The sequence below is a fragment of the Haemaphysalis longicornis genome, unplaced genomic scaffold (assembly GCF_048455015.1).
Source record: "Haemaphysalis longicornis isolate Haplotype H1 unplaced genomic scaffold, Haemaphysalis longicornis Haplotype H1 scaffold_9, whole genome shotgun sequence".
In the NCBI taxonomy this organism is placed as follows: domain Eukaryota; kingdom Metazoa; phylum Arthropoda; class Arachnida; order Ixodida; family Ixodidae; genus Haemaphysalis; species Haemaphysalis longicornis.
In genome coordinates this window covers 24,042,825-24,104,214 of record NW_027526460.1, presented here as the reverse complement: position 1 = coordinate 24,104,214, position 61,390 = coordinate 24,042,825, and the positions used below count along the sequence as shown (strand labels likewise).

The following is a 61,390-nucleotide window of genomic DNA, read 5'->3' as shown; positions in this document are numbered from 1 at the left end:
TATTTTTTTTTTTTTGCTAACGCCACAGGACCTGTCTTAAGCTTAAACAGCTTCGTTGTTAAAAGAAAGCCACAAAAACAATGCAGAAATGGAAGGCGTACCTGCTACAATGAGCAAAGCAGGCAGTGCTGCTCCGTGCTGCGATGGCTAGAGCTTTCGCAGTGCTTCCAGGCGCGAAATAGAGGGAAAGCATTTATCAGAAGCTTTGCAGAGTTCTTTTAACTGTACAATCCACTGCAAAATGTTTTCCATGGGAGGTCAATGATTACAACATTAACTAAAGCGATATAAAAGGCTTGCAGGGACACTTCAGGCTGCTTGTGTGTGAATGTGAAAGAATTACTCTTAGTGGCCGCAAGTTTCTTTTTATTAATTCAGTTTAGGTAATTTATATAATTCAATTTAATTTTATTCTTCGCTCACAAACCCGCAGTTTCATAAACAAAAAAATTGACTTACGATTACAATACTCTCTAATGTGAAAGTTGAGCGAAGCACGAACTGCAGTCTACGCCGTATAGTTGCTTCGTCTCGGGAAGTGATCGCATCATCACCGAACGCACCGACGGCTCGCGCTATACTCTGGCGTTATTTCGTAGTGCGGTACCGCCGGGGAGCACGTCTCGTGCGACTTCGGCATACAGCTCTCCCCCTCATACTTTTGCCATACTTTCATCCCCCACTTGCCTGTTTGCTTTATTTCAGTGTCCTCTTGGTTCTCCTGGTGACACGCAAAACGAGAGCAGCGATTGCTTAAGAGCTGCGCTCTAAAACTACAACTCTACGGAACCGCCGTGGTACTGCCTTGTATGCCACTCCCCTCACCGACCACCTCGTCTTCAAATAATGCATCCTCGCCAGTCTTCTTGTAGGCGGGCGTGGCCAGTGGGCAGCGCCCCAGTGCCGCTGACGCCACCTCCGCCTCCACCCTTGTGGTCATAGAGTTTCATATATGCATGAAACTCTATGCTTGTGGCATCCTTGCTTGAAGCTTCTAGCAATGGGCACCTTCCCTGCACGCTGCCCATTGCCCCCCCGTCCGTCCACTAAACAAGCGACCGTCTGTCTACCATCGTTTTTTTTTTTTTGGAACCATCGAGTGTCGCTGTGGTGTGGCATTGCGTACCACGCCCCATGTGCCTGGAGACGGGCCATCCCTCGTCTACAGTCTTGGAGGCTAGCTCAAGCCTCCAAGTATTCTCACCAGAATCTTCTGGCTGGCAGAAAAGCAGGCACACAGGTAGTTTGCTGGAAAGCAGCACCCTCTTGGCAGGGCAGGCAACTTCTCTGGGTAGCAGAAGCGTGCCTGACCGCTATCGTATTTGTACCATCAAATGCCCACACAAGCATGCGCGTACACACGTATTTTCGCACAATGAGGCTAAAAATTTCGCATTGAAAAAAAGTTGGTTGATCTTCTATGCTTTTCATGCATCTATAGTTTCCGCTGACCAAGTAACGGAAGCGCTTTGGAACATTGTCCGGCCTAAACTCCCAACCAGGATAAGATCCATTCCAACGCAAGGACAAGTGGTCAATTTGGGTGACATGCAGCCTCCGGAGCCCCATCGGCAAGTTCTGAAGTTAGGCCCAGAGTTCACCCTTGAGCACCGTTTGACAAAAGTGGAAAAGGTTGGCTTGTCCCGTGCATCACTCGGCATGTTCCGGAGGGTGACAACCAGCGCTCCAACGGGGAGTGCATGGATGCCGTATTGTGGTCTACAGCTATGTCTACAAAAGATTAAACTGGAACGGCATGGTGGATTACCTGGTGAAAAATTACCTGAAATGGCTTTCGTCGGATAAAGAGAAACAATGCGTTGTTTTACCGGAAGGTATGTTGTATGTTCTGTGAGCAGGCTTTAAGAGCAGTGCATAAGAATTTGAAAGTAACAACAGCGCTTGTTTGTGCCCTCCCCTTTCGTGTCTTCGCCCAGTTATTGTGCTGTTAGCCATCAGGGAACAATATCAACTAGCCCAGCATACAACACTCCTGCTGTTGATGATGACCCTGAAGGCCTTCACAAGGGGACAGGGATACATTCGAATCAACAACATATTGAAAACTTTACACAATATTAAACACCTGGTACATGGGAACCATGATGAATAAGCCATGATATGTTGCCTCAGAATATACGTTCAAACTTAGATTACTCTAAATGCAAAAGAAAATTGGGAGAAATGGGCAGCATCTAACAAACTGATGGTATATACGACAACTTTACATAGAATCCAGGGTACTGATAAGAAGAAAACCTGATGGGTCGTGCAACTACAGACTATGCATAATATATAGTGGTGGAGTCTGGTGAGTGGTAAAAATATATTCAGATGCAAGGTACAGCACCGTAATCAAAAACTAGAAATTTCAGTTTTGAAGCCCTGAAACTGGTTTGGAACGGTTCCTTTGATTCATACCAGTTTGGGTTCAGTTCCAAAATGGCGGAACAAACACGGGTTCGGTTCGGTTCCAGGCAAAACTTCGGGTTCGGTTCCGCTTTTGGTTCGACACCCTGCTTGCACTGTTCTAAGAGTGTTGCAGGGTCCCTTTAAAGGTCCCAGGTGGTCAAAATTATTCTGGAGCCCTCCACAATGGCACGCCGTATTGCCTGTGCAGCGCTCGCGCGTTAAACATCCTAATCAATCAATCAATTCAAAGGACAGGGTAGTGGCACAAAAAAAGTGAGGCTATCTGCGCTCAAGCTAAAACAGAAAAAGGTGGGCTGCCGACGGTGCTATGAAGGCCTCCAATTTCCACAAAGGTATTAATTACTGTTCCCAGTGGCCCTCCCACAAGACACCGGACCAAGTGCACAGGTGAACACACAAGATGATTGACTGAACTTATGGTGCAAACTTGAGTGGACATGAGCTAGTACACGTAAGTGTTTACATCATATAATGACCACGATCATACAAAGAATTACATTTTGAAACTCAAAGATAAATTTTAATCACAAATCAAATGTGAAAACTGAAGCGGGGACACTGTGTCCAAATTTGTCACTACAATGTGACCCAAGAGGTTTCTAGCTAGCTCAAGTTTTAGCAAAGCATACCAAAACTGTGGAAACACTAATCTTCATAGCTATTACTAGTAACCTTTTCTGGTCAAATGTTTCACCGCTGGAAAACTTTCACAAGCCCCTCTCTCAACACTCGTATACAGGCGCCACAAGTTACCTTCCTACGGGTGTTTCAACACTTTTTCAAATGGCATGCTAGTACTATCTCAAATTTTATTTTCACATTAGCATATTTGTTTTAGCATTGATATCGGTGACAGCATTTACTTGGTTTTTACTTTTTTAATGAGAACTAGCTTTCCTCCTGGCCAAATTGGCCTTTTTTGCATGGACCGGTGGCACCCCATGATAGTGTAGAATAAAAACACATTATGCACAAGCTCAAACGTAAAACATTGCATATAATGTCACTCATACGCCACTTGTCACTTTTCTAGTTACAATCATGTTGTTAACTAGCATTTATTTTAATTTACAAATGGAAGCAAGTTGCATGCAGTTCTTTATCAAGGCTGCCAGTATTCATCTTGGTGGCTGAGCAACCTGTATAAGGTGGAGCTCAAAAACATGTTCATAAACTGTTCAGAACTTTACAAGGAAAGCTCCACCTCAGCAACGTGTTTTCGGCAATATTGTTTCACATAAAACACAGAATAGGCACTACATAGACTTCAGCTGTAATTCGTTTTAAGAAGTACTGGGCTAGACTATTCAGAGGTTTTTGCAGTTTCAGTGTGTCCATCCCTATTTAACTCAACTGCATCGAAACAAGTAGGTTTAAGATCTAGGATCCAGGTCACTAAAAAGGCATTTCAAAAGCTTGGTGGCCTATACAAATGATCAGACAAGTACAATGCACAACACAAAACACAAATTGTGAGAAAACCTTGAAGTAATCAAGAGGGAAAACACGGAGTCAGAAATCCCAGTGCAAGCTTAGTGGTGGTTTCTTGGTGTGTGAACTCTGTGTGAACTTCTTGAACTCAAGCAATGTGAAATGCTATTAAAATGCACTGAACAAAGCAAAAAAAAGGATAGAGGTGACCCACAGGAGCACAGCTACAATTAAACCTCGTTATAATGTGACGACTGGCTATAACGAAATAACGGCTACGAGAAAATTGTAATTCTAATTTAAAGCCCCAATAAAAACCAATGTATTTAAAACCTCATTTTAACGAGGTAAAATTTGCCAGTTGTGGGACATAATGAACAAATTTTGTTAAAAAATAAAATTTTGAGACAATATCACGGCAGTGCGCAATGCGGATTTGAGACGGTGTGCAAGCCGACAACTGTATTTTTAGCACTTAGAATCTCCCGCCACGCACCCTGCTGCAACGCATGTTGCGCCATGCACAAGCTGCACCCGCAAACCCATTGTTACCTTCCTTTCGCTGCGCACGGCTTGCAGCCAATGCTTGCGGCACGCACGCCCATGGTGCGCTCACCTGCAACTCTTGTCACTCGCCGACACGCTTCAGCCTTATCTTTTATCGTGCTGCACGTGATTCAAGCAGCATGAGTGCGCCAGGCGGGAAGCGAAAGACATTACACATGAAGGCGGCAATGATAAAATCCACCACATCGGGCACAAAGCTGAGTGAGCCATCGTTCGCATCAGAAAGATGCATCAGCAGCGTCCAATTACGAACTTCTTTGCAGCTAAGCCTGTTTAACATGCGAGTCGCGTATCTTGAACTGCAATAAAGTAAACGTGTCAGTGTTCCTTTCTATCTCCGGAATGCGGTTACTTTGTTGTGTACCGCCATGCGGTGTGATGCAATTTCACCCGCTATTTGTTTTGGGCAAGTACAGTGTCCAATATTTGCATAAATGCCCGCTACGGCTATAACGAGAAAATCGTGGCGCCTCTTCAATTCCATTATAATGAGGTTTAACTCTATAACAGAGCAAAATTATATGTAAACATAGAGCCAGTTCTTGTACTGAGACTAGGTTCGTATGCCGTGAAGTACTCAGTACCCCTTGCCCCAAAGGCACCAACGATGTTCCGGAGTGAGATGTAAAGGGGAACAGCCATACATGCTTCAAGACAAAGAAGTAAACCCAGGCGAGGCTCTTAGCAGGGTCCTATAAGCCAGCCTCACATCTATCGATGGGATGAAGTCGGTTTATTTTTGTGGCCGCCTGTCACATTATGCCGAATAAATACGCGCTGTGGAACAGCAACGAGGAAAATGGGTGCAGGCGCTCAGGGGCCGCTGTCGTTCATTCGATACACCTGCTTCCGCGCTTGCCGGCCGTCCACGGTGAAGGCCAGTTCCACGTCCAACATGCTGCACCACAAACAATGACAGCAATTGTCAGCACTGCAGCCTGGCTCAGATAAAAACAATGTGGCGAGTTCAACTGCAAGCTATAGCAACACTACCCCCGAGAAGTGCAGTGAAACCCTCTTGATACGTTCCCAGTTACTGTGTTTTCGCATGAAACCTTGGTCATACCTTAACTTCTATTGAACAACACGTTGCCTAGGGCTATGTTTTTAATCGGCATTTCCCTGAAAACGTCATCAGTACTTGCAGTCTTGAGCAATTAAATGACCATTCCAATGTGCTCACAAAGGAATACTTAACGAACCCTTAACGCTCTCTGATGAAGGTGCACTTGGCTCTCTGTGTAAAGTGCTCTCAAAGAACGGTTCGTAACCAACACAGCCAGAAAAATAGGTGCAGTATTTCTTGGCTGATCCCCTGCGCTTCTGCTACGATGTGTAGATAGTCATAGTCTTTACAGCGTTTTTACATTTTGCTTTGCAATAGCTCATTCAGTTCTGTTAAATAGACTGCCATCTGAAATAAACAGTTACAACAACCCAACACCAGTATAAGAAAGAGCAAGTATTTTAATGCACATGTGAGCAAATATTTTAATTGTGGACATGTTGTTTGCAAAGTGCAGTACGCCTACCACTCGAGTAGATGAGGCAATTAGAAGAAGCGCTAATGGGTGTGCACACCCAACAAATTTAGATGTACTACACAAACTCGTTACAGGGTGCAACGAGTGCGAGGTTCACGCTTGCCCAGGTTAATTCACCTGCCCACTTACCGATGGTGGTCGGCACTCGGGTTGATGGTGACCGTGCCCCGGATCTCGGAGTCCTGCTTCACATCCACAGGGTTTATGTAGAGGACAGTCTGCTGCCAGTGGGTCTCCCTGGGTGAAAGTGTTCCGCCACAAAGTGAGCTTTCACAACGAGCACATGAGACTTAGTAGGACAGCGCAGTCACAAGCAAAATAACTCAGTCATGTCGTTTAGCACTTCAACCCCCATCTCAAGGAGAAAAAAAAAGAAAGAAGAAAAGAACTCATGCCACTGTCCATGCAATGAAGGAAGCTTCAACCCTTCTGCTACTGCAGAAATGCACTGTTTTTCAGAGATCTAAGAAAAGAGCCGTTTTTTGAGAAGCACACAAAAATGTGGATGTTTGAATCCCCTCCAACATTTTTAGGAATTCGCCAAATAATTTTTTCTTGCACAGCATTAAAAAATTTCACAGGTAGTTATATCTTGAAAACAGATGATAATAAGAGAAATACAAAATATATATCTTGTAGGCAACATTTTAATATAATTCATAAATAATATATGATCTGCATAGAAGGTTTTCCGGAACCACCGACACAAAAAAATGTAACAGTTACTATGCCAGTGATGAATAATGAAAGAGTTTTGTGATTTCAGGTGATGGATTTCTGGTACACACCTTTTTTTTTTTTTGGCATTCAGGCATAGTGTCTACAAGAATGGTGTGTCACATGGTGTGCCACCCATTTTACAGATCCTGTCACTCTATTATTACATTCTTGGCTGTTGAAGCTGGGTTTGTTGCCGCAAGGTCCTACTTAATGTGATGCGAAGACGGCCACAATGGCTCAGCGACTTACGAGTCATACGGTGATGTGGACAGAATGACGTCCCGAGGAAATTCCACCGAGAACCAGATGACGAAGGCGTGAACTCGGCCATGGCCATAGCAGCAGCACATGAAGTTCTCCTGGAAGCAAGGGGAGACAAAACAGTCAGTCTGCTGAGAAATCTGCCTCCAACAGTGCCCTCATAGTGGTGGCAGACACAGCCCCTTGCGTTAATGTAACCAGCTCAACAAAACCTTTCCATGCATGTGCTGTGTCTGGCTGATTGTACAGCAACAAACTAGCTTTAGGCACAAGACTTTTTCAAACTGTGACCCACTGCCGTCTTGAGTTTTCCGTGCACACCGAACCACATGGCTCCCTACCAGGGTCCCTGGTCACAAAGAGCAACTCGAAGCAATTTCTTTTCACACTTTCAGGGTCACGGACGTACATATACGTCCTCTGCAAACACCTTCAAAATGGTCAATGGTGTATATGTACGTCATTACTTGTATGTTTAAAAAGCGTGCCTCTTTCGCCAACTTCTCTTGTTGGCATGTAATGCCACACTGCGGAAATACAGTCTACGCTCGTTACAGTGGATCTGGCAACAACGGACTTCCGGTTACAACAGAACATTTCTGTTGGTTTGTCTGGTCCCCATGAATTTTAAATGGAGTCCGCTCCGCTCACAATTGACCAGGCTAGAGCAGACTATCGGCTACAACAGACTAAATTTTAGGCGAAAATTGTTTCGACTGAAAGTTTATAGTGGACTTCCCCAATGCCGGCACCTAATGTGCTTTTTCTTTGTTTATTTTTGCAAGAAAACTGTTATGTCTGGCAACATTGCTGGCAGCCGGGTCATTGGCGCAGCCAAGCCAGTGCCAGTGGCTTTTTTTTTTTTGTGCGACTAGCGGCATGAGCGGCAGGGTAGCTGATTTCAATGTCGGATAAATTAAGGGTAATTAACACTGTTGAACATGGGGAAAAACAGGCCAACACCGCCAGAAGTACAGGCCTGTATAAGCAGACAGTCCGCTCTACCGTCAAGAACAAGGCCGCTGCCGATAAACGTGACTCGGTGAGATTGAAAACAGGGCTATCGAATACTCGAAGTGGTGCACTCGGAGGGGAGCCTGCCCTCGTCAGTTTTTTTATGTAATAAAAAACCCGGGTTCAGTGAAGTTCGGCTTTTATTATTCCCACGCATGCATCGTTCCCATTCCGTTCGGTGAAAAAGGTAAGAAATGCCTCAAGTAGGGGGGTTGTTCCCCATCCATTGTGTGCAATCTGCCGGTAACCGTGCACAGTCCAACTGGTCTAACTTTCGATTTTACAGCTGACCGTCACCAGATTATTTCATTAGACCTGTTTCAATGACCAGACTAAAATCACTAAAAATGTGGAAGCTGCCTTGAGGGAATGTCAGGCAGCAACCCAATTTGTTTGACGAACGGTTTCGGGAAAACCTGCCTCGTCATGAGGGGATTTAAAAGAGCCTAGCTAATGTCGATGGCCACGACTGATGTTTTATAGCTGGTTAATAATTGCGCCTAGTTATACTCTTGCTTTATTTGCTCAGATTATCATGCGTCTTTACACTCTTGACCGCATGCGCTAGGCCTTCTCCAAGTGCTGGGCTAAGCTTTGGAAACGGTGTTGATGTGATTCTTTGCCCTCGCGCGAACACTGTGCAGAGGTGTGGCAGGTGTTTAGAAAGACCAAATAGTATGTACTATGTATAAGCAATGTCGATCAAAGTACCCACTTTAAGGCTCATACCCCCGCCCCCTTGTCGGATACTGTATACTTCGGCTACAGCGGACGTTTTTTTCCGGATTCAGAGGGTCCGTTGTAATGGGCGTAGACTGTACATCAAATTATTTTCTTGCGCCAATGGCTCTTATTTTTTTTTTTTATGATTTACTTCAGCGGCACACCGGCTATCACTTGCACATCCGGTAACGAGGGGACGGGCTGGGTATCGCCCCCAGGCACCTCTCGCTTCTTGCGCCTGCCACCATCCTGCCACACACCAAGGGCGCCTGCAAAACTGATAAGGCTCTTTTCTCCTTTTTTTTGTATTTTATAGGAGCGGTGCGCTGTCTATCACTCGCGCATCCAGTCGCACACGCGCGCAGCGGCTGGTTTTGGTATCGTCCTCCGGGCGCTTCCCGCTTTTTGCACCAGTGAAACTGATGTCTATCTGATTTCGATGCATCGATGCACAATGCATCATTTTGTAAAGGTAGTATAAGGTTTTTCTTTTCTTTTTTTACACTACACCACTAACGCTTGCGGATCATGGCTGGTTTCAGTTTCGTCCTCCAGCCACTTTCCGCTTCTTGTGTCCACAAAATTGATGCGCTTCTTCCGCTCCTCCCCTTTCATATGCCCGAGACACTTTCGTAGAGTTTTTCTTCTGTTACTCACGAATAAACCCCATGTATGTAACAACATAAACGATTTGTTTTTGTCACTTTATGGTCACCCTAAAAAAATTATGATAATTTTTTCTCGAAATAGATTCACCCGAAGAACTCAAATCAGCAATAACAAAAATCGAGCCTCGGGGGTTGCATTTGGCGAAAAAATTCGACCCTCAAAGGGTTAATATAGTATTTGGGACGTCCTTGAATGAAAAACGCCAACAGTTGTGAAGTAAAATTGTATTAATGCTGCTACAAACCCCGGAAGCCCAGAAAGCCTCGCGGGAAAGTGCAATGCATGCGTGCCATATCTTCCTTTCCAAAAACCCCAGCAATGAGAGCACACTTTTCACCTACTACTCAGTTTAGAAGTGGCACTACCAGTTGCTGCTTTGCCATTAACCCTTTCAGTGTCGGGTGTTTCTGGCCATGATGCACCCCCAGTGATGGCTTGTTTTCCGGAATATCAGGGAAGCAGCGCAGCGATTTATTTGACTATGATAGCGTCAAGAACGTAACGCGTCAAAAGGAGTGTGGATGGGTGAGAACTGCCCGTCTTCCAGATATTTTTAGCTTGCCGTGCAGGGAAACGATCGTTTCCGTTCGCAGTCGAAGGCCCCACGCGGTCAGCCATCCGAAAGTAACCGCGCACATGGAAGGAGCTTTTTCAGCAGCCCGCACAATGCACAGAAATGACGCGTTGCGAAGTCATGATGGCAGATGGATATAAAAAGGGGATACAACATTGATACAACAACCTCGTTTGCCACTGACAGCGACAAGTGAGGGCGCGGTGAGAGAGCAAAAGCCGCAATTGAGTATTGTTTCGGTCCATTGGAAAGGCAACGGCACACTTGGAAAACCTGGCACTCCGTAGCAGACGCAGGAGCAGAATAATAATAATAATAAAAAAACGTAGAAACTCGTTGCGGATGGCACAACCACCCTTGCACCCGTAATCACACACGTGCCACGTGGACAGTCATCCCGACAGAGTACAGCACGTGCAGCCACCAAGCCCCCCAGCAACGAAGGGTGGGCGCGGTGCTCCATACTTTTCAACATACCTGGGAGAAAGCTAGCAAGTGAAAATATGAGCAAATAGAAAGATTCAACAGATTCGACAATTTTTGAATGCACAATAGGGAACATACTGGTAACGTCAGTGACACTGTGGAGAGGAAATGCGAAAACGTACTGGTATGTCCGACAGCGAAACGGTTAAAGGACTTTCACCAGTCGCTGCCACAGAACCTACCAGTAACAAGAAAAGTTTGATCAGCACACTCATTACCCCAAGCCATGCCGAAGGAGGTGGAGTGGGTGGGGGGGCAGTCCGCTTTCCAGAGGGCATCATATCGGAAAGGGAACTGGGGTCCCCGCAGCAGAGGTAGTTTTCCCCGCAAAGGTCTACCTTTTCCCTGCGTTCACTTGTACAGCAGAAGCAAACGTTCCTCACCTGAATGCAGCGCAGGTCCTCAGACTTGACAGTGTAGAGGTCCAGCTCCAAGAAACAGGTACCCCTTGAGATCACATTCTCCGCGTCCACCGTCTTCACGGTTATGTGCTCTGCAAGTGAAGGCAACCTTCGGCAGGGTGCACGAGGAAGGCGAGAAGAAGGGAGGCGGCAGAATGCTTACTGTACATCTCGGCCTTCGCAAACTCCGTCACACAAGACATGTCCACATGGAAGTTCTCCTTCACCATTCTCCAAAAATCAATCCTGAAGGGGGGAGAGGGGGGGGGGGGGAAGCAAGGGAGGCCACAGTAAGCACACTCAGCAGCAGCAACAGCAAGCCGAGTTGCTGTGGTGTCGGATTTCAGCTGCCCGAACAACTCAACTACGCACATTCCTTGGTTATAACCGATTGAGGGCCACCCACAGCGTCAAGTCTCCCGATCTGTGTCGAGAGGTTGCCCTGCATGCTGTTGCGGCCGCAGAAACCATGTGACACAATCACTCATATATATTTCCCAATTTTCTTAATAAACATCAGTTACGAGCTCATTCCCTGTACTGTGCGTCTGTCTTCTTGTTCCAAATCTAGTAAGGCACTGTTTCAACACGATAAATACAAATCAACCCGCCCAACTAACCATCGTTGCTTCGTTCCAGATCACCAACCCAAACTCGAGACTCTTCACCTTTCCCCTTGCAATATACGGTGTTATACTCAGGTACAACAGGAATGGCAATGGAAGTTGCCGTTGTGTCTCATTACCGCAGCCGGATGTTACTCCGCGCGGCGCAAGTAGCGCGTTACTAAAAATACTTTGAACATCGCACAAGCCGTTTTTATGATTGCACGGACTCATACCGGTGTCACACGGCAAAACTAATGCCATTCAAAGTGAATGACATTAGCAGTAAAAGACGTTTGGTTTGGTCGTGCGGGTCTACACGGCAAAATAAATGTCATTTGATAGTGATAGCGGTGACAATTAGCAAGCTTACAAAGCCACAAAATTATATTTCGAGTGCATCTACGAATGTTTTCATACAAAATATTTCTTTTTAAACATAAGAAAGGATTATTTTTTAAAAGAAAAATAAGAAAATTATCAGCCAACCCATTGCACCAGCCAACCCATTGCTGTCAAGAACAGTACTCTCCTCGAGAAACTTTTGCCTGAATTGCTCAACATGCAGTCTTGAGATCCTCGCAGCAATAGGAGACGACAGCAGCGCAGTAAAGATCACTTGCCTTTCAAAGCCTTCGTCAGGATCAGTCAGGGGGGCAATGAACATTCGAGCTTTTTCAGGAAGCAGGACACCGCCCTGCATCAGAAGAATTTCACCCCAACAGGTGACAACTTGATGATGACGATTAGTGGCTCTCCCTTTGAATTGGGACGCCAGTTGTCAGCCACCGACTTGCCTGTTTTATTCCACTTACTTGTCCCACTTCTAGCTAACCTAATAGATTTGTCCCCCAAGCTCCCTCCACCCCTGTTTTAAACTCCCATAGCTCCCTCCATCCTTTTCCTTGCCCCCGCTGTCCTAAATTCTCATCTGTATGATTACTCCCCGTGCGTACCCATCGCTTCCCTGCTTTTTCTCCACCACCTATCCAGCCGCCTCTTCGTCACTTCTATGGCGCTGAAGTTGAGACTCCTCGTCCCCCCAAATCCCAAAGCCTCTGCCATAATCGTTTCCCCCACACCCCGTGGCGGCCGTATCGTATCTCTGTGCAATCTATGGCAATATGTTCTACGGTTTCCCGATCCTTGCTGCAGCATACACAAGTTTCGTCCTGTTGCCTGTAGTTAGCCGTGTATTCTCATGTTCTCAGACACCCCGCCCATGCTTCAAAGAGCAATGCACTGCCTCTTGTATGGCCATAGAAACCTTCCTTTTTGATTTCTAGTCTCCAGGGTTTTTTTCGCTTCCATTCTCTGTGCCCACTCCGTCGTCTCTGCTGCCTTGACTTGCTTTTTAACTGTCGTGTATGCCCCACTTTCCTCTACCAACTGTACGTAGCGCTTGGTCAGCTGTCTGGTCCTCCGTCTCACTCATCTTACCCAGGGAGAGCCTATATACTGTATGGAGCCTTATTAATTCTTGGCTAATCTTGCACATGGGAATGGGCTGTTAGCTGGTGCAGAGCAGGTCTATTTTTTCGCACCTGCTGACCAAAATTTGTTCTCACACCAAACGGTCTGCTAACTCTGTCTACCAACCGTACGGCCTGAGCCAATCCCTTGGCCAGTTTATTGCATGGATATGTGTCATAACCAAGCATAAACCTAAAGGCATATTTTTTTTCTTTTTGTCGCACATCAGAAACACCTCTAGGTTTATATAGCAACAGCCACCATTTTTACTGTTTCTGCTTCAGGATCAAGCAAATTATGCAAAACATCATCAATGAATATACTTCCTCTTGGACGTCATAATCATGAAGTTCTTGTGTAAAACACCGAAATTTCATTCTTATCAGCAAAAAAGTTACGGCTATTATTGCTTCAGAAAGCAACATGCTTCCGTGCCAATTTCCAAGGGCCGGCAATGGTGTCTTATTTCTTAAATTTCTACGAAATGCAGCTATGGAAGCATTCACACACAAAAAGTCATTGGGCAAGAAGTCACCCAATCTTTCTCTAATGACGCACGAATGTATGACCACCACTTCTCTTTGAGCAGTGAAAGCATATAGGTGGGCGACTAGGCTGACACTACTGCCAATGGGAATTGATGAATAGGCCACGAGTGTCTGATAGCTGCTGCCACCTTCACTGATCAATCCCCCACAGTGGGTAACTTAGAAGTGTAAGGTTGGTAGTACGTTGATGTCACAGCCAGATGAAAATGAAATCGGTTGCAAGCTTCTAATGGCACCTGTCGTTGACCCTGGTTTTTCCCCTTGAGTGGGTCTAAGTTGATGCAGTGAGGGATCCAGAAGTGGCACACATTACCCCGCAATCAGATCAGCCACAGTGCGCATAAACTGGTTGTAAAGTGTAATTTGGGCAAGTAGGAGGTAAAACATCACCAGCCAGGAACCATGACGTCGTCAGAAGCTGCATGATTTTCAAACAAAATGTGTGCCCTGTCATGCTAATGCACTCTGCCCTTTCCATCCAGTTGTTTAAAGTGAGACCACAGTATGCATGCGACAGAGCTCAATTACAGCCACAATAGCTTCAAGATTTGCAGGACCACCATGGAACATTAGTGAATTTTCGGAGATGGTAGGAAGGGTGATGCAGGTTATTCATGGACTGCGATTGGACAGCCACAGCAGTTGCAAGTATGAGACACAAACGCTAACCGTGCAACTTGCCAGTCCTTTGAAGTTTTTGTTTTTTCTATTATGGCCACACGGAACGATGTGCAAGATGACTGTGCAGGAATGGAGGGATTCACGAGCAAGTTTTTTTTGCGTTCAAAACTTCTTTACTTCATTGTTTTCTCTCATTTGCAAAGCTTCTCCCTTTTTCATATTTTTTGGGTTGCCGCAGATCCTGTTCATTTATTTTTAATTAGAATGCCTGGATAGCTTGCTGGTGCAGGCTTTTGCCAAACTTTCATTTCCGTTTCTTAATTGATTCTTGGATTATCATAAAACAGGAAAGCAGGAACGCTTGCCACTGCCTGGTAAAACAACTCTCCACTTGTGAAGAGAGTTTAAACAATGAGGGTGATAAATATTCTTCTAACTACCAAAGAGTTGCTGAAGAGCAAATCAGGGGTCACTTTTTTGACACATGTGCCCTCCGAGGAGTATCAGCACTCCATAATAAACTCCAATCAAAGCTTTTATCACGCAGCTACAAGACAGCCATGACCACAACGTCGCTGAAGGCCACCACTTCAAGATAAGCCACTTCAGTTTGTCATACTCTGGGGACTCAGTGTGAATTTGCGATGGTCTGTCACAGTTTTGGGTCTATTGTAACATATGTATCATCCTGTTGTAGGAATCTCATTTGTCCCGTGATGCCACTTTCCAGTTTTCGTCCTGTCAGTTCCTCAGTGGTTCAGCCCTAACCAGTGCCACCGCAGACAGATTGGGCAGTGCCAAAGGCATCCCAGGGGTAAAAACACACACCTTGTTGAGCCACTTGTCCCTCGCAAATATGACTGACTGCAGCATGGACTCGTAGAGGAGCATGTAACCCTGCAAGAGAACACTGGCTGCTCAGGCAACTCGGCAGCTAACAGTGGGTGAACCACAGCACAGCAGGCACGAAACGATTAAGAATCATGGAAAGTGCCCAAATACTCTGGCTGCAAGCTTGTAATAAGTAAAAAATTGAAACATGAAATCAGCTCATGCATGACTGTCTCAAAATGAGCGTTCCCATCAATGAGCTCCTATGCTCATTAGCACAAGAAGTCCAGAGCATTAGTGCATGCATTACCCCGCCTTGAGACGGCCTTGTGCGGGAGAGGCCACCAGACTATTTTGTACAGAGGAGTCTCACCGAACAAGGCCTCAGAAGATTGGTAAAACACGTTCAGCGATCTGAGCACCTTATGCTCAGGGGTCCTACTCACAACCAAGCAAATAAAGAGAACTTGATCCCTTGAGCAGCAAGAGAACCCTTGGCCAGCCGAAAAAAAAGAAAAAAAAGAAAACCATTGGAAGTCCAATTGGAAGTGCAGTGTTCAAAATTATTTTGGACGGAAACAATTGGACTTCCAACGGTCTTTCACAGCTGGGTGGGCATGCATGCAGTGTTGATGTTGGGTCTAATTACCATCCACTCACTGACGATGACGTCCACTTTTTCTGGCAATGTTGCATCCTAAAGAAAACATGAAGAATCAAAGGCAGGTGAGTTAATTACAGCTCAGGTAAAAAATTTGGCACAGCCCACACAAAGCCGCGAACACGATCGACTAGCTCATACCTCCATTTTGCTCTGAATAACGACCACCTGGTCATTCACTTTGTTAGTCGACACAACCTTGCTCGCCACCTCGGCTACATCGCTCGCCTCCACGGCATAAACTGAAATCGAAGGGGGCGCCGTTATGAACGCACCGACATGGCGCAGGCTTTTATTAGGGAGAAAAGAAATAACACTTACCTTTTCTGGCACCCGCCTGGGCGCAAAACATGCTTAGAATGCCTGCAATAACACGTAGACACAATGAGGAGAAGAACGTGCCGACAGCAGACTAGCTTGTTTTCATTACCAGTGCCAGCTCCAAGGTCCAGGACGGACTTTTGATAGATGCTATTGTAGTTGTTCAGTATCGCTTTCCTGTAGGTAAAGGTCCTCGCAAAATCGCCGATCATTTCTCTGTGAATGTCTAGTCCCGCGTAGCACCTTGAGTGAGAAAAGCAAAACAAAGTTACACAAAAGCCCGCGCGGCATCGCACTTGGCAACTCACTTGAAATACTCATTGTCATGCTTCGTCCGCAGCTTGAGGGACTCTTCGCTGAAAATTACGATCAAGAAACACGTCAAAGCCAATAACTACCCAACGGAGCCGCGTCATCTGGATTCAATAGAGAGCACCTTTTATCTTCAGAGTCGACGCGCTTTCGCTTCAGGTCTGGCTGGGAAGGCAGCTGCGCCGGCGACGGAGTTATGCTGACTGCATCCATCTTCTTCGAGGGACCTTCGAATGACACCCGCGATCGAAACGCCGAGATTAGTTAGCTTACGTCAGAGACAGGTCACTGCATGATTAGGGATTTACAATTAAACGCGATCACAGGCGCAAACGTCGTACAGCTTCTTGCGGAGGAGATCGGCCACGCGATGAATGATCACAACAATCACATCGCGCAGTTGTCGAAGCTTGGCTGATAAACAATGCGTGGACCTCACCTGCAGAAAAATATAAAAGTGTAATAAAAATTAACGTAATAATAATTTTAGAAAATAACAATAGCCCCTCACAAATCTTTTTATTCTTGGCTGTAGTGGCTAGGCATGGCTATTTTCGACTTTTCGTGGACGCCGCCATTTTTCCAAAAGCGTGTTGTCTGCGTCGTCTGCGTCGGCACGTCGTTGCGCTGCGTCTTGTCAACACGAATCAAACGTCAACACCTGGAACGTATTATTTCGTAAGAGTGAAGTAAACGGCAAAAGCTAGAACGTCGTAACAGATACTGCTTGTGCAACGCTTCGTGATCATGGTAAGCGATGATCCCCCTTCCCCCAACTGACAGAAATGCCTTCATGTTACTAATACTTGCTTTTCGTCTTTCTAATGTCGTTATAGGCCAGAAACGCGGAAAAAGCGATGTAAGTACTATCCCATCCACTGCGCTTGCCTGGATTTGACGGCGTTTTCTTTTATTCAAGGACTACGCTGGCTCGGTGGAGGGCCGCGCAGTTAGCTGAGCAAGGCAAAGGAGTGCAGGAGCGGAGACCATTCCTTGCCTCCAACTGCCACAACCTCAGGAAATGTGAGAAGTGGAGGATGCAGGTGATCCGTGAGATCGCGAAGAAGGTTGCCCAGATACAGAATGGCAAGTTTGTTGGAAACGTCCAGTGCATCAAACCGTTTCCTTGTTAAAACATCGGGCTGGCGTCTAGTAAGCATCGCCAGATCTGCCGTCATCTCGGCAACGTAGTGGTACTTTCGCTTAGTGGTACTCCCGCTGAGATCAGCCTGTCTTGATTCTTATCCAACCGGCCAAAGCGCTACCGCTCACTGAATAGCTTTGAGTTATTAACTGTTGTAATAATTACGTATGATCGGACATAACTGTAGCGATGGCGACGTGTGGGTGAAGTCCCAGCCTAAGCAAGGAATACGTCTGGACAGAACGCCAACCGAAGTAAGAAGAAATCGTAATTAATAATTAACTCTTGCCGTAAGCAGTAGCGGTGTAGCCGGTTGGGTTAGAATCAACATGGTCTGCTCCCACCGTGAGTCGTAAAATGGGCCTTACACTGAGTTGCCGGGAAAAGGGTGGTTAGGCGACATGTACTAGATCCCTGCTGAACATCACTATACATTGCTTTCACTGTGCCTCAGTCGGGCCCCGTAGGTGGCAGCTGGTTCCAAGATGCCGCCAGTCGAGCCTTCTCACCCTCCGCATGCCATGATGCAGCTCCAACTGATAGCCGCTGTGTGATGTCTTCATTAGCTCCCACACGTGGGAAAAAGGGCCAAACAGCAGATGACAGGTCTCAACATCCGGTCCCTAAACTTGGGTGCAGGCACGTGATTGGAAAGCAGGTGTAAATCTAGTGATGCCTGCTTTCTTCGAGTGCAGTGCAGGAATAAGTTATGCGATGAAGGGATAACCACATGCACCGATGGCAACCGACACGAAAGACGTGACCTAATGGTTACAGGAAGCAGGTAGTGTAAGCAACAGTGACGAGCGGAAAATTTTTTACGCAGGCTGCCAGGCGCAGCGACGGCTGTTGCCAGAAGCAGCCCACAAGCGAGCAACAGTGACGAGCGATAACAACGGAGGGCATTGGTGGCAGTGTATTAATTTTTTTCGCTCATCACTGTCGCACACACTATCTGTTTGCTGTACCCATTGAGTTATGTTTTTTGCGCCACTTGTCTCTGTCGTTGCATGTGGTTACCCCTTTATGCTAGGCAGTAATAAGGGACAAATTGCTGTCCGTGCTGAGTTACAGACATGGAGTGCTAGGACCTAGTGCCCTAGGCATGTTTTCTGCAAGGGCCCTTCGGGGCAGCACGTAAATTGGAATGTTTAAAGAATGGGGGCGGGCAAGGCCATTAAATTAGTTGCCTGTGAATGGTGCGTGAAGCGCAGTAGTAGAAGGCCATCTCTGCACCCCTAAAACTGAATGCAGTAACATGCACGTCATCAGCCTTTCACACAACAGCATTGCTGGAAATGACTTTTTTATTGTGCTGCCCCAGCAAAGTGAAGTAGTGTGGTGCTGAGTGCTCTTTACACGATTTTTTGTTCTGGAAGGTTATGAACTGTGAGATGCTCAAATTCCGAAAGCAACATTGAGTCGCTGAAAAGGCCCCATAGGCTTTTAACAAGACACAGCTAGTGACAGTGCTTGAAGGATCTCAGGGATATGATCCTGAGAGTCACTAAATAGCCTTATTTTGTGACTCTAGCAATTGTAAGTGGGGGAGGGCTGCATACTGATCCTTTTGCAGTCTGCTGGGAGTCTCGTCATGTTGACTGAGTTGTTCGGCCCTCGCTGCCTGACACCCTCCCTTACATTGGCTAAAAATGCCCAACTTGTATTGTGGAACGTTACATGGGCTTGGCTCATGGTAAAAATTCATCCACATGTTTGTATGTACGGCACGAATCATCGTCATGACATGCTTCTCAGAGAACTATTCAGGGATCCTTCGCAACCCTTCCTGCTATTCTCACTGCCCAGATGGAAGCAAAAACGCCCATGTGTTGACATTTTAACGCACGTTGAAAATTTCAGGGGTCAAAATTAACCGGGAGCCCTCCACTGTGGCGTGCCTTATAGTCCAGGTGTAGCTTAATTTGAAAAAATTCTCACGGTTTGTTGATATGAGCATTCGCAACGATGGTGGCATCCTGCTAGTTGGGAGGGGTATGATGACAGGAGCGTGAGCCCACTCCTGGGGAGATATGGTGCAAGTGTGTGGAAGGGAAGCCACTGATTTCTCTCCTCGCACTGGGAGCAGGTTAAGGAGGCATGTGAGCGCTTAATGACTCCCCCTTTCAATTCTCCCTTCCAGCTGGCCTGGGAGAGTTCCGTATCAGAGATCTCAACGACGAGATCAACAAGCTGCTTCGAGAAAAGGGGCACTGGGAGGACCGAATCAAAGAACTCGGAGGCCCAGACTATGGGGTGAGTAAAGCACGTGGTGCCCCATCTTTTGCATTACCGCAGGTTTTTTCCTTGTCTCTTTCCTTTTAACGCTTGAGCCCGGTGGCTTGTGAACTATCCTATTCCCTTCCTTGTAATTCTGCTTATGTGTGCCTACAACCCATGCATTAACCCTTTAAGGGTTTTTGCCATATATGTACGGCAGCGGTTTTCCGTCCTGCAAGGTCTTTGCCGTACAGATACGGTTTCGACCCTCCGTTTGAAATTTCACGCCATAATGACGATGCATGCTCACTGGGAGGTGCTGGTACCTCCTAGGACTTACAAAAAGTGTTGGAAATCTGATTGCGCTACCTTCTTGCGGAGATAAACAGAACCCTCTAGCTTCAGCACGTCACGAGGTCTGTGTCAGCGCCCTTTTGAGGTTTCAGTTTCGCCATGTGATCGCAACGGAGGCGCACAATGGTTTCAGTTTCGCTGCGTGATTGCAACGGTGGCGCACGAAACAATTTTTATCTTTACCATCACTGCCTTACAGGGGCGGTGGAAGTTGATTTCCATCTGTACTGGTGGTGCTCTTCATTTGCTTATTACCGACGCCCACGAGGTATTCTCGCTCGCCCAACTTTACATATTTTTTACATTCAAAATCTGCAATAAAGTAATTTGACCATCTGGGAAAGGTTTTTTTTTTTTTTTTTTTAATATTCTACCATCAAAGGGTTACAGTATTTCTTTACTTTCTTTCTTTCAGTCCTTGCTAAGCTTTTCTTATTATTTCCCGCCGCTTTTTTTATCTAAAGTACTGTTCACATTTGTTGCCCCAGTCGGATGTTGTTAAAGTGAGCAACATGACAATCAAAGAGGGGAAAAAAAGTGTGGCTGTTAGCCCCAATTTGTTGGTAATTTTTAGGATGAAGTATTATGAAGATGGGGATGCTCCTTCAAGACTGGGAAATGGAGGTGCCCTTGTCATTGAATGAGGCTATACCTTGCACTGGGCAGCGTTGCATAAACCAAGAGATTTTTATAAATGCTTAGGTGAACTGTCAAGTAATGTCATTTCAAGATGCAGATTTGAGCTCATCTTACGTGTGGGGGGCATGCATGTGGTGCCAGGCAGAGTCCCAAAAAGGGTTGAACAGCAACGCAAAACAGGTGCCTTTTTTTCTCTCAACTGTAAATTTCTCTTGTTCACTGTCATCACCCAGCCTCTCCTACCGGTGGCACTTGATAGTGGACAAAACATGCATCAGATTGCACACAGTCCTTCTATAGCTGAATTCATTGTGTGGTGAGTCTTCCTTTTTTAGGCTCGAGGTGTCTAAATACCATGCTACACGGGCGTTTCGAAGGCCTTCGAGTCGAATGTCATTTGACTCAAATGACACCTTTGAGCTGCGACGCGACGTTTTTCAAAGGCATTTGGTTAAAATGGCATTTGAGTCAGAGGAGCACAACAACTGACCTTTGGGAGACTCAGAGGCCTTTGAAACACGACCGGTCGTACCCTCGGGCTCAGTTTCTGCAAGCTGTAATAACAAAAACAATTATTTATGAGTAAAACTTCGTGTTTGAAGTGCAAGATCTTGATAATTTTTCACTTGTTCACTTGTTTTCGTTCTCTGTCACTCGCTCTATGATTACGAGCTAACTTGGTACTCTCAACACCGGCGGTGCGAAAAAAGACAAAAAGAAACTGGCTGCCTTGTGCATGTTTTGTGCACGCTTGTAGATGGTTATCAATTTGATCTCTAATAATTGCTTTTTTGCGCATTTTAACTCTAAAATTAAATTTTTGCCAAGAACGAAACACGGCAGCAGTGGCGACACCAAATCATGGCGGGCGAGCGCAGAAACTTTCAACTACCTTTGAGAATGGTCATGTAGATCGGCGGAACTCCTTCCAGTTTGAATGACATTTGAAATTTCGAAGGTCATTTGATTGAAATGTCTTTCCAAACGCTCGTGTAGCACAGGTATAACCCGCGTCACTTGCACTCTAGCTCCATGCGTTTTCCCGCACTTTGTGCAACCCAACCGATGGTCGCCTGAATGTGTGTCCGCTTGGTGCTGAGTACCATTCGCTTCTGTGCCCATTGCAGAAGGTCGGTCCGAAAATGCTCGACCAGGAAGGCAGGGAGGTGCCCGGGAATCGAGGCTACAAGTGAGTGCTTGGACCTTGTGTTGATCCCTGCTCTTCTCCACCAATCGCTGTACCAAGTTTCCAGCAGTTTCAGCTGCAGGGACTGCATTCGCATTTTGTTGTGCAGACTATGCCCTGGCAGATTGCTTGGAAACCCTGATGAAGGGAGCTTGTGGCATAATGGAAGCCAAGCCTGTTAGGGTAGGAGTTGTGTATAAAATGTAGCACCAAAGCCACAAGAGGTGTGCATTACTGGCTGTACCTGATATTGTGTTTTTAGTGGAGGCGACAGTGTAAAGTTTCTTTGCCCTGGCATATATGCAGGGGGTGTTTTGGTTCACTAACCCTAATCTGGTTTTTATTTCGATGGTTTATCCGCCTCATGGCCAGAAATTGAGGGCACGGAAGGTAACGTTCCACTGTTTGCTACAGCGTGTGCCAGGTTGCAATATTGGGCACAGCTATCTAAGTGCTCACGCTGCATTGTTAAGCTCTTTAGACTGCCAGGCATGCTGTCATAGTGTGGTCACACAGTGGTTGGTTAGTCCAGGGCCCTCGACTGCAGCCCCTCTTGGGCTGAAAATTTAATCGCACTGCTGCTGATCAATGCACTGTATGACGTCAGCCCGACTTTCATGGAAGCTGCGTCAAGCGCAGTCAATTTAAGCGGAGGCCCCCCTGAGAACACATAGTTCTGAAATATTTGTCAACACCGGGGTAATTTTTTAACGGCGGAGTTGTTTAGGCCAAGCTTTATCCGTCCGTCCACTGGAAAACCTCAAAGCCTCAAGAAAAAAATCGGTTATGGGTGTCCTGGGAATCGAACCGAGGACCTTTACACCATGAAACTGGCAACCTGACCGTTGGGCCACACCAAAGGTCGAGGGGTATGGGGTTAGCAGCAGCGGGGAATAATAACACGGGCAACCAATTGGAAAGAAAAAAAAAACGCGTCCCATGGTCAGAATCGAACCTGTGCTCCTTGCGTTATGAAACTGGCGTCTATCTAATTGAACTATCATTGCGTTCCGGGCGCACAGCATTTCCTTTGGGTTCCTAGCGCGGGCATTGGCTTTGGAGTTGGCCACAGGCTCTGGTGCGGGCTAACGCCGTCCACTTTGAAAGAGACGTGAAAGTCTGCGGTCGAAATGATCCAGGTTTGCCAGTCATGGAGAACTTTCAGCGGCAAGTTCGGAAATCTATGTGAGGTGCAACAGCCGGGTCTCCTACGAAGGGAGAGGCGCTGCCAGCTCTGCTGTTTCTCCATTCTCGCACCACTAGCGCAAGCTGCGCCAATTTTTTACCACTCAAACTTAGCTCCTTTATTTTTTATTTGTTTGGCCATTTAATACGTTTGCCTGCAAGTGACAAGCGCATGAGCATTTAAAGTGACTTTAGAGTAGGTTGTAAACATTGTCGAATTGCCTGACCAGATTAAATTCAAGAATCTAGAAGCCTGTGTGCAGCACTGACACCCAATGCTTGCTGCAACATTGAGTTCACCGCTCTAATGGATGTTGTTGTTTCTCCGTGGCGATGCAGGTACTTTGGGGCAGCAAAGGACCTCCCGGGCGTGCGTGAGCTATTTGAGCAAGAGCGTAAGTCAACACTGCTGTGAAACTCGTTCAACGACCATCACTCTTTGTTGTCCCTGCTGTTGTGAAAATAGCCGAGATGGTGCCACATCGTACCTGAGCAGCCATTCAGTCATGGAGTTGGAACCCCAAATGGTGGTTATGACTCTTCAGTAGCCTGCCCCAAAAGCTACCGCTTCCTTCTCATTGCAGTTTCTGGCACCTGTGTTGCTTTACCAATTTATGTTCCTATGTATGCACTCACAGCTTCTCTCTCTTGGACTTTCTGGGCCACATTCCCCAACTCGTGTTCACAGTTCTAGAAAGAGAGGGAAAGAAGGAAGTAATGTGCATGCCAGTAGGATCTTGCAAATAACTAGCAGAAAAGGGGATTGGGAAGCTGCCAAATTAGTAGCTGGCAAGAGTTGCCTTATTCCAGTGTGGAAAACAACTGCTTTTTGTGTGCGCGTGTTCTTTTTTTTTTTTTTTTTCTTGTTCTGTTTCGGGTTAGATGCTTGAGCAATGTTTGAAAAGTGCGAGCCAAAGTGTGGTGTGCTCCAGTTTGTAGGCTGTGCACGTGTGCATCTGCAGTCGGTGTATACATGGCGGCACATAAGCTTGTTGAGCAACAAAACCCCATGCAAGCCTGCTTCCTACGAATGCAGTGTGGCACCAAATGTAGCTGCGAATCAGTCGCAAGAAAGGTCTAGCAAGTAAACTGGTAATGTTTGTGCATCGCAAGCATGCATTTCCCATTGAACAAAATTTCAACATGGTTTAGCGACAGTAAGATCTGGAATAGCAAAATTTTTTAAGCTCTAAAAGAATGTCAGAATTTAGAATGCAGTTGCATGTTTCGCAGAAATCAAGAAAAAATAAAATCTCTCTAGCACTTAGTTTTAATTCTTGTGACGAAACATACACTTCTATTTAGCCTTGCCCCCTGCAACTCTCCCTGTTTTACCTTGTGTGACATGTTAGTTATTCATGGCAATTATCCACTCCTGCCATCAGAGATGAGGAGCCCCCTCAACATTGGTTCGAGTAAGCTCTCTTCTCATAGCACGCCTGTCGAGATTTCAGGGCACGTTAAAGGTTCTTAGGTGATCAAAATTTATCCCGAGCCCTCCGCTATGGCACAGCTCATACCTTTTGTGTAGCTTCGGCATATTAAACCCCCAAATTAGAAAAATCTCTCACGCAGCGCCTCCACCTCCGCGGCGGACTCGAGCGGAGATCATGCGAGACATCGACGCCGACTACTACGGCTACCGGGACGATGACGATGGGGTGCTCATGCCACTCGAGCAGGAGCAGGAGAAGGCAGCCATCGCCAAGGCAGTCCGGCAGTGGAAGGCAAACAAGAAGGGCTCCCAAGGAGACGAGGAGAACATCTACGCCGTGCACGAGGTATTTTGCACAGTTCGGTGCAGCCCAATCCTTAGGTCACAGTTCCCGAGGCACTTGCGTAAACTAGTGCAATGTGCGTTGGCTGCACAACTGCTGATACCCTTCACTTATTTTCACTCCACCTTTTTTTTTTTGAGGGGACAGTAAGGTGTAAAAAACAAAAACAAGCAGGCAGGTTGCATTGCAGTGCTGTGAATAGTGGTATACTGCACCTCACGTGGGCAGCAGTTGATGCTTAAAATGCCAAAAAGAGTAGAAAACAGGTACTGTCACCTCGTACATTGTTCTGCACTACAATTTGCGACGTCATAAATTGTCAATTGGGATTAGGAAAACTTTTTAGTGTTTCTCTGAGAATGAAAATGGTGAAACAAGGGCGTGTAAATATGAAATAAATGTATTTCTGGGAGTTCCACTGAGTACATATGAAATGGAAGTTCTGCTGAGGCTCAAACTTGGGCTTTTAAAGTTGTGAGCAACCTTCTGGCCTAGCACTGGGGTTCACTGACTGCTATCGAGATGAACAGTGGCTGCCAGCAAGCTTTTGTTTCCCTTGGAAGTCATAATCAGACTGCTTTGTTAACTACTGAAGTATTTTATGCTCTCTCATTTGAGAATGTGAAACACCGCATTGCTTAGTATCTGGATTCTTGTAGACATTCACTGCAAATAGTGTGCGCTAGGAGTACCGTAAAATACCGGGCAAGCGCCCCCTACCTCCCCCCTTGACGTGGGGATAGTTAAGGAAATTTTGAGGAGGGGGCCCTTACTCGGAATTTTCCCCCTAATTCAACTGGCGGCATGGAAATGATGACTCCCCCTTACCCCCACCCCGCAGGAAAAAGGAAAAGGATAATGCAGTGCATTGAAGAGAAACACATTTTTAATGAAGACGAAGAAGACCGCAAAGCTCCTATTGGCACAGCCAGTGTTACCAATTCGCATGGTGTTCTCACCAACTAAATTGTTAAGTCCGGTTAGCCAGAGAATCCATTCTTACCATCGTCTGGTCCATTTTTAAGATGTTGAACAAGGCGCATTCATGGCGTGCTCAGATGGCGTTTGCGACGGAGCGAAAGCCCTTTGGTGCCTTCGAGAAATCTTGCGGTGTCCTCTGACTTTTGTTAGTGGCACGACGCATTTTAATGCCAAAATGCTGTTTCTACTGCTTGGTGTACTGGCTCCACACAACAAAATTTGCGAGCTGCAAGCTGTACGCTATATAAGCAGCTTCTTCAGACAGCAGCCTGTTACTCACAGCACACCCAGCACTTCTTTTTCGTTCGCGAAGTTTAAAAAGAGTGCCATCCATTTCTTCACTGAACACCAGCACTCCATTGCTCAACTTTTGCAAAAGCTTGGCCTTGTCAAAGTTCTGCTGCAGCAAACTCTCATACTTTTTGTTCCGCTCGCATATCCTCTTTCGATCTTTACCGAAGTGGCGAGATGTTGTGTGCATGTTTTTTCCCGGCATGGCGATGCCATTCCACGGCTTCAATTTTCTTCTTATCTGTATATGAATGCATGTCATGAACCACTGTTGTCACGAAGTCACAAACACATTTGGCACTGTCAGATGACAATAACGAAATGGCGAGCATGTGCAGAATTTACAGTAGGCCATGTGTTCTTAGATTGGATTTTGGAGTAGACAAGAGTGCAGTCAAAAGTATTCCTGGACGGTTTCAGTTTCGCTGGTTTGGGGGCCATCAAAGTGCGGTTAAGGAGGGGGGGGCTTGTTTGGTAGAACCGAAGACTTGAAATACGTACTTGGATTATGGAAAGGGGGCTTGCATGGTTGGGGGCACTTGATCAGTATTTTACGATACTGCACTTACCCCCAAAGGCTGGTGGAATATCAGTTTACAAGCAAGTGTCCCAATACATTCACTACATTCCTCACTTATTGTTGAGAGAGAAAAAAAAAGGAAAAGCACTTACTTTATGTGCTCTGAAAAGTTCACTTGTTTTTCAGTGAGCACTTCCTCCATGCTCTTATGTAGGTCTGGGATCAGTCCTTCAAAACAGCACCGAGACCAGCGCCAGTTGTAGTGCTCAGAACCATATTGTTGAGCCCGCCCTCGAGAACAGCATGCAGACCAGTGCCATTCATGGTGCTCAGATGCACAGTGCTGAGGGGCCACAAGTTACGATAAGTTGCTTCAAGGTTCGTCCAAGGTTGACCAGCGCACTTGCTGACATAGACAAAAAAGTTAGCGTGGGACCAACTAGCCATTATTATTACGACTTGCAGAATGTTTGCCGCCTTCGGGTCATAAAACACGACTTTGCCGAGGGTTAAATTTAATCCTGTTTTTTTTTTTTTAATTGGCAAGGTTAAATTTAAAAAGCATTTACTGCACCACTGGAGATTCTACCCTTTTGTGTTAATTTGCAGCGGATCATAGCACACACATTTTCCAGAATTAATCTGCAAGCCCGAATAAAACAAATTGTCATTGCTCTAATAAACGGGCCTGTATTGTACTGCAGCAAATGTTGGCCCCCTGGAGTTAATTTTCAGTGGTACTCTGGCCCCTGTCCCATACGGGTGCCTTGGGTTTTTACATGGCGTCATCTTTGCAGAGCGACGAAGAAGAGGATGACGACATGGCCGGAGCGGAGGACGGGGCCGAAGAGCAGACACGGTTCATTGCCCACGTGCCGGTGCCTTCGCAGAAAGAGGTGGGTGAAGCTCACTTTGTAGCCAACGGGTCTCTTTTTTGTAGCAGAGTGCACTGTGTTTCTGCAAGAAACCATGCTGCAGAGGCAAGCGCTCAGTGAAAAGTGTACTCCTCCTCAGCTGCTTCCTGATGCAGCTTTCGCTAAGCTTCTGGAAGGGCGGGCCCTCAACAGAAAGACTTTAGTGCCTGCCATGTTTGTTGTTTCTGTGTCCGTCTTGTTGTGGCAGTATTACTGGAGCTGCATTTTCGTTTTGAACCTTAATTGCAGAGTGTAAGCCACATTTTCACCCCAAAGGAGTTAAATTGACGAATTGTTGCTGTACCATGATACTTGGTTTGAATTAGTTATGATGTTTTCGCATCTCTTCAGCAGCTGAGGCTTTAGTTGAAAACGTTGTGTGATTGTTGTTCCCCTGTGTGCGTTTTGTGCAGGTTGAGGAGGCCTTGGTGAGAAGAAAAAAGTTGGAGCTGCTGGAGAAGTATGCAAGCGAAGTGTTGCAGCAAGAATCGGAAGAGGTCAAAGAGATGTTGGGAATACAGTAGTAGCGACACTGCACCACAACTTGTATAGCACGTATTATTTTTTTTTAATAAAAGATGACTCAAAAACTTGGTCATTATTACTACTACACCATTCAGTGTGTGATGCACTTATGGAGTTTTACTACGTCCAATAAAGTGGGAGCTTAAAAACCTACTCAACACTGAGCCACTGTGCCATTAGCTCTCTCTTAAATTAAGCTTGATATGTAGCCTACTTTGGCAGATAAGGCCCCGAGGACAAATAAACATCTGAAGGTATCTAACAGCTGTTGCACATAAAACATTCAGTAAAGGAAACACTGAAGCACCTGACACCTGTGGTTAACTCTATTTCAAATATCATGAGCAAATGAAGTCAGCACAGCCTTCAATTGCTGCTTTATTTGTTTGTGCAACTGAGAAACATGTTTGTAAGTGATCACAGGCACAATCACCGGTACTCTCTCAAACCCTTTCTGAGAGTATACTAAACAGTCGGACAAGCTGTGCACAACGTGACCATAGTTACTGGTGCATTGCAACAGCATTAGATTTTATGAGGCTTTATGCAAGAAAAGGTATGCCTGATTGCAAACACTTCTCAAGCACATCAAGCTCACCGTGCAAAAGATGGGCAACAAACAGAAAAGGACACCAAACAAGTGCTGTATGTTCTCTGTTCGTTGTCCGGTTTTTGCGCTGTGAGCATTACGATTTATCAACCGGCAGGCGTCACATTTTCAATCGCATTTTCCCTCGCTGGTTTTTTCCCCCAAGCTCGCTGGGTGCTTCGTGGCTAGCGGTTCTCCATGAAATAAAAGGGCAGCCAGCGGGGCGCTCGCTCGCTGCTGCAGGGTTCCAGGGTGTCCTTGTTGCCCATGTATGGCCGGAGCACGGCCGGGATGGCGACGGAATTGTCGGCGCGCTGGTTGTTCTCCACGATGGCCGTTAGCATGCGCGGCAGGGCGCAAGCCGTGGCGTTGGCCGTGAACACGTAGGCCGGAGCCCCCCCAAGGGACTCGCGGCAGGTGACGTTCAGCCGTCGGCTCTGGTAGTCGGTGCAGTCGGAGGCACTGCTGATCTCGCCATATCGGCGGGAGCCCGGCAGCCAGGCTTCCATGTCGAGCTTGCGGTAGGCGGGCAGCCCCAGGTCGCATGGGGGCATGTCCAGCAGCTGAACGTGCAGGCCCAGGTCGCGGCACATCTCCTTCTGCACTTCCACAAAGTGGATGCGCAGAGCGGCACTCTGGCCCGGTGGGGCAAAGCCAAACATCTCCACCTTGTTGAACTGGTGCACCCGGTAGATGCCCTTCTCCTCCTGCAAAGGAAAAGCAACGACTCTGGCAGGTGGGCCATTTCACTCGTAGGGTCAACACCTAGTAGTCTACACTAGGTCAACACTGGGTTGACACTAAGTGGAGCAGCGGAGCATGATGGCCAACACGATGAACTGTACCACATAGAGAAGGAAATGCACTTTCACAATGCACCTGAACGGTAAGCGCTATCACTAGGCAACGTGTTGTGAACATGGCGGTTCCTTCTGTAACAACATTACCTACCGCCACTGTCATAAGTAGCAAAATAGACAAAAGGGGCGCAGTGGCAAAATGCAGTCTGTTCATCTCTCAAGCAGTCGCAACTTGATGGTGAGGGTTCACATTTTGCTCTAGTATTAACCATGAGGCTTGGCTTCAGGTTCCATTCTGAAAATGCAATGGCATAGTGCGACACCTGAGGCTACTTTACTTCAGCTGCAAATGGAACAAGCAGCGTTTCTTTGGCAATCAAACTGGTTCATACACAAACCTATCCTCTTTGTGGCATCGTGTTCAATCCTTCACTAGAGTTCACTTCAGAAACAAGGGCCAGGAGCATCAATTGAAAATTTGCCCAGGCACACACATTCTTCTTTAGTAAAGCATACATGTTCTGGATGAGTGCTGCAAGGGTGAGCCAGGAGGGCTCTAGTTGTATGACATGCATTTTGCACTACCCTACAAGCAAACGGTGCCCTTCATTTCAAGTCTAAATAAACATGCTGTCTCTCTGAAGTGTGCTAGTTGGGCAGAGTGAAGAACTGGACAGATGGGATTTTTAAAAGAACTGTGTGCAGTGCACTTGACAAAAAAGAGCGGTGCCTTGCTTGCCAACACCAGACACGTACGCCAAGGAAACTGTGGGCTCTGAAGGCAGCCACATCCGTTGTGGCAGATGAGACAAGTAACCAGTGATGGTTTTTACATCAATGTAGTGTGTGCCGAGCATCACTTAGCATTGTAGTACAGGTTCACTGCATAAGAGTGCAGAGACTAGATTAAAGTGACCAGATTCCTCGGACCTTAAAGCGGGATGGGACGGAGATGAAGGGGGTAAGGAAGAACGTGGCACATAGCTTGATGGGATAATAATGCTCAATGCAGTTTTGTTTTATCTGAAATACCATACGTTTCGTAGTCCTCTCGGCCTTTGTTCGACAAGCAATGATGCGTTCTTTGCTGAATAAGTAAATCGTGGCACATAGCTTGATGGGATACTAATGCTCAATGAAGTTTTGTTTTATCTGAAATACCATACGTTTCGTAGTCCTCTCGGCCTTTGTTCGACAAGCAATGATGCGTTCTTTGCTGAATAAGTAAATAAGTCCACCCACCCTTCGTCAAACGTAGAAGGGTGTGCTGAACGGTTTGTTGGTACACTGTAACTTCAAAAAAACAGCTCAGACATGGAAACTAAGCAAGAAACACACAACAGTTTTTTTGCTGAGTCCTGTCACGTGCGCTCTTTTCTTGAAGTTCCTCAAACTTTCTTTTGACCCTTTCATTCCTCCAGCTTTTCATTAGTAGCACTGTGCTTGATACCCGTTTTCCATATTTCCGGCCGAAGGCAGGACAAAACACCGTCCCACAAGCAGGCCGCGGGACAGCGGGACCACAGCCGCAAAACCGGGACGCGTCCCGCCTAAATCGGGACATCTGGTCACTTTAGACTAGATTATCTGAGCCAGCATGGGGAACAATCCAGGGCAGCAAAATACTACCCTTGAGCAAATATATGCTGTCCGTGACTGCTTAGCTACACACAACGCGGCCAGCTCATCATCCACGTCCTGTTTCTGTGCGTTACGCAAGCACGTATGCGCCCACAGGAGGATTTACAGGTTACAGAAGACAAAAAAACGATTATTCCCTTTCAAGGTATTGCTTCCCGGCTTCGTTCTGCAAAGCAAAGGGGCAAGGTGCAGCAAAAATCTCGTCTGTCACTGAGATACCACCTGGTAAGGACGCTGAATTTTCTAGTAAGTTGGATTATCGACGCCGCGGCAGCCGTGGGAGACTCAGTTTACCTTTGTTGAGGATATCTCGGCTCGGTAGCAACGGCTGACGGCCATGAGGCGCTGGGGCAAGTCGGCCAGATCCAAGCACTGGTCGCGGTACATGTTGGCCAATGCCATCTCCGCAGTGCCGGAGAGGCACACCTCGGTTCCGTAGTGTGTCCGGAGACGGTAGACCTGGGTCCGCACTCCCGTCATCGCCATGCCGCACGCCGCGATGTGGTCGGGATGCAGCAAGTCCGGCACGTAGACGGGTGTGAAGCCCTTCTCCAGCAGCTTGTCAACGGTGAAAGAAATGAGAGCGTCCTCAAGCCGAGCAAGGTCGCCGCGGAAATAGTAAGTTCGCTCACCGCACATGACGTTCAAGTTTGCGTCGGCCTGCAGCAAGCCCATTCTGGTCATGAGGTATTCGAACCGGCGCGGCACGAAGTCGAATTCCTGCTTTTCACCGATAATGTCGAGAACGACAGGTTCGTCACTGTCCCTGCCCAGCACGTCCGGGTGCGTCATGTTGGGCATTCTCGAGATGGCACGCTGCAGGTCCAAGCGCACCTGTTCGTTCTTGCGCTGCACTTTCAGTTCTTCCCATAGCTGTCGAATTTCGTCCAGGTCAGCCACGCATCCTCTCCGCGTCAGATTCTTGGCGATGAGATCATGGTTCGCTATGTCCGCGTAAAACTCGACGTCCAGGTCGAAGAGTCGTGACGTACCTTTCGTAAAATTCCGCCGGGAAGCTGGTGTTCCAAGTTTTATGAGGGAAAGTATCGGTCTGAAAGCACGCATGGTGGCCCACATAAGTGAAATAAGTGCTCACAGTATGTGTAACATTTCACTTTTTTCCCCGCAGCAAGTTGTAGCGTGTCGCACCGGCGCCAGAAACTTCGCTAGGACGCTGCGACTGGGAAAGACGACCCTCACGTTTCCTTCTGCATGGAAGCGGCCATATTGGATTGTATTGGATTCGGGAAAGTAGACACTAATGAGTCAGTTTCGGTTCCCTCCAGATCACGGCCGGCTTTGCTCCAGATAGAGTGAACTACAGTGGCTAGTGAACTCTAAAGGCAGTGGCGGGAAGTGCCTGCAAGACCCTTCAAATTGTCGTGGTCATTAACGTTTTTATTAGTTTGCTTTGTGGTACAGCAATTTTTTGTCCTATACGTTATTACTGAAAGTATACATTGGTTTCGTACCAGCCTTTTCTGTAACAAATGCCCTGCTGAGGCTTTCAAGAGTATTTGCCGAAAGCAACACCTAAGATTGGTGACCCTGATAGTAAGGTCACTGCCGACCACATCAATGACCTGCAACCTCCATGCCTGCAACCCTGCTTGCGCCGTCCCCAAAACTCGCTATGACGGGCCAAACATTCGAAGGGCCTGACGCATTTGTAGTTACAGGCCTACAATATATATATATTGTAATGAACATGGAGGAAAGAATACTCAGGAGAGGCCCCTAGCATCCCAATGCATTGCGAAAAGTGTGGAGGAAGTCACGTGAATTTTCTTGAGCCCATAGACAATGTTGCTTACTTGTTTACAACTGCGGTGGCCAAATTTGGGCGAATAGAACGGCCAAATTTTTAAGGCGCTTGGTATGTGGCTGCCTCGCTACGCTTGCAAACCAACGCAGTCGCTACGACACACGTTTTTAAATTAGGCCAGTTTGAAAACTCTGCCGTCGGAGGCGTCTGCGTTCGCCATCCCGCGAGCCTGTTGTTATGACGACGACAAACGCTACTTTGCCAGGCTTAAGAGCTGAAAAATCGTCCTTCTATCTCAAAAACGAAGGCCATTTTTCGATTGAAACTTTGGGTGAGGGTTAGAATGGGCAAATTGAAGGCGAAATCAACAGCTTAGAAGACGACATCGCACCGAGGAATTAGCGACGAAGCTGTTTTCGCTTCGAAGCGGGAGGGCAGGGCGACGCCATGTTAGTCAAATCAAACCGGAGACAGCAAAGGATGATGGGATAGAGTGCTGGGCTCCGTGGGCTCAAGTCATGGCGGCACTCGGCTTCACAAATGTGACGTCAGGGCCTCTCCTAACCTTTTCTTTCCTCCATGGTAATGAAGATATCACGGCCACTTCCTTAAATGGGTGTGTGCCGTGCACGTCTCGCGACAGACGATGAGACGATGTATGTGCTTGGATATGGGACAATCCACCACAAGTGGGTATGTGCTTGAATCTGGGCTAGACAGCCCCATCGAGAGCGCTGTGCGCGAGACTGGTGCCCAGACCCGAGAGCTCGCTTGGACGGGTTTGGACTCCGCGATATTAAGGCCTTGCTATACCGTCCTGCCAATAAACCCCACTATATATATATATATATATATATATATATATATATATATATATATATATATATATATATATATATATATATATATATATATATATATATATATATATATATATATATAAGACAGAAATAAGGGTTGGCAGTCAAAAAAACCCCGGAAAGCAAAGGGGAGGATATGGTAAATCATTGAAACAGATAAAGAATTTAGAAAGAAAGTGGAGAAAAAATGCCCGCCAGGTGGGATCCGAACCCACGACCTCAAGAGTTCGGAGTTGCGCTGGCTACCACCCCCAAGCGCAGGAAAAAATTACATTGACATAAATACCCCATAAAGTGGAGGGGAAAAATAGCCCCGCCGCTAGCGTAGTGGTTATCGCACCAGACTGGTATTCTGGAGGTCGTGGGTTCGGATCCCACCTGGCGGGCATATTTTTCTCCACTTTCTTTCCAAATTCTTTAGCTGTTTCAATGACCTTCCATATCCTCCGCTCTCCGAGGTTTTCTTGACTGCCAACCCTTATTTCTGTCTTATTTCAACGAGCCCCTCATTTACTATTCTGATTCGATATATATATATATATATATATATATATATATATATATATATATATATATATATATATATATATATATATATATATATATACATACGTCCGGCACACATTTACTCCCTGCGAAGGAGGGCGCAGTAACAGCGTTTTGCGGGTCCGACTTCAAGGACGCTATCGTCCCTCTGTCTCGGCCTATCTGACCGCCGCCGTCTTTTAAGGGACTTTGCAGTCGAATGTGTAGTTAGCAGGCACGCTGTGATTTCTGCAGCACCTCTTCGAAGCAAGGAAAGACTGTCAATGTCGTCTGTGGTAGTAGAAGAAAGAAAGAGAGAACAGGAATGCACCATGCGGGAATGTCTTGTGTCTTCGTCCCATGAGACGGCGGTCAGGAATAAACATTTCTTTGAGCAAAAGGGCACGTACGGGTACGGGTATGTGGTCCCCGAGTCCGCGAGCATTTGCAGAATCCAGGGCTAGTCGCAACTTGCACCAGTGTTTGTTGAAGCTCCGGTGCCAAGCTGGTCAGCGCAGACTCTTAGGGGATGGGTTGCTAGGGGGAGTTGAGGTTATGTAGAGAAGAAAAGACGAGACGATTTGTCGCAAGGGGTGATTTGCAAAGTGAGCAGTCAGGTGAGCAAGGGATGGGACATACGGAAGAAGATTGTGTGCTCGTAAAACATTTCTGTTTGCAGTGTGCGAAGTATGAATGCTGAGTAGTTTGTGAGGGGCTTAAAGGATAAAATTAAAGCCGTTCCACTCAATGTGAAAGCTGTCGGAAGTGCAGAGCAGTGTTTCGCCATAATGGGCTGTACCGCCGTTATCCGCTTACTGCTACCATCCCATGCAATTCAAATTTCCCGCCTTCGCAGTGCTCGCGCGCCCTTAGTAGAGTTCCTCTATATAGGAACTATAGAACTATAGGAACTCTAGCCCTTAGTGTCACTACGCGCCCTCTGCCTGAAACTGCGCCAGCGAGAGTTCTGTTCTCTTTGTGCTTTTCTCCCCGCACGTGCCGGCGCTGCACTGCCATATTTTGCGTTTAAAAACCAACCCAACGGGCGTCCTTAACTAAAGGAACGCGGGCGCTTCCGGTTATTTACGTGTATTTTTCCTCAAATGTACCTATAGTTTTCTTTGCGCTAAACAACGGGAAGATGTATGACAAGCGCCCGCGTTTCACGAACTTCGAACGCTTATGACTATATATCAACCACTTGGCTTTCGAAGCCTCTGGGGTACGCCGCGAACAACAGCGTTGCCCCGGGACGCCGCCTTTTGGTCGAGCGGCTGGCGAGCGGCTAAAGTGCTCTGCACTTAAAAGTCCTTGTGTGTGCGTGTGTGTAGTGTGCGGTTGAATCGGTGCTGGATTGATGGTTATTGGTTCATCTGGGCCCCTCGGGGTGCCGTCACTGTAAAGAGATTCCGTATCTTTGCGAAAAAATTTACCGCCCCTTCCTAAAAAAGGTTGAGAGAAGCTCGAAAGCTTTCTACTATCAAAACTGCGTCCATACGTATGTACGAACACGTCCTGTGTCCAGAGACCATATCAAAGGTTTTGGGTCGAGCGACTGGCCAATGGAGAAATGCCTTAGTTTTCTGACAGAACGCTATCGGTTCCACTAAGAAAGCTTTCACTTCAAAAATGAACGGAACATTTTCAGTTCACCGGCATTGCAGGGAGTGGGCGAGCGAAGAATGAACTTTTATTGCGACGAGCTTGAGGCGCTGACGGTTGCGCGGCCGCCCTGCGGGGGGCCTCCTCTAGCCCGGGAAGGTCTGGTCCGCGCTGGCTGTCCAGGACTTGTCCGCACAGGCTACGTTGGATTGAGAAGTCGGTGCTGGACAACTGGCCCGCCCAGTACTCGCAGAGTGGGGGAGAATCGGGGGTAAGTGATGGGGTTTTCTGACGCTCCCATAACATGTGATACAGGGGGCTAGGTTGGGGACAGAAATTATAGGTGGCGTGGCAGAGGGCAGGGTACTTGGCATGGAGGTGAGTGCCGTGGGGATGGGAATTCGTCTGGAGCCGACGAAAGGCGGTCGCGTCGGCGCTGGATAGATGTGGGTGTGGGGGCGGGAACTTTCGTCGTTCGTGCGGTGCTGGGCTAGGGCTTCTGTGCTTGGTGAAAGAGGAATGAACTTGGGAGAGCGAAGGGACTGTGTGGGCTCCCCTTTTGAGAATGAGCCCAAATCGTTGATGGGAGACTCTGCGGATAAGGGCATGAGTTGGGTGAGAGTGCGTCGCAAGGGAAGGATAGTCTAGGCACATGAGACATCTTTTGGTATGTTTAGGTTCATGATGCGCAGGTGTGAGACATTGGGGGAGGGGTAGTCATTAATGGTGAGTTGGAGGGGTATAGGGCCTGGCCGTTTATTGCAAGATTTTTCGCACAGGGTCATAAGGACAGCATCTTGAACTTCAGCGTAATAGACAAAGACAGGAGGTAGAGAAGACGACAGGACGACGCCGTCGTTGTCCTGTCGTCGTCTTTACCCCCTTCCTGCCTTTGTCTATTACGCTGACGTTCAAGATTCATAACCAGTACCAACTCGCCCAAATGTCAATCCTTTTAAAAGGATAGATTTTCGGACAACACATGCGAGCCCTCACGCTTGCCGGCGCTGTTCAGTCACCTCGAAGGCTGCTTAAAGTGCGTCTTACAGGTCGCCCGGAGATTCGGTAAAGAACCCGAGTGTTAGGTCGTCCGCGTATATATATCATGCATGGTGTAGGTTCGGGATGGCTGGTAGTAGGGTGGGGGTGTCCTTCATGCTGAAGAGTAAGGGGGGTGCTTCCCACCCCTGCGGAGTGCCCTTTGGACCGTGTCGGATCCGATTGGAAGTTGTCCTATGCCCGCTGTTGCTGTGCGTTGGGTGAGGAATGACACGAAGTATTGGTATATGCGCTCGACATAGAACGTAGATGTGAAGCATTGAAGAACAGCTTGGTGAGAAACGTTTTCGAAGGGCTCATTAATGTCGAGGGCCAAGATAGACCATTTACCGTGGTTATTAAGGTTGCCCAGTACCTCCTTTTTTAGCGCCGTTGTAGTATGTCTTGGGTTGATATAAATGTGCGAAAGCCGTACATTGTGTCAGGGAAGTAGCCGTTGTCTTCAATGTGGGGCGAGATCCGGTTGTCGAACATGCGTTCAAACAGTTTCCCGGCACACCAAGGGAGAGAAATAGGCCTTAGGTTCTTGCGGAATATCTCGTTTTTATTCACAACGGGAAATGATCAGTGAAATTCTGTCAAATGACAGAATCCTAATCCATTACAGTGTGAAAAATTCATTTGGGTGTGAGAAATGCGGTGAACACCGCGCACCAAAATGAATTGGGAGTACTGAATGAAATAAGTGTGCGGTATTTTGAGAACTGGCCTCAGCGGCTACAGCGAGCTCCAGCGAGCTGCAGGGTGGGTACAGCAAGCTGAAGCTCGCTGTAGCCACGGCGGGGCCAGCTTTTGTAGTGTGGAGTTGGCGAACAAGAGCCAACCCCGCCAGTAGCTGCAGCCACTATTGGAGTTTGAGTTCTACTTTCAGGTCTCCTCCCAGCCATCAGCTGCGGCTAAGGCTTGTGCATGAAACAGATTAGAAGTCTGAAGCAACCCTAAACCAGCAATCTTAAAATGTCCATCTTGTAAAAAGCTTGCGCACGTAACTGCCCAAGTTTAATCAAGGCTCATCAAGCGGTGCTTAGCTTTTCTTTCTTGATTATTGGTATCTTCCTCGCCGACTCGCGCCGCGATTTCAATTTCAATTCAATTTTCAATTTCAGTTTGTTTCGCAATAAGCATTGCACAAACTAGCCAAGAAAGAAAAGCTGAGCACAACTTAATGAGCCCTGATTACACTTGGGCAGTTACGTGCGCAAACTTGCTACAAGATGGGCATTTCAGGATTGCTAGTTTAGGATTGCTTCAGACTTCTAATCTGTCCGTCGCAATCTGTCCTCTCTTAAAGCTCTCCTTCCATCACAAATGCCTCAGGCGGACTTGATTCTTCTTCAATAAGCTTTTCACCTCCCCAAAATTCCCGACTGCGATACTTATCACACAGGCGTTGCTGACGACCCAACCACCTTCAATATCATCACGCTTATCGCTAAACGCTTCCCCCGTAGACCTCAATTCCTACATTGCCCCACATTTCCATGCCCATGGAATACTCATTAAACCTGACCCAAATACTGTCCATACCGTAAAAAAATAATCAACGTCTAGTGCACCCAAACAAACCGCTACCCTTCCTATCCCCCTATTCTGCCCGCTCTCGATCCACCCAAAGATCAGGTTACGCTGGTGTTGGGGGACCTCAATTGCCCCCATCCCCTTTGGGATGTACTAAGGCCAGCGCAACGGGCCGAACCCTGGCCGTTTTTGTCTCCTGAATGATCCCGCCTTCCCAATCCTCCTGGGCAACTTGGTCGAACGTAACACCTCCCCAGACTGGTCGTTCTTCCAGGGCACAGGCAATCCTTCGGGGATGCCCCTCCACGAAAACCTAGGAAGCGACCATTCCATCATTTAAATCTGTCTACCGTTTATGCGGGCCCAACCTCGTCCAGGATCCCGCGTGGCCCTCGCGACTGGCATCGTTTCCGCCTGTCGGATATCCCCATCCTTGACCCAACTAATCCCGACTATTGGCTTCGCGCCCTCCTCAGCAATCACGATCGACACACTAAATATGTTGCCCCGAAAGCCGATGCCGCGCACTCATTCGCCGCGGCCGCCGAAACAAAGCCAACCGTCGCCTGCGCCGTCGAATAAACCTTCTCACGCAAGAAGCTCAGGCCTACGCGGATCAGTTGGCTCGCTCAAACTGATGGGCTTTCTGTGACTCTCTTAATCCAGCAATGAATACCAAACGATGAACGCCTCCTCTGCTCGCTCATTAAACCTTCAGTCCACCCTGTTACTCGCATCCTCCTGTCGACAAAGCAACATCCAAACGCACTAGGTGAAGACCTGCGCTTACTCATGTACCCCACTTGCGCTTCCATCCCGAGATTTCCCCCCGTCTCCCCTCGACAAGCCTTTTACAATAACAGACCTGCACCGAGCGCTCAACACCCTTCGTCGCAGTACGACGCCTGGGGAAGATCGAATAACTTATAAACTACCCCGCAACCCTTCCGACAGCGCACTTTCAGACCTCCTGGCTCTCTTAAACACATCTCGCTCAGTGGCGAACTGCCGGCATCTTAGAAACATTCTAAAATTATTTTGATGTCAAAATCAGGCAAATCACACACTCTTCCAAATCTTCGCTCTATCTCGCTTACGTCGTGTGCTGGTAAGTTGCTTGAACGTATGGCATTGACGTGCCTTGAATGACACCTTTCTCACACATCTACCCTCCCTTTTACCCAACGGGATTCCGCCACAACATATCCACTTAAGATACCCTCCCCCGTATTTCCCACGACATTTACGGCTTCCGTAGCTCTTCTCAGCTTCATGGCACCCTTGCTGTCGACATTCATAAAGCCTGTGATAAAGTTCAGCACACTGCCATTCTTTCTAACTTAGCCAAAACCAACTGCGGAACTCATATGTATACCTACATTCGCTTCTTCCTCTCTAACCGTACCGCTTCTTTCTCTAACCTATATAGGCTCTACTTCTACCCCCGTTCTCTCTAGCAGCTGGTACGCCTCAAGGCTCCATCTTGTCACCCACCCTTTTTAATATTGCTTTAGCCTCGCTTCCTACACCAGTAAATGGCATCCCCCTTCTCTCCTACTCTATATATGCGGATGACATCACACTCTGGTCAACCAAGGGCAGCCCAGGCCAACTGGAGGGCACTCTCTAGCAAGCGTGTGATGTCATCCAAGGCTACGTCACGTCTGTCGGCCTCTCTATTTCGCCCTCAAAGTCTGCTCTCCTCGTAGTCAGTAACAAGCGTGGGGTGGCACTGGACCGCTTTATTCCTCGGGCACAAAATGTTTGGCACACGCATACCACATGTTGATACCCTCCGGATTTTCGGCCTCACCTTACATTATGCGGGCAGCGCAGCTCGGTACTGGGTCTGCAGACACTCCACAGTCAGATCACACAGCTCTCACATCTCCGCCGAGTTGCTAACCGAAGAGCTGGCCTCCACGAACATTACGTACTCCGCATCATTGATGTTTTTGTTATGTCCCTAATACTACACACAATTCCGTACTTGCAACCTTCGCCTTCCCAGCTCTCGTGACTGGAGGCCTCACTACGTACACTTTACCACATCTCTGTGGGGGCACCCGTATAAGCCCCCAGTGCCACCTTTCTAGAACTCGGAACATACAACACCCTTGAAGAGCACATCCCGTGCCATAGGCAGGCCCAACTCGAGTGCCTGCCACTTTCTCTAATTTACGGGTTGAGTGTTTGCCCCACAGCGTGAACCCTAGTCGACATCCTGCTCGTCACGTTCAGGCCCTCTACAAAAGACTTCATTTTCTACTTTTCACGGTTCCGTCGTTTACCTGACTGACGCCAGCAACATCCCCTAAACTCAACAGACACGGCTTCATTTCTCCAACTCCCTTCATCAGACACTGCCTCGGTTTCTTTTCTTTCCCCTTCTAATTCGACCTCCCTCGAAGAATACGCCATTGCCCTTGCAATATAACACTCTACTCTCACCGTCCCTACCACCACGCCAGTATACATTTTCCCTGACTGTCAATCAGCCTTTCGTAATTTCGCTCACCATGAAACCCACCCATATACCACTGACTTCGTTACTTGAATACTTGCTTCGAATTCTCGGCGACGTTTCACACTGGTTTGGGTTCCTGGCCACGCTGGCATGGACGGCAACGCCCTAGCAAACGCAATAATCCGAGTAACCGTGCCGGGTCTGCCCATGTCCTGGCCAACCCTGTACCACCCGCCGACTGTTCGCATTCAGTGACGCGCTCCCCGCCGATATCACTTACACGCCCAGCGTCTATCCTGCACCCTGTACCCACCCCCAGTTCCCGTCTAACTCTTGAGGCTGCGTGCCTCATTCGGCCGGTTCAAGCTTCTTCACTCCCCTCCCATCGAATCCTTCACCGCATCTACCGGCGTCCTGGCCGTCTTTCCTGTCCCACCTGTTCTTCCTACCCATCCATCCCTCGTTCTGAATGGGAATGCACCCCGCCACCTCTTGCCCCATTTCTCGTCTCCATCACTTCCTGGGAGCTCTGGCTCTCTCCACCGCCGACAGTAAACATCCAGGCTGCCCAGGAAGCTCTCTACAAACACGTGCACCGGATCCGCATGAACGTTCTCCAGCACTACGTGGACCCGGTGAAGACTATAATCAGGACCTGGACCTAGGTTCTGGGGTCAATACAGTTTGTTCTCTCTCTCTCTCTCTCTCTCTCTCTCTCTCCCTCTCTCTACGAACGAGACAGCGCGAAGGATGAAGCTGTGAAAGAGCTTCAGTCAGCTATAGATGCTGGAGAGGTGCGCAGGAGTGTCTGACGAACTCAAGGGCACTGTCAAGCCCAGGAACATGGAACAAGGGGTCAGTGAGCTAAAAATGATCAAGGAGGGTTATGGTCGATACAGCATGCTCAACGCCACGTTGGAGAAGATATCGTCAGATGCAACTGTACTGAAGGCCGTTTTGAAGGAGGCCGAAGTATCCACAAAAAGTGGCATGTCCGACACTGAGGAATACCGCTTCGAGCTTGAGAAGTGCAGGCCCAAGATCAGGATTCCTCACGGAAAAGCATGTAAAACTGGTGAGGGATATTGATGACTGGAAGAAAGATGAGCGGGAAAGATAAAGGGGAATTTGAAGAAATCGTCACCGAGGTCGCCAACCGGAAGACCGAACTCAAGAACTTCGACGCCAAGAATTCCGTGCTGCGTATGAACGTTTTGTCTGGAGAACCTAACGAGCAACGCAACGAAACGGTCAAGCTTGAAAAATCTGGGGGCAACGATAATGACTCTACAAAGATACTGGAATATGCATCCGGAACAGCTGTTCAATTTGCTTTGGCACGATGGCGGCCCGAGTATCTCCAAGTTCTTCTCAATGAACATACTAGCGATTGCTGATCATGGATGCCAGTCAAACTTGGAAACATCGTCTATTTTAAAGAAGGAGGCACGCCAAGAGAAAAGCGGGGACGGCTCTTGTGATAGACCTTTTTCGAAGCCAAGATGGAACAGTTCGTTTGTGTGAGATCTGCACTTCGTTGGGGCGATTTTGCGTCCACTGTAACTTCACACCACCACGGACAGAGCCTGTTGTTTCATATTTGGCCGGCCGTAAGCCTGTTGCAAACTAAGAGCAACTGCGAAACGAGGAGGACGATGACGCTATAGCAGGAACGGATCGGAAGCGTGGGACCGGGGGCGCGCGCTGTCATCATCAGTAGGGCTGGGTGTCAGTTAAAAACTTCAACCCAACTAATGGGCAGGCTTTATTCGCCTAATTAAACGATTAATAAGTTGCGTTGGTTTTAGAAGAAAAATACAAAAAAGTAATATTAAATGATAAACATATCAATCATCATCATCATCATCATCAGCCTCCTCAGGTCCACTGCCGGACGAAGGCCTCTCCCAATAACCTCCGACCGCACCTGTCCTGCGCGGCACGAGTCGACTGTTTGCCCCCGAACTTCTATATTTCATCCATCCATCGGGTTAATGGCCTTCCCCTTTCTTCTAGACCATTCTTTTGGTATCCACTCTGTTACCATATATGTCCACCTGTTGTCGGTTCGTCTCAGCCCAATTCCATTTTTTTCTCTTTATTATATCATCTCCTCTAGTTTGTTTCCTGGTCCAAAAATCTAATTTCCGGCCACTAAGCGTTAATCCTATCATTATTCGTTCCATGGCCCGTTGAACCGACCTAAGTTTGCTTTCTAGTTGTTTAGCAAGGTGCCAAGTCTTCTCTCCGTATGTCATCACCGGCAGTGTGCACTGGTTGTTTTCTCTTTTCTTGTTAAGCATTATGTACCAACTAGCCCGCGTTACCCGCCTTTTACAGTAGATTTCTTTCTTTTGAGTGACAAAGGTAGCTTACTTTTCATTAGTTGGGAGTGGTTGCTGAATGCTCTCCAACCCATACCTTTTCTGCGCCGAAATTCTCTCTCGTGGTTGGGGTCAGCACTAACCATCTGTCCGAGGTAGTTACATTCTTTTACTTCTTCTAGCGTTTCGTTTCCTAAGCTGACGAAGACGCTTTCGGCCTGCTCATTCCTCATTACGTTAGATTTATTCGTATTTATTTTAGCCCCACGGCCGTGCGTTCTGGTTGTAGTTCTTCAAGCATTGTTTGCAGGTGTTCTGCAGTCTCACTCAGCAAGCAATGTCGTCTGAAAACCTCAAATGGTTCAAATATTCCACCTTTATTCTTAATCCTGTGTTTTCCCGGTCAGGCTTTCTAAATACCCCCGCCAGACATTATGTAACTGCTTTTGGTAAGATGGTATCTCCCCGTCTTATACTCGCTTTCGGATCAGGAATTTATCGCTTTTCTTGTGGAGGGTTGTCCTGCCCGTGCATTCCTTATATATATATATATATATATATATATATATATATATATATATATATATATATATATATATATATATATATATATATATATATATATATATATAAAATGCCTTATAAACCCTACAGTCAATCAGTTTGTTCCCCCCTACATGTTGCTTCTCAAACAGCTGCTGCGGATTCACCGAGTGCCGATGTTAGGTGGTCATTTAGCCTGTCTACGCTGACCTAGTTCGCTTGTTTAGACGCGCGAATATGTTTTGAAGAGTTATTTTAAACTTTCCCGTCCTGTCTCTGACTGACTCCATGCGGGTTTCTTAGTTTTCACGAGTTTCCTTCCTTCTCTTTTGAGATTCAGCCTTCCATTGCATCTAACCATCCTATGATCGCTGCTCCGAATCTTACTCAGCACCTACACGTCTTGCACGATACCTGGGTTGTCATTTAAAATGAAGTTAATTTCGTTTTTTGTTGTACCAACGGGATATTTCCATGTCCATTCCCTATTCTTTCTTTTGTAGAAGAATGTGTTCATCAACCTCAGGTTATTTCTCTCTGCAATCTCGCCAGTGTATCTACTCGACGGTTCGACTGTCCATTCAAAAGTTTCCCGCTGACCGTTCTCCCATTTGCTTCTTCCCTACCTTTGCGTTAAAGTCTCCCATCACAATCGTGAACTGCGGCAGATCATCCCTAAGGCGCTGATGAGGGTGGAACGACGGTTACCATCGCGTTAGTTACTCGAACTGCTTAAAGAATTAGGGACATCGGCACTCGCCGTCATTGCAGGAGTGCCGATTAATCGTGGGTTATTTACGCCAGAGTTATTTTATACAGGGATCGTTTCCACTGGGGACGCTACGAAGTGTCCCTCTCTACTTCGCCCGCTACTCTGTTTTCAACTTGACCTTTGCACTGATGCAAAAATGGTTCCCTTGCGCCGTTCAATACGGAGTAGTAGCAGAAGACGTCAGGAGGAGCAATCCTAACGCGACTGCAGCGCCGAGGCGAGCGGGCGTTCTTTCCCAACTTACCTGAACTCTTTTGGGGAAGTTTCCATAAACCAAGGGTTAAAGCCATTTTCTGCTGAGCGTTCGTGCTGCAGACGCAGCAGATAAAGTTGGTTTTGCCGCCAGGCGTTTTTGCTCTTCACATTAAAAATGCACGAAACCCCAGCCATACGAAGCTTCGTTCTGATTACTTTAACAGATTATCGCAAATATGGACACATTTATTGGGGCACTAAATATCTTGAACATTTTAACACCGCTCAATAGTTCAATGTTATATTATTTTTTAGAGAAGGGATTTTTCGCAGCGGTGTATTGAAAGGGGTGCAAGGCATGTCATCAACTCCATCAGTAAGAGATGGGCGGTAAGTTATTGGTGGAAAACAAAAACTACTTATTCGGCTTGGAAACATCACCGCACCTCATTGTGAACGTTTTTATTGTTGGCAGGCCCACGTACTCGGCGTACCTAAGAGCTCTTTTGAGGAGCTTGAATTTTTTTAGCAGCGGAGCTGCTTGAAGTCGAGCTTTTCCGTCCGTCTGCTGAAGGTCGTGTGTCACGCAGGGGTAGAAGCAGGTCCCCAGACCCGCCGGCGCCCTCGCAGAAATCGGTTCCCAGACCTACCGGTAGAGGGCGCGATGGTCTCGCAGAGGCGGGTTCCTCTTCCTCTCGCTAGGAGAGGGAAAGGGGAAGAGCCTCCCTCCGCTGACGTTTCTTCCGATTTGTTTGCGCGAATAGTGGGATTTGCGCGGCGACGGCGCTGCGATTCTCGGGCGAGCACCCGTTGACGTTAAAGCCGACAGAAGAGGACGGCAGCTCCGCTATTTTGGCAGATTTCACACCGGGTAGAACTGGGCTTAGTTTTTCTGCCTCCGGACATGGAGTTTGATTGAGCATCAATAAAAGTTTATTCAAGTCAAGGAGGGGAGGAGGAACGGGGGAATGACTGCTTGTGGGCATGACACGTGACACTCAAAAGCCACGTGCGTGTGGTTACGGGGTGTCTAGGGTAATCTGGATGGAGTGACCCCCACTCATCCCCATTTGCTCGGTGTCATCAGCCGCAGACTGATCACAGAAGCTAGCCTTTGTTCTTACAACGTGTTCAGTACAGAAAATTGACGAAAACGTGGTTTGTTAGCTTAGGTAACCGGTATGCGCATTGTACAGCGTCGCATCTCCCATCAGCTTGCCAGAGTTATTTCCACAATTAGCAGAGGCAACTTCGGTTGGAAAACCTTCACAGAACATTTTATTTCGAAGTAAAATGACTCCCGGCAATCTATACTTACGCATTCACACTTCACTCGCTTGAAGGGTTGTCACCGGAAATTCGAAATCGTCAGGTTTTGTCTAACGATGACTGGTTGCAATTTTGGGGGAAATAATTTGTCTCTAGAAAACTATCAAAACAAATTTAGGTGTTCCACTCTAATTAAAATAATGGGAATAAAAACCCACATCGGTGCTACAACACGCCGCTCAAGCAGCAAGGATTTAGCTTTGCTCTCTAACAAGAGGTCGTCGTGATCATCATCTATCATCATCACCACCATCATCATCTTCATGCTATTTATGTTTACTGCAGGGCCAATGCCTCTGTAATAGAGGTCCAAGTTGTCCTGCTGTTTTTTTTTATTTGCAATAGAATGCCCGTTGGCATAAAAATAACCTATTTACAAGTAGAGATGGGCACCCGTCTCTCGAATGAAGTCAAGTAGGGAGCGGTGGTGGGGTCCCCAGAGCCACCGCTGGAGGTAGGGGCGTCTTCCAGGATGGAGGCCTGTGCCTCTCAAGTGTCGCTTTCTGGCTGAGTCCAGTGAAGGAGACGCCCATATTAGATGGTCCGCATCAGCCTGTTCGGCAGGAGCTGCGCGGAAGGGGCAGGTGTCATCGAACGGGGCATGGTAGCGTGGTGGCCATGCCTGGGTCACAGCAGCTGAAAGTGCCACTCCAACGCGAAGTCTGCGCAGCAAAACCTCTTCCATACGCTATGAAAGATGGTGATCAAATGGTGAACCAGATTTGACTTGTCGAATTCTATGTCTGAATAGCTTAATTTTTTATAGCGGAGATTTTGAATTTAGCAGCATGGGGCCATACACCAGAGCACCTAGAAGTAGGGGCTTTAGCGTATGGCCACCTGCATATAGAAGTAAATATAATATCTGATGCAGCCGCCAGCGCTGGCCACTCTCTGCGTAACACGACACAGCTTCCTTTCTCTCGAGAGGATCGTTGTGCCCTTTTCCATCGAACTGGTTGGAGAGAGCAAATGTGGAATTGGCCCTTTCTGCAAATTCCGTGTTCCACCTGACCTAAGCAAAGCGTCTGTGTACTGCATCGTTTGCGTCTCAACGTGGCTTACACCCGAAGCTTCAATTTCAAAATAGGGTGGGAGGATTCACCACTGTGCCCCACGTGCGCTGTGCGCGAGACTACCGAGCACTTGTTGTGTATATGCCCGCGATTTTCCGCTGCGCGAGTTACAGCGACGAGCTGCCTGTCTCGTGTTCGACGTGGAGCTAGCCTTCAGTTGTGTCACTTTTTTGGACCCTGGGACAACAACAATGACTCATATTTAGGGACAAAAATTCTTCTGCGTTTTTTGCGAGATTCAGTACTAGACAAAACTTTGTAATTCTTCCATTGTGCGCATGGCTACGTCTGTACGCGTTTGCGTCGTCATGTACGCTTTGACTCCTTCTTCTTGTTAGGCGCTCTGCGCTTCCTGGGCTCCATTCGCTCAATTTTTTTCTTTACCTTAACTTTATTTCGAGTTTTTTCCTTGCACTACATTCCGTGTCATTTTTATTTAACTTTTGCTTGCTCTATTGCTGCTTTCCCGATTTCTCACATTCACTTCACTGCATTGTAAACATCCCCATCTGGCGTAGCAAGCACTGCCGCTAGCAGAGCTGACCTCTCCAGCCCACATTAAAGAGTTATCTCTCTCTCTCTCTCTCTCTCTCTCTCTCTCTCTCTCTCTCTCTCTCTCTCTCTCTCTCTCTCTCTCTCTCTCTCTCTCTCTCTCTCTCTCTCTCTCTCTCTCTCTCATGCACGTGCCTGTTTTCCTTCAAACTTGACAGTGACATTTGAATCCAATCATTTGAATCCCGTCGTTTGAATCCCGGACCCCTTGTCGCAAACTAATCACCGGTTCGAGGCACTGGAAATACGGCGCTGCTGAGCAAGAAGTAATGGTGACCGGAGCACTTGAGTCGTATAGTTTTATTAATTCAAAAGACAATGAGCACAAGTACATTATTACAGACAGAAAGCACAGCCGAACTCTCGCCTTGCAACCACCGCATTCGTCAGCTGAATTAACCCCTTGCCCAGGTGTACATTAGATATTTGTCCACGTTTGTCTGTCCTTCAAGCTGACTCACAGGCCGTAAATGAACCGTGTGCTTTTTTGTGTACTGTTTGCCTACTTAGCAGTCCGCACCCGCGAACCATTGTCCGACTACGGTTGCGCCATAGGCGTTCTAAGCGGTGGCTCTATTTTTCGCTTACATTGCTCTTCAAGTTTCAATTTGTTCTTCTTGAAGGATTGGGCAATTTTTTATTTATATACTTTTATTGCAGCCTATTACAGAATACTACATTCTCCGACACAAAGGGACATATAACTCCACTTTGCTAAGCTAACACTAGGCAAAAGTAACTCATCTTATCACACACTGCGGCCAATATAGTCACACAATGAACATCTTATGTGAAAAATGTGATGAGCTATCTTACAGTGAATAGGTATGCAAGATGAAGAAGGAGAAATAAGTCGTGGCCAAGAGTAATGAACGAGCACTCCGAAGTAGTTATACAGCAAGAACAATATACATATAGACAAACAACGTTATTGTTTAGAAGAGAAATGGCCGCGTATCGCTCGAGATTTACAACGAAGCGTGGCTGGACCGAAATGAACGGTGCTTTGCAACGTTACCGAGAGGCTGCGCTTCTTCCACGCACGAGTTGACTTTTACACAGACACGCACGTACGACTCCATAATAATTTAAATAACAAGGTAGATCAATATGCATTCATAGCTGGAATTTGTACGTTACTTCCATTACGAAGAAAAAATAGTGTTTTAACCTTTCTCTTCACAGACTATGACAATAATTGCCTTTCTCGGTGACAGTAGATTTACTAACTAAAGCCATTTTGATTCCGCTCCTGTTTGATCGATCGTCTGCACTTTTTAATCAACTTTTTTCCCGATCTATGTGATTATTATTCGCATTGTCTCTTTACTTCATTACTGTTAGTCAATCATCCTTTCTTTCCCATCGCGGTTACCTTCGCCAGTACGAAGTAAGGCTAGAACCATTGCACGTGAGTGCAGTCACCGACTGGCGACTTCCTAGTCATATATTTTTAAATATATTAGCGACGCGCTGAAACATACACACACACCCGTACACATCCATACATATCTAATAGCATAAGCGGAGCCACACCATCGTTTGGCAGGAAATAGCTCTCTTGGCTCTGTGAAGGCAGAGCTAAGAATTTTCAGCGACGCCTTTTTTCTTGTCAATGGTTTTTCGCACATGTAACGGCGACAGTACGGCGCAAATATCTTCGACAGAGATCTGTCTGTGGTTAATCGAAAGCTTGGACGTTTTGCGTAGAACGGCACGCACGAAGAAGTTTCGATGACAAAGAGCAGATATGTGCACAACTCTGGAGTCGCAAAATAATGCAAAGGACGAGCATCGTAGAGCCACGCTAGAAAGACAACAAAAACATTCACAATGACCCCTGTAGCGTGGTACCAAAAACGCGCGGAAATACCTACCTAGGCCTCTTCTGCTCGTCTCCGGAGTAAGATAGTTCTGCATTAAACAAAAAGTTACGACTTGAAAATGATTCTAAGACACCGAGGAATTTGGTTCTGCCATAACAGCTTTGCGCACACCAAACGTAACACGTGCAATAGTCACAACACTTCTTTCTTCCCTATACACGACTTGCACATGACATCATCACGGCCTTTTCTGGTGCCAGCTCTCATTTTTCTGGCGCTGTTCGAGATAAGAGCAGCGGGTAAGTCCACAGCCTTTTACTGGTGCACCAATGTGGCAGTTACAATGACGTCAGTGCAAGCTATCTATAGCTATGAGAGCCATGATGAGAAATTCACGCAGCCAACTTAGGAGCGTCTACTTGTCGGGGGGAAAAATACGGTGCACAAATGCCAGGAATAGCTTAAAACTGTGTAGGCAGTAGCATTATGTTACGCTAAGAGCGGAGGATGCGGCAGAGCGCCGGCCTAGCGAAGCTTTGGGGTCAGCAGAACATAATATTCAATGGAACCACTCAGCCACTTTCTCCACGTTCTTTTCCTTCTCTTTCCAGGCCTAGCTTCTGCACACCCAGCTGGTGGCAATTGAAGCTGAAAATGGAAGATGGCATCCAGCTTTCTAAATGCCGCTGTTATGTTGACGGCCAACGGCATTTCTTAACCGCACGAGAAGGGGTCTTATAAAACTGCGCAAGACGTCATATTGGGGATGGAAAGCGCTGTTATACCATGCTTGCGCTGGTGGGAAGTAGTTTTGGTAGTGTTTTGGGGCTTAGGAGGCAAGCCGGTACAAATCAGAAAAATTGGGTGAAATTACATGCTTGCTCAAACCAATTTCTGTTTCTTTCAAATATAAGAATTAAGAACTACCAGAATTCAGGTTCAGAGAACGGGTTATAGAATAGAGAGCCTGTACTGCTGCTATGGCAGTAAAAAAAAAATTGAACTTTTGTTTATACTTAGCAAATGATTAGCATACAGTTTCTTTTTATCCTGTGTACAGTTTGGACGCGCTCTCGTGCAAGCAGAATGAGGGAATACACCCCACTTGCAGAAACCAAAGCCGCAAGGGCAAATATGCCCTTTCGGCATCGCACATATCAAGAAAAAGCGCAGTTGTTTCGTTCATCCTTTCATTACACCATTTCCCTTCTGAGAGGCTGCATTGGACAGACATTCCGTTTGTGTTACTGTTTTTACACTGGCACCGCAAACGCTTCGAATGGCCGAAGCTACAAGCACCCAGCTAATACCGAAATTTCCTTTGGTTTTCACCTATTCCATTTTGTTCACCGGGCTTGAGAACTAAACTTAAGCCAGGTGCATGCGAACATTACTTTCTGACCTAGACGTCTGTTGTGTAGTTGGGGAGGTTGCGTACGCAAGCTGCAGGTTTTCCACCACGTTAAGCTCGGACGAGCTTAACAGAAGGGAAGTTTCCGTTCAAAAGATTGAACTAAAGTAACCCCGTTGCAGCTACCCCGATCACGCCATTAATTTTTCCCGTTCACAGAAATAGGCCGACAGAAGCGCACCAAAGGCGTCGCTTTGTAATCCCAGCGGAAAGAACCGCTGAATTGGCCGCTAGATTCTCATCATCCGAGACACTCAAAGAAGCACTATTGCCGCCTTCTCCGGTGAGTTCCGCTTGACAGGCAGTTTAGGCGACGTTCACAGCTGGAAGTTGTGCATGGAAGTGGAATACTCGGAGCGGTAGTTTGGGGCTGCGCTCTTTGAGCGCGTCGTCCGGTGCGAGTACTCGGAAAACCTGTCCGCCTCGTGTCCAGGCTGCGGAATCAGCATCACGGGCTGCAGGTTCATGGACTTGCGCGACGCCGTCGACTGGTTGTCCGCCATGAACGCGCTGTTCACCTCTCCTGCAACGGGGGAAAAAAGGACACGGTCAAGCAGCGAGATTTGCGCGTGTCACCCAATGTGCAAGTACCGCGTTTTTTCCGTTCTAAGCGGCCAACCACTAACAAAAAGGGCCTGTCAATCGAGGCAGCCGGCAGTTGCGCACGGAAGCGCAGCGGAGTGCCTATGCAAGCGCAGCGGCACGCTGTCTCTTGTGCGAAGTAGCGGAGTTAGTTTCACTAGAGAAATTGCTTTGAAAAGGCATCGATGCCTTTTCAAAGCCATTTCTTGGCACATACATCTACGATCGTAGATGTGTGTAGTTTTTTCTGTCACTTGTTACTAGTGTCACATTCGCCAGCGGACATTCTTAAAAAAAAAATGAAGGAAGCTCACACTAACGTGTAAGACCTGAAGAGCGAAGCTGAACGCAACCTTCACAACCACCACGAACGATAAGTCCACGATTGCAGACGATTTGCTTCTTCTTCGCTGCCGCAACGACCTTTACTCCATCATTGTTGCTATAAATGTGAGCTTCTTACATTTTTTGTAAGTTATAATCACAAGACATCTCTTTGGAGGGGAGTACGCTATGGCGTGTCTTTCTCGTTCCGACCAAGTGTTGCCTCGATTACGGCGGACGCTGTAGATTTTTTTTTTTTTTTTTTGGGGGGGGGGGGGGGGGGGGGGGAGGGAGAGCATTTTTGGCCAATCTCCCTAAGCGGGTATGACAAACGTGCGTGGCTGACGCTGGGCGGTTGTCGCGAGGCACGCACACACGAACACTCGGCCTTTACTCGAGTGCGGCCCTCGCTCACGTGCGCGCACTTGGCAGATTTTTTGGTGTTTTTAACTGCGGACACGAAAAATTGCGATGTGCTTAGCAGCTCCGCTGTTAAAAAATGTTAACAGATACTCCCGGGTGGAAATTATCTGATAAATGCGGAAATGCGCCACCTTGCTCTACGCCGAGTCTTTTTAAAGTCGGCTTCACCACTTTACATATGTGCATAGCTGGAATACACTTTCCAGGGGCAATAGAAGCAGTCTGATAACAATGTAGGAAGGACCTAGGGCAAACCCACGGAAGGATATATTCAGGATCGCCTGCAATTAAAATAGGCTTCACTACAATATACATGTGCACTGCAGGGAAGACATTTTTCTCGGGGCAATATAAGTCATTTTGTGCGATCATATGAAGGCCCTGGCGCCTTTTTTTTTTAACAGCACCTTCTTTTGCGGCGAAAGCGGGACACATCAAAGCGCTCCAGACGGGCAGACGGATTTCCCGGCTGAGTCCACATAGAAATGCTTACGCATTTAAATACCAGGCTGTGGGAGCGGCATACCTTGTGGTTGCGGCATACCTAAACACTGTCCGCATTGGTCAACATTGCCCAACCCACTCTATGCGCCCGGGTATTTATTATTTAATTATTTACTTAAAAAATATTGCAGGCCATTAGCCCGAGAAGGGGGGGTTCTATATCACACACAAAAAACAACAACGACAAAAAACACCTTGCGCACATATAGCAAAATGCTCAAGATGAGCCAAGACATCGATCGTATCAGATAACTCAAGGCAGAACAAGATGCACAATGATGTGTTAGAACAATGAAGCAATGCAACAAAACAGCCAGAAAAACGATTCACAGAAAGGGGGCTATGACGATTAAAACGCAACAGATATCTGTTTTAAACACTGGGTGCAAGGCGCTCTACTGATAACAGGAGTTTTATTCCAAGTTTTATTCCAATCGTTGACTGTTCGTGTGAAGGAGGAAAATTTGAACAAATCGCTCCGAGCAAAGAACTGGGTGAGAGATAAAGCGTACGTGTGAATGACGAGTTGATAAAGGGGTTACGAAATGGGAGGGGTGAAGACCGAGCTTAAACTTAACGCGAATAAACTTCCGTCGTGATTCCAAAGTTACAATCCCATGGTTTAAGCTAAAAAATTAAGCTAGCACGGCAAAGCTAGGTTAATGTTTGTTGCAACTGGAAGTTCATTGCCTTTTGGCTTGTTCAGCCTTTATTCGACGACAGACGGGTGCTCTATTTAGAAGTCTGGTAATGCCGGATAAGCGGGAGTAGCTGGCTATTAACAACAGCGTGTGAAACCAAAGCCTGCCAAATATATTTATTTTACAAACACGTGACCTTGCCTCGCTGTTCTCATAAAAGTATTGCCTGGTGAATACGCAAGGTGAGGCGAAGTGGCAGCGCAGAAGGCGGTGTTTGGGGGTGTCACAGACGGCACGAGCAAACACACCAGCACTCGCTATCAACACCGCGACGCGTCAACTCGTTTATGGCACCGCTGGCTATCCACATGCGCATGGCGGTGTTCTGAAGCTGGAGCAAGTTCACGAGCATAAACCGCTGGTTCCGCGCGGAAACGCCGTTTCTGCAGAGCACACACCATTAATCGGTTCTCACAAATTTTTCGGCACTTCCACATTCGTCCGAACGTACGTATGCACGTGTCGACATCCTTCTAATAATAATCGCTGCCACCATCACCCTCCTAGCCCACGGAGAGCCCTCCTCAAAGATTAAGCAGATTGAGTTTCGAGGATTGAGCTCTCCTAGCTCTCCCTCTCTGCTACGCCCCGGTTCTTCTTTCCTACTTACAAGCATGAACAAGGTTGGCGCTTGGTGAAGGAAAAGCCGGATGAATTAATTCTCTTCAACAGTACACCAGCAGCCCCAGTGGCGTGCGAAAGGGGGGCAGGACTGAAGGATGCCATGCTCGCAGCCTAACGCGTGACTATCACATAGGGCTGCATGACTGACAGCTGGGATAATTGGTCATTAAGCAGTCACCAAATATTCCAGCTTCCCGTACCTTTGCTGTTAACATATCCATGCAAGAAGTTACTTTCCACCCAAATTATCGCTAATCTTTAGGGGGGGGGGGGGAGAAAATTGTTTATTTTAATTATAGAATGGACCTTTTTCCAGTACCGGTCCCTCTAGCGGCTGCCACGGCGAACTAAAAATGGCAGTAAGGCACACCCCCAAGAAAGTCTGGCTTTCTGAGAACTCGTGCACAAAATATCCTGGTCCTGCTGCCCCTCCCGCACTAACCCGTCACCCGCACCTATCACATGAATGTCACGGTAGCAGGCGAACGTTCTCGTGACTAATCTGCCTTGTTCGAAGCGCCGCCCCCCCCCCCCTTCCCCCCCCCCCTTTTTTTTTCATTTTCGTAACCCCCTCACTGGCAGGCATGTGCTGGCAGCGTGGTCAGTCGCGTCTTCGCCCCTTTTCTTAGAAAGCCATTATTGTATGCACATACGAACCCACCACGAGGAGTCCAAAGAGAGAAAAAACAGAAAACGTGCAGATTATAGCCGCTCCCTAAAGCAGAAAACCGAGGGGCGCGCTTTTGTTTATTTTACCCGAGGCGCCTGCCAAGAATGGCGGACCGGCAGCCCGCGCATGCGCAGATCGCTACTGGAAAAAGGTCCATTACGCTGCAAGCACACTATCGCATTCTTCGTTGCATGTGTTCCCTAGGCCTTCCACGCGAAAGAGCGAATTTCAGTGCGAACGTGCAGAGCGCAAATAACATTGAAAACAGTATACTATAGAGGCAGCATGGGCGTTATCGCCGAGCATATGCGTGGCAGTTTGAAGCCCCCCTCCCCCCTCAAGAAAAAGAAAAAAAAAACGCTCTGTGGGCTACAGTTCAATGGTCATGCCTTTCTTGGTTCCTCCCCAGCGCTTCGCCCAAGGTCGCATTCAGGAATGCTTCTGTGCTGGGAAAGCACTTCACTGAAGCATTTGCGGAACGCCCTCGGCGCAGAGACACGTCCCAAGTGCTGGGGAGGGGTTGACAGGACCTCCCAGTACAGGGTAATCTAAAATGGCAAAGAATAAGTCCAATCTTGTGCTTGGCTTCGAGCCAGCCAGATGTATGCCTTTCTTGTCTCTCATTCTCACTTGTCATGACAGGACAAAAGATGGATCCTTTTCTATTCGGGGTCTGTCTACTCTTCCAGGACCTGTTCGGCCGCCATTCTGTCCGGCAGCAGGTGAGGGAGCTACAAAAATACAGCGAGAAAGAATAACAGAACAAAGAAGAGCAAAACACATGGCCTGCGCGCACCCGTAGACTTTTCTTTTCTCCTGTAACCATCCTCCCCGCCGGCTACATGCTGACCATCTTCTAATATGCTTAGGGAATAATCTGACAAAAAAAAAATGGTGGCGTACTTTTAAAATGTCCCCGACAGGTCTTTCTGAACCGTTTCCCGTGCGCGTCTCGGTTTGCGAAATCAGGCGAGAGAGGGTTCGCATTGCTCCCGAAATAGGGGCGGGAGGCGGGGGGGGGGGGGGAATGGAAAGATAAAGAATCAGTTTAGACAAATAACCGAATGGGGCGCAGCGGCCACCGCGTGACTGCTTGTATTGCGCCACAGCAGCTCGCGTCTTCAATTCGGAAATAAACTCTTAGAAAAGCCCCTCGGCATGACGTTGTGGCACGATGGCCGGTTGGGCCTTCGGAAGAGAGATCTAGGGGAAACCGCTGCAATGCAGGCCGAGCACCGGCGTTACGGCAGAGTATCCATGCAAGTGGCATCATTATTGGAGCACGTATCAGAGAGCTTTGGGTGTCCGTGGGAACCTGTTGAGAAGGTCCCTGTTTTACACGAGAATTCCGCTCCACGTTCCGCTTCACACTACCGGGACCTGTCACTATCCGCTGAATTCCCGGATGTTCATAAGGGGGGAAATTCCGCTGTCACTAGCAATGTTCAGGACGAATGCGATCTCACCGCCACACGCCAGTAGGTAATTTCATCTGCTCATAGCTCTGCAGTTTAACACTATAGGTGTAACAAAGGGATGGGCTGGTTCTAACTTACACCGTGGCCCTCCTCAAGAACCTGTGTAGTCTACGGATAGTACCAGAGGCGGGTTGGACCTGGCGGCGTCCAGACAGGTTTTTCACGGGGCGTACAACCCACCCCATTATAACTTTCCCGCATCGGCAAGAGCAACAACGTCCGCACGTAACGTAAGGTCGCAACAGGCGCTTAAATGCCATACTATGACAGCTCGCATCATGGCAGTGCAAGACCTCCCAATCACCCCATCACCGATGGCGACTACAACCAGGGCCATTAAGCATTTATTCTTCATAAGCCTTGTGTCAACTGCAGGACGAAAGCCTCTCCCAAAGATCTCCAGCCACGCCTATCGAGTGCCCGAAGACCGATTGTGTAATCATTAGGAGGCTTTTTAGCAAATGTACTCAACTATGGTTGCCAAATCCCGGTCTGGTGAGAAAATGCTGTTTTGTGCCCCAGGGTACCTCACCTATCATGGTTGAACCTATCTAGTACAGTTTCCCGTGGTATCCGGCGACATTATGACCGGTCCAGGCTGCATTTCGCACCTGGTAATGTGATGGAGGGCGGTTGCGGAGCATTCGTATGCTCAGAAATTGTGGCACGCTCCATTGATGCACATAAACAGTGATATCGACAAAGCATTTATTACCTGCCCATAAATTATTTATATACATAGGTGTATTTCCAGTAGGTTTCGGCGGGCCGTGGCTAGCCTATGCAGCGCGCTTCGCATGCATAGCCGAGCTAAGCACCCACTCCGTGGGGTGAGGCGATGTGTCTCGGTTCTTAATCGTTCTCGACTGTGCCCTGTCGACTGGTGAGCCGTGGCTCGCGTCGCCGCGACGCGTTTTAGTGTCATTTGTCAGGGCCCTGCAAAGGCCAGCTGTGAAGGACAAAAGAAGGGTCAAGAAGGTAGCTATGTTCGACTTGGATGGTGACGTTACAAACAGAAGCGCGCGCCTTTCAACTGGGAACAATAGTCCATTCTGACGCATCGCCGCCCCTATTCATGGGTCCTTAATGGCGTCCCCTCCTTTCGTGTTGACGTTATTCTATAGGCGGGCCAGAAATATCGGCACAGCGTGGCAGGGCGCGACGGCGCACTGATCCCGGTTCTGGCGCGCCCTTGCTGCAGCAACCGAGTCGAAATATATATAGCCCCGAGAGGGAAATAACGTCATCACGGCACCGTTACTAGATCGTTCCAACCCGTAGACGTAACATACCGCAGAAGGAAACCCGGGGAATCCCTTGCACAAGGTTTTCACAGTTTAACTTGATATGAAAAGGCGCCATATTTTGATCCTCAAATCGGAAACCCCGCTCGAACGAGGAGTTACGTTTAGAACCCTGACTCGCTAGGTTTAATACCACGTAATGGACATTGCCGTTCGGCGAGGCGCTTATAATGTGAGCATATTAAAAGCAATAAAGCCTGACTTTGGACTAGTTGGGTACACATCACACCTTGAAATACAGCGCCAAAAACTCGGATGGAGAGAGGCAGCGCTCGTGTCTGTTTCTCCTCTCTCCGTCGAGTTTTTTACGCTGTTTTTCAAGGTGTATATTGTCGAGTTTTTTGCGCTGTTTTTCAAGGTGTCAATAAAAGCAGCCGTGCCTGCTAAAAGAAAAGCCCTATAAACGAGGTAGCTTTGCAGGTTAGGCAAGGGCTCCATAAAAAGCTTTTGCTAAACGTTATTCCCCATGAAGCACAACAACGCGTGTTAGTTTTAATGATTTTGTAACGCTGGAAATATTTCTACGCTGCTCTTCAGGACGTGTTTTGACAGCTTCAGCTGCTAATGGGAGACCCACGGGATATGGCACTGGCCTGGTTGAAATCCCAACTGCGACAGACCCGCACGTCACCTTCCACTAGGTCTTCATTTCGTGTCACGTGGTATGCTTACGTGTCACGTCTATTCAATACGAACATTGCTACGCAACAACATCTGGAGACTACTTTGAGAACCTAGGCAAGGTTTCATAATTGCAAAGTTGTACAGCGGTAAAAAAAAAAAAAAAACACTCCCGGGCCATCTCCACTAACGTGAAACCTGGGGAGGGGTGAAGCATGCAGTGTATAAATGTATACAAAGATTGTAAGTCTCTCCTGCCACACGGCGCCCGCTGATTGGGCGCCGAAGAAGCGCCGGTGGGAGCAGCAATCACGCGCTTGCTGAGGCGGTGGCGCCCTCTCTTGCTTTGCACTGGATTTAAGCAATTAAATGATAGACAGACTGGCCATGAGTTGTCTTCGTGTCACACGCTGCAGCATGCTAAGAAGTATGCTAAGTAGCTCGAGGCGTTGGAAAACGAGTGTCCCGGTCTGTTCTTTTAGTACGCGTTTTTGCCCATGGAGATGAAACGTTCTTGCGTGAGACATTGGAAAACGAGTGTCCCCATGTATTTTTTTAGAACGCGTTACGTTCTAGCGCGAGGCGTTGGAAAACGAGTGCCCCGTTGTGTTCTTTTAGTACGCGTTCTTGCTCACGGCGATGAAACGTTCTAGTGCGAGGCATTGGAAAACGAATATCCCTGTGTATTATTTTAGTACGCGTTACGTTCTAGCGCGAGTCGTTAGAAAACGAGTGTACCGGTTTGTTTTTTTAGTACGCGTTACGTTCTAGCGCGAGGCGTTGGGAAACGAGTGACCGGGTGCGTGCTTTTAGTACGCGTTTTTGCACGTAGAGATGAAACTTTCTAGCACGAGGCATTGAAAAACGAATGTCTCGTTGTGTTCTTTTAGTGCGCGTTACGTTCTAGCGCGAAGCGTTGGAAAACGAGTGTCCGGGTGTGCTCTTTTAGTACGCGTTTTTGCTCATGGGGATGAAACGTTCTAGTGCGAGGCATTGGAAGACGAGTGTCTGGGTATTTTCTTGTAGTACGTGATAAGTTCTAGCGCGAGGCGTTGGAAAACGAGTGCCGGTGTTTTAGTACCATGACTACACGAGACGACGACAGCCGGAGCCCCTAAAACACAACCTTATTAGGCTGCTAGAGTCAGCAGCGGCTTTGATAAAATCATGCTTCACCGCCAAGACCATTTCAAGGACAAAGAATTCACAAAATGCCAGTTTTCTAGGGCCTAGGTGCTCAAACTTAGCCATATCGAACAACGCATAGCAAAAACTTCCGTTGGAACAACGGTTTAAAAGTCGTCCCGTTAAATGATGTAGTACGAGCTAAAAATTACCCTGGCGTCGTTATGAAAAGCCTCAATTTCCTTTTCAGTATACGCATTCACACCAAGAAAGAAATCAAAGCCCCCTTTTTAAGAGAAAGGTGCCTAAAACGCGCACCTTTATCCCACGCAACGTTAGCCAGCGTCAAAGTCTAAAATTCAAACTGCTGACCCAGTCAGAATGCCGCAATCGCATAGACGTCGGCGCCGCTCGATCCCCACCACGGGAAGCGTTTTCTTTCTTTTTTTTTTTCCTGAGGCGCTTGGTGTGCCTTTTGTGGAAACCTATTGCGCGAATCTCCTTTCCTGCAGTGCGTTTTTGGCGTAACGATTTCGATTTTGGACCTTGAAGACATTGGCTGCGTTTCAACCATTCCACGATCATCGTCATCATCGTCAGAGAAAGTTGGCTTTCCTGCAGTGCGATTTGGGGCAACGTCGCCACCAGTGAGGCATCAAAAAGCTTCGCTTTAAAACGATCTCTCATAAAAGAGCGTGCAGGCTACATTGGCGAGAAAAGGCGCAGCACGGCAGAGTTTAAAGTTGCGGCAGAGCCACTGACGTTATACCTTTGTAGACAGATCCGTTGGAGATGTACTGGTCGGGCAGCAGCTTGACGTATCGCGTGCCCAGCACGAAGGCGAGCGCGGCCAGCACGACGCAGTCGGCGACGCCTATGACGGCCAGGATGTACGCCCACCGGATGCCGCACTGGCCTGGGTCGTAGTCGCCCGCGTCGGGCCCGCACACGTCCCGGACCACGGACACGTCCCAGCCCGCGGGGAACGTCAGCACGCCGATCACCATGCACACGGCTGCACAGAGGAGGAGACAAACGCGCACGCTCAGAAAAAAAAAAGTCTTTTCAGGTCAGCCCAAACCAAAAAACAAGCTCTGGCAAAATTTACGCCAACTATGGGCCAGACTGGGCGCATATGTGAACATGTCGTCCCTTTTAGAACTGCGTAAAATTTACAAGTGTGATGAAACTTGGAATAGACTCTTTTTTTTTTTTGCAGCTCACTAGAGATATTTCTGGGCATTCAGTAAGTCCTAGAGAGGCACAAAGAAATTGGAGAAACTTCCAAGTGGGCATTGTCGAATAAATGCTTAATTAAGCCATTGCGCTGTACACCTGGATTATTTAAAGTGGGCTTCACGCATTAACATACGTGCATTGCTAGAAAGACATCTTTTAACATCCCAGGTAAGCAGCTTGTTACCAAAGTAAGGAGGCCATTAAGGCTTTTATCATTTATTAAATACCTCCTTCAGACCCCACCAAGCGCCATACACCGAGTCACTTTAAAGTCGACTGCAGTACTACACACAAATACATTGAGACGAATACATCTTTCCAGAGGCAATATAAGCTGTCTTGTAACAACATATGAAGGACCTGGCGCATTTTAATATAACATTTTGGTTTACAGTGGACGTGTAACCCATTAAGCGTCACAGAAGGTCAGAAGATTTCTTCGTTAAGTCCACACCGAAAGGCAAATTGTAATAGAAACATTTATAACCAGCCCTAACCAAAATGCAACCGATATAAGCATTGCAGCGCTAGATTGCGACGCCATACTTATTGGTCACGATGACCAGTAGCAAGACTGATTACATGCAGCGTTTAAAACACACACACAGCAAAAATTTCGATCAGCTCGCTCGAGGTCTCCCGTCGCATCTGACGTTGATACGGAAAGCGGAAACATTCCGACTTCTGATCGTGAGTGCAACTCCCAGCACAGAAAACAAATATACAGGACAGGGAAAAATATAGGGACGACCTCAACAGTAGAGCTCCAATTTTAGCGTTTGACGAGGTTGCTATCATTTCACTAGCCAAATAAACTTTATTGGAACAGCAAGCACAATGTTTTGGCGCTCTCCCGGTGAGAGAGGCCCTTAGTACACGATACCTTGATGCTTGCCGGCGGTATGGGCTCTCTCCACCAGCATACAATGTTAGGGTGTGTGGGGGATAAGCTGGTGTGTGTCGGCATGGAGACACGTGGTAGAGTGCGTAATTGTGCGCAGGGAACCAG

General features: G+C 47.5%; 4 protein-coding genes across 4 annotated transcripts in view; 1 reads left to right on the top strand and 3 right to left on the bottom strand.

The window, feature by feature from the left end:
- Positions 1-3,410: 3,410 nt before the first annotated feature.
- On the bottom strand, positions 3,411-16,586 carry LOC144153990 (protein arginine N-methyltransferase 6-like). The gene is made up of 13 exons (XM_077685792.1): positions 16,320-16,586; positions 16,192-16,239; positions 15,993-16,126; positions 15,884-15,925; positions 15,704-15,804; positions 15,551-15,598; positions 14,899-14,967; positions 12,052-12,125; positions 10,987-11,069; positions 10,806-10,915; positions 6,945-7,054; positions 6,105-6,212; positions 3,411-5,329 (listed from the first exon to the last, which is right to left on the bottom strand). Exons 1-13 carry the CDS (start codon positions 16,406-16,408, stop codon positions 5,245-5,247), a joined length of 1,101 nt encoding a protein of 366 aa, XP_077541918.1. The 5' UTR covers positions 16,409-16,586; the 3' UTR covers positions 3,411-5,244.
- Positions 16,587-16,753: 167 nt separating this feature from the next.
- LOC144153992 (pre-mRNA-splicing factor ISY1 homolog) lies at positions 16,754-27,976 on the top strand. The gene is made up of 9 exons (XM_077685794.1): positions 16,754-16,945; positions 17,032-17,054; positions 17,115-17,281; positions 19,483-19,595; positions 21,680-21,741; positions 23,263-23,318; positions 24,499-24,704; positions 27,291-27,389; positions 27,821-27,976. Exons 1-9 carry the CDS (start codon positions 16,943-16,945, stop codon positions 27,929-27,931), a joined length of 840 nt encoding a protein of 279 aa, XP_077541920.1. The 5' UTR covers positions 16,754-16,942; the 3' UTR covers positions 27,932-27,976.
- Positions 27,977-28,413: 437 nt separating this feature from the next.
- On the bottom strand, positions 28,414-32,178 carry Serrs-m (Seryl-tRNA synthetase, mitochondrial). The gene is made up of 2 exons (XM_077685791.1): positions 31,257-32,178; positions 28,414-29,228 (listed from the first exon to the last, which is right to left on the bottom strand). Exons 1-2 carry the CDS (start codon positions 32,037-32,039, stop codon positions 28,707-28,709), a joined length of 1,305 nt encoding a protein of 434 aa, XP_077541917.1. The 5' UTR covers positions 32,040-32,178; the 3' UTR covers positions 28,414-28,706.
- A 15,656-nt stretch (positions 32,179-47,834) lies between these two features.
- Tmhs (Tetraspan membrane protein in hair cell stereocilia) overlaps positions 47,835-61,390 on the bottom strand; it is a 124,162-nt gene continuing 110,606 nt past the window's right edge. The window contains exons 2-3 of the mRNA XM_077685793.1: positions 59,912-60,157; positions 47,835-51,309 (exon numbers count right to left, since the gene is read on the bottom strand). Coding sequence (XP_077541919.1) covers positions 51,104-51,309; positions 59,912-60,157 — 452 coding nt within the window. The 3' untranslated portion in view covers positions 47,835-51,103. The remainder of the gene's footprint in view (positions 51,310-59,911; positions 60,158-61,390) is intronic.

Coding starts and splice junctions, on each gene's coding strand:
- LOC144153990 (XM_077685792.1), bottom strand. CDS start 16,408: ATGGATGCAGTCAGCATAACTCCGTCGCCGGCGCAGCTGCCTTCCCAG. Junction 16,240..16,319: donor GTCGACTCTGAAGATAAAAG/GTGCTCTCTATT, acceptor CGTAATTTTCAG/CGAAGAGTCCCTCAAGCTGC. Junction 15,599..15,703: donor TTATTCAGAGCAAAATGGAG/GTATGAGCTAGT, acceptor TGTTTTCTTTAG/GATGCAACATTGCCAGAAAA.
- LOC144153992 (XM_077685794.1), top strand. Junction 17,282..19,482: donor GGTTGCCCAGATACAGAATG/GCAAGTTTGTTG, acceptor TCTCCCTTCCAG/CTGGCCTGGGAGAGTTCCGT. Junction 27,390..27,820: donor CGGTGCCTTCGCAGAAAGAG/GTGGGTGAAGCT, acceptor CGTTTTGTGCAG/GTTGAGGAGGCCTTGGTGAG.
- Serrs-m (XM_077685791.1), bottom strand. CDS start 32,039: ATGTGGGCCACCATGCGTGCTTTCAGACCGATACTTTCCCTCATAAAA. Junction 29,229..31,256: donor CCGAGATATCCTCAACAAAG/GTAAACTGAGTC, acceptor TTTCCTTTGCAG/GAGGAGAAGGGCATCTACCG.